Consider the following 72089-nt stretch of genomic DNA (forward strand, 5'->3'; position numbering starts at 1 on the left):
GTCCAAGCAAAAGCCCTATATTGATCTTATCAAGTAATCTAATCAAGGGCCCTCAACAAATTTAATGCAATCAAATTGTATCACACTCCCAGGAAGAGATTAGTTTAAATGCATAATCTCTCTCTTTTGGGGATTCACAAAATAATCTCAAACTGCCACAATAATGTAATGCACCTTGAAAAGAGTTCTACTATTTCAGGGAGTTCTACTCCCTAAAAAAAAAATTTACGTTTAAAGGGGGTAAATCCTCAGTTAAAAACTGAGTTACCCAGAATGGTGCACCCCCACTCCTTCCCTTCCAGGAGGACTAGAGAGTCCAAGTATTCCTGCATATGTTCGTTAACAAAATTAGAGGCTTCAGAAGTCTGCTAAATCATTGGTCAGTTTGGTTAGTTTAGGGAGGCAATAGAATATTTCATTTACTTATTTTTCAATAACATCCCATACAGTTCAAAAAATTAAACATTTAAGAATAAGAAACTCATTTTGAAACACAGAAAGATAGTGGTTCAAATGTATAATATTCTATAGGTATTTTTCCTAAATTTATTAACATAATATGAATTCTTGATTTTGAATCTATTAATAGTAATCTAAATTCAAATCTCAGATACCCCTTTAAAGAAGGCATCTTAGTGAGTTGGAAAAATTAGAGATTAAATGACTTTAATTTTAGCTCTTTCTCATACACTAATGAGTATTATTCTTTGTACAAGTATATTATTTATTTATTCATTAATTCAACAAACATTCTGTTGAGCACTTCTAGTACATGCCAGAGAATGTACTAACCTCTGAAGATAAAGAGGTGAAAGGCTCACTCACAACAGCTTATACTTCCTCATAGAACATAACTAAACTGTAACTAATTATTTCTAAATTACTTGTTAATATCCATCTCCTCACACTTGACTATACACTCAGTGTGAGTTTAGTGCCTGTGCTATTGTTCACCTTCTCTTCTCCATCACCTAGAGTGATAATGACACCTGGTATTTATGCAACAAAGAGTAATCTAATGAATGTATATATAATAATAGTTAAAATTCACATTGCACTATCCATGTGTAAGGCAGTAGGTGCTTTATATGCAGCATGTCACTTAATCCTCATAACCGTCCTATGAGGAAGGTCTAATTCTCCCCATTTTATAAGTGGGGAAACTGTGAAAAAAGAGACATTAAGAAACTTGCTGAAAGTCACTATGGTGGTTTACAGCTGTATGTACATACATTTTCTTAAACCTAATCCTTTCCTGTGGGAGTGAGTCCATTGTAAACTGGACTTTTGATGAGGCTACTTCAGTTAAGGTGTGGCCCGTCTCAGTCAGGATGAGGCTTAATTCTATTACTGGGGCCCTTTTTAAGTGAAAGACAGAGAAAGCCACAGAGAGAACAGCCAGAAGCCGAACATCTACAGAATCTGGAAGAGAATGGAGAGGCCAGGAAAGGCTGCCATGGGCCTTACTATGTGTCAGAGGAGCACAGGACCAAAAAGTGCCACCAGTCAGCCCCCAAACACCACAGTCTTCAGGGAGAAGCATCACCTTGATGATGCCTTGATTGGACATTTTCCTGGCCTCAAAACCTTGAGTCATTAAATTCCCTTTGTTTAAACCTTCCCTTTGCGTGGTATTTGCTGGAGCATCCTAGAAAACTAAAACAGCCACACAGCATAACTGGGCTCAAATCCAGGCGGGCTGGTGCCAGGGTCCATGTGCTTATCCACTACACTATATAATGCCTCTGAATGTATCAGTGAATAAATGAATGAAATCTCCGTTTGTTATTTAAAAGGTACTGACTGATGTGTGGAATGGTGGCAGTTAAGGGCATATACTACTCCTTATCATACTTTTTCATGTCTGTTCCTGCCACTTGAGTTGTATTATTCATAAGCCTGTTTGTGCCTTTTGTATTTATTATAATTATATAATTTAATTAAATATCATTTAAATTTATAGACTATGAATACAAAAAGTAGTGCCATTGCTTCTTTGAATGCTAAACTGATCAGGGAGTAGATACACAAAGATGGATTCTTACCTGTGTGTTTGAAAAATTTTGAAATAAAAAGTGAATGTTGAAAAGCTTTAGTTGAATGCTTTGGAAATATTTGATAAATCAAGTCACTAAAACTTTGCTCTCAAGTAAGGTGTAGAAGAGACAACTATAAAAGAATCATAAAACATCTAGATGAATGCACTCAGATAGTTTTGCCAGTATTTTTATATTCCCACAAAGACAATGCACTTGGGGGTATTACAGGCAAGAAAGACAATCAGAAACTCTAGTCAATGGACCCATTCTCACAGAAATCCCATTTGACTGACATCAAAAGATAGAGGGGAAGCAGACTTGGCCCAATGGATAGGGCGTCCACCTACCACATGGGAGGTCCGTGGTTCAAACCCTGGGCCTCCATGACCTGTGTGGAGCTGGCCCATGTGCAATGCTGATGCCCACAGGGAGTACCGTGCCACGCAGGGGTGTCCCCTGCATAGGGGAGCCCCACGCACAAGGCGTGTGCCCCGTAAGGAGAGCCACCCAGCGCAAAAGAAAGTGCAGCCTGCCCAAGAATGGTGCCGCACACACGGAGAGCTGACACAGCAAGGTGATGCAACAAAAAGAAACACAGATTCCTGGTGCCGCTGATAAGGATAGAAGCGGTCACAGAACATGCAGCGAATGGACACAGAGAACAGACAACTGGGGGGGAAAGGGAGAAAAATAAATAATAAATAAATTTAAAAAAAAGAAAGATAAAGGAATGAATATATCTTTATAAATTTTTAGATAAAATAAAACTCTTAAGATAAATATAAATCAATTTCTGGGATTCTCCTATTTAATCAACATTTTAGTGGCTCCACATGGAATGCAAGAAACTTCTCTGAAGCCTCATGTGCCATCTTAAAAGTTTATGGGAATTTTCCACTCTCCTCCGTAGTAGGCATTAATACTATTTACCAAATATCTTGCGTTCTTCTTGGCACATAGTAGGATTTCACTTCCTTGCCTCTTTTTGAAGTCATGTGGATCTATATGATATACTTTGTCCAGTGATATATGTGTAGAAATGATGTATAATATACTACTTCCAGGTAGATGGAAAAAGATGTAGCCTATAATCTCCTCTAGTTGTCTTTTGCTCTGCTAAGTGGTAAGCACGACTCTAGATAAAGATGGCTCCATCAGTCTTCATATCAGAGTAGATATCAAGAAGAGAACCCCCAACTGATCCTCATGGACATATAATAGAAATCAGAAATAAGTTTGTTTGTTTTTAACCATTGAGATGGGGATTTTTTTGTTACCAGAATATATCCTGCTCTAGATTAGTATATATTCCAGGCGGTGGACTTGGCCCAGTGGTTAGGGCGTCCGTCTACCACATGGGAGGTCCATGGTTCAAACCCTGGGCCTCCTTGACCCGTGTGAAGCAGGCCCATGCGCAGTGCTGATGTAAGGAGAGCTGCCCAGCACGAAAGAAAGTGCAGCCTGCCCAGGAATGGTGCCGCCCACACGGAGAGCTGACACAACAAGATGACACAACAAAAAGAAACACAGATTCCCGTGCCGCTGACAACAACAGAAGTGGACAAAGAAGATGCAGCAAATAGACACAGAGAACAGACAACCAGGGTGGGGGGGACAGGGGAGAGAAATAAATAAATAAATAAATCTTAAAAAAAAAAAGTATATATTCCAAGATTCATTTGTACTTGTTTAAACATATAAATATATCCTCCTCCCCCAAAATTTTGATAGACTTAACACTCCAGAAAGATGTACCACATTCATCTAGCGATATTGCATGCAGTGAATACCTTTTTTCCAGAATGAGAAAGATAGAACAAGATATTCTCCAGGATCCCTTCAAATGCTAAATTTATGGCATGATATCTATGAGGAAAGAGCAGGCACCCATGAAGGTTGTGCCTGTGTCAGTTAACTAAACTAAGTAAAATAAAATTAATTTGATGGAAAGCTGTTATGTCTGATTGTGGAGCAATTTATTAGATTGTCATAGAATCAACCTGATTTGGCTGTTATTGTTTTGGTTGTCTTAATGGGAGAGCTGTATTGCACAGTGATCCAATTGATTATTTTGGCAATTGGCCTACTAACTGTTGGCCATTTAGCCAGAGCGGCAATTTGACCCTGGGACAGGATATGGAGTTAATTCACTTGGAGGCTGATTCAAGCATTTCCCTCTTCAAGCTGCTATGTGTCAAGTGCTGTCATATAATGATTATACTTAACTGTAAATATTTAAAATTTGCAATCTTCCCTGTATACGTGCCACATCAAGAGTTCTAAGTAGTTTATGATGTCAAAAACTTCCATTGAGTCAAACTTAAATCTTAAGCGCTGTTCTGATCTCTATTTCCTTGAAGGACTTCATTCCAACATTCCTTAGGGTCAAAAATTGAACATTCCTTGCCCTTAACAACAACTGATTCTGAATTCCATAAACCCAAAATGAAACTACTTATGCAATAGTGGAAGAATGGACTCTAAGTTACGGGAGACCAATGATTATTTATCTTATTCATTATGTGTGCACTCAAACAATGCCTGGCTCTTTATTGGTACTTAAGATATTGTTTGAATTAATGAATGAATGAACAATGTACTAAGGATTAAGAAGGACTAATATTCCTTCATTTCAGATATTTTGTCAGAAGTGAAAGAACTCCCCTTCTGGATATGTGAGGTCATGCAACTTCATGATTAAGTGCTTTGAGTCTGGTGTTAGTTGAGTCTGAATTTGATTTTTTATTTTGCCATTGCAGCAGATCACATTTTACAATGATGGTCACAACAATATTTCCCATTCCACATACTCTTTTGCAATATGACCTTGCTGCTCCCCTATCATGAAGTAGTCCATTTCTCTACTCCCTTGAATCTCGATAAATCCTGTGGTATGTCTGCATAATATAATTCAGCAAAAATGATGATGTTCCAGTTCCAGACATGACCCTTAACTGACATGGCAGCTTTTTCTCCCCGTCTCTTGGAAGGCAGGCACCAGGTGAGAAGCATGATTACTCTGAAACCTCAAGATCTGGTTGGATCACTGTACAGATAATGAAAACACAGAGAAAGGAATGTTTTTGAGAGAAAATAGGATGGTATCGATATTGAAAATATTGGATTTGCTTTGCCTTTGGGACACATAAATGCAATATGGAGTTGGCTGTACAAGTTTGAAACTCAGAAGAGTGATAACTATTGGATATTTCAAACAAGGTGATGGTGCTAGAAGCAGCAGCATAAGTTGATGGTAACTGGTGATACAGACATAGGTAAGATTGCCTAGAAAAAGATCATAGAATAAGAAAGAAAGTAAGCCTGGGACATAAACATAAGGAACACCACTATTTAAGAAAATGGCAGAGGAAGAGGAACCACAAAAGAAATTGAGAAGAGAGGATCCGAAAAGTAGGAGGAAAACTAGGAGAGTTCTATATCACAGAAACCAGGGCAAAGGGCTTCAAGAAAGAGGGTATGGAAATGAAAGAGAACAATCTTTCTGGGTCTGCTGACTGTTTCTGTGCCCATTGGTGACACATTTATGGAAGCTGTAACTCAGTTCTACTTCTAGAGAACATACTCGCCAATAATGTCCTGATTATTAGGGAGACTGAAAACCAGATCAAGATGTCCATATTGGGGGAGTGAATGTAGTGCTGTGGTTGAGCACATTACTTCCCATGTAGGAGGTCTCAGGTTCAATCCCTGGTACCTATTAAAAAAAAAAAAAGTCCAAATCATCTTTTTAAAAGACAGCATGGAGTTAGTGCAGCAATAAATGTTACCAAATTGAAAGTCTACATAGTGACTTTCCACTAGGCTTTCAGATCTGGACATGGCAGATAAAGAGTATCAGGAGTATCATCTGCATTAAATTCAAGTAACCAGAACCAATTAAGTCCTGAAACACATCATTTGCATTAAACCATCCTTGTTCTATGGTGAGATAACACATGGAGGACCAAGGTGGGTAGAAGGAATGCCTGAAGGGCAGGCATGAAAAACTCAACTCCAAGGGATGTAACAGAGTTTTGGAATGCAGCAATGTTAAAGTAACAGACAGATCTGTGAGAAAGCAACAGGCAGACGTGGGTTGACTTCTTCTGTGCATCCAAGAAGTCCAGCAGACAGTTAAGAAGGTACCCAGTTTAGTAGACAGTGATTTTTGCCAGGAGATAAAGACCCACACTTACTTGTAGAATGTATAGGGTATATAAGTAACATATGATTAGATAGAAGACCTTTCAGCAGTCACAGTTGGTGACAATTTTATAAGGAGATCTGGAACTTGCAGTCTTTCACATTTAATGTCTCTCCTCCGCAACTTTCTTCTAAGGAAGATAGAAGAAGGAATTAATAATCTCCATTTCTTATGGGGCTAGATTGTGCAAAGCAAAATTAAAGAATTTTTGAAGGTCATAAGCAGAGGCAAACTTCATATTTACACAAATTGCTATATCATCCTGAGGATACTTCTTATCTACATAGTTGTTCACCACTATCAATGGACTTTATCTCACTTCATTTTTGCAATAACCCCAGGAGCAAGATAAGACAAGTGTTTCACAACCATTTTACAGATGAGGAAATTGAGACTCAGGAGTTTGACTTAACCAGACCAAATCACTAGGAGGAGCAGGGTCAAAAGTAGAACTTTGTCTTCTCTCTTCAGGTTTTTTGATGACTTCTGTAGGCTGAGATTAAGAATGTCACATGATCTACAAAAGTTGGAGCTTGCACAGTTACAGAGCCTCTAAAATTCATGGAAAATGACCAAGAAACAAATTCTAGGAGAGCCTGGGACTTCAGAGTGAAGGGAGGCATTCAGGGCCTTTCTAACTAATAGATGAATGTAAAGAGAAAATGATAATACGCAAATACAGCACTACAGTTAATGATTCAGTGTTGATTATTACCAAATGTCAACTAAAACTACCTACGTTTCTTTGTAACCAGATTTTCCCAGGCAGCTTTGAAGATGGCCTGGAGGTTCAAAAGTGTCATAAGTGTTCCAAAGAAAATGGCCAATGCTATCATGTTTTTTCACTCTTTGGGTTCATTCTCAACTCCTCCTTGAAACTGAAATATAATGCAGTACAAATATGAAGTATATGCAATAATTTTTCACTACTCTTCCTTTTGCCTCCACCAGACACCAGAGTTTTGGCATCTTTATTGTGTCATCAATTTTAGTTATGTTCTGTACACGGAGTAAAGAGGTCATCAAGGCTACAGGTGACTGACAGTATTCAGACAAGTCCAATTAACATCCTCAGGTTTGTAGAATCTTGGAAAGACAAATCACTGAAACTTTCATTATGAAAATCACTATTTGGCAGTGGAAATGTTTCTCAGTGAAGATTTATGACAGGAGGAAGAGTCCAGCTTGTTGATCATACCTTGACAGGAGCAGCATTCTTGACAAGGAATGAACTAAATGAAATGATCCTGCTCAACTCTCTTTCCTCACGTCACTGTTCTCCTGATCCCCTTTCCCAGTAGTTTCCTGGACAAAATATAAACTAAAGATATATCTTTCACTCATGCTTTCTTCAGGCAGGATTGTGGTGAAAGGTTCAAATTTGATAATGCTTTAGCCAGCACATCCAAATCCAGGAGTCTGATTTCCAGGACCTCAGTCAGGTCTTTACCCAGGACTCTCTTCTATTCCAGGTACAGCCCTAATAGAAAGTGAAAGTTAAAGAAGTTTCTGGTTCTCTTGGAATGTTCACGTGGGATCCTCACCATCTTCCCATGGTCCTTGTTTCTGTTTCCTCCCCACATCCCAAGGACATATGTGAATGATTTTATGAAGATCTCTAAGTCATTAGGAAGATCAAGGAAACTTGTATATGGAGTCATTATTAGATGGCATTAAGGGATTACTGTTAAGTTGTGTTAATGATGTGGTATTTTATAATTTTTAGAAATTTCTTATGAGTTGCATATGTATCCTGAAGCATTTACAGATGAAATGTCATAATGTCTGAAATTTACTTTAAAAATATTCCAGAAAAAAAAAAAGAAAGAAGGGTATCAGGAAGGAGACAGAAAGCACATCATTTATTTTAATAGAACTTAATATAAAGAGGGCTAACTAGGTTACTGAAAGAAAAAAAGAGAACACTAAGGTATCATGGAAGTACCAGCTGCAGAAAGCAGGTACCACTCTAGGACTGCAGGGAACAAAAAGAAGAGGAGGGAATTATCAAAATGTAGAGGATTGGAGGGGAGTCCTCACACAGATGAAGCACAGACTTCTGAAGAGGGTACTAGAGCCTCTGAGCTTAGAAAAGAGGCCCCAGGACCTGGGTCCCAGAATTCTGAAGAAGGTTTTGACCCATCAGTGCTGATGTCTTTAAGGAGGTCAATGAGGATGGTTATGTGATAGTTAGAAAACCTGTATTTTATGGCTGCTATGGAAAGGGATGGTTTCTGCTAAGTAAGGAAGCATTGCTGGGGTGATGTTGACAAGACACCAGCAGAAAGGAGCCAGACCCTTCCTCTCCACCCCTTGTTATCTCTCTCTAACATACAGCATTGGGAGAGCACAACAAGGGAGCTGGCTGGCAATGTAGCCAAGATGTTTGAAGAGCACCATCCCTTGCATCACAAGAATATCATAGAAGGCTGGGTTTGAAGCTGACATAATTGCTGAATAGCTGGCATGAGGAGATAGACAAAACAAGATTGGCAAATAGAGGTTAATTGTTGAAACTGGGTGATGGGTACATAAGGGTTCTTTATGATAGTGTCTCTGCTTTTGTAGATATTTGAAAATTTTTCACACTATGAAGTTGAAAAAGCTGGGGAGTAAGCAGGATCATTTTAAAAGAACATCTTTTAAATCACTGTTATTTGTAATACACCAAAAATATCATAATGATTTTAATACAAATAAAAATTTAAAAAAGAAAGATTGCCTACAATTCCACCATTCCAAAAAAATCATATTTTGTTTCTTTTCTGTTTCTTAACAATATTTTAAAGATTTGTCTTATTTGAGAATCACAAACCCCTTATCAATAGGCTGAGTTCAGTTGTAGCTTTTCCTACCCTTCCATTAGATATACTTTTCTATTTTAAGACATAGAGTTCTCCACTTTCATTTTCAGTTCCACATCTCCTTGAAAGGCTGCCAAAACTATATATATTTTCCCCATTTAAATTTTCTCCATACAAAAGCTAATTATGAAATTTATTTGGAAGGGCAAGTGTACTCAAATAACTGAAAGACTGAAAAAGAAAAACAAAATTGGAAGAAACACATTACCTGACTTGAAAGCATACTACAAAGCTACAGTGTTCAAAACTCCATGGCGTTTGCACAAGGATAGACATACTGACCAATGGAACTGAATTGAAAGGGCCTATATAGATCATCACATATACAGTTAATGGATATTTGACAAGGCACCAAGTCCACTCAACTAGGACAGAATGGCCTATGCAACAAATGGTGCTGGGAAAACTGGATATCCATAGCCATAGTCAAAAGAATGAAAGAGGATCGCCCTTTACAAAAATTAACTCAAGATGTATCAAAGATCTAAATATAAGGCCCAAGACCATAAAGCTCCTAGAAGATAATGTAGGGAAACATTTATGAGATCTTGTAGTAGGAAATGGTTTCATAAACTTTATACCCAAAGCATGAGCAATGAAAGATAAAATAGATAAATAGGACTTCCTCAAAACTAAAATTTTTTGGCTTCAAATGAGTTTATAAAGAAAGTGAAAATGCAGCCTAATCAATGGGAGAAAATATTTGGTAACCATTTATCCAATAAGGACCTAATATCCAGCATATACAAAGAAATACTACATCCTGAAAATAAAAAGACAACCCACTTAAAATATGGGCAAGATATTTGAATAGACACTTCTCCAAAGAAGAAATACAAATGGAAAAAAAAAACATGAAAAGATGCTCAACATCACTATTAGGGAAATGCAAATCAAAACTACAATTAGATACCATCTTACACCCATTAGACCAGAGGCTATTAAAAAACAGAAGACTACAAGTGTTGGAGAAGATGTAGAGGAATGGGAACCCTTATCCACTGCTGGTGGGAATGCAGAATGATGCAAACATTGTGGAGGATAGTCTGGCGGTTCCTCAGAAAGCTAACTCTAGAACTGCCATATGATCCAGCGATCCCATTACTGGGTATATTCCCAGAAGAATTGAAAGAAGGACATGAACAGATGTATGCACACCAGTGTTCATAGCAGCATTATTACTATTGCCAAAGTTGGAAACAACCCAAAGAACCATTAATAGATGAATGGATAAGCAAACTGTGGTATATACATATAATGGAATATTACTCCACTGTAAGAAGGAATGCAGTATTAGCACATGGTATAACATGGATGAAACTTGAAGACCTTATGTTGAGTGAAGCAAGCCAGGCCCTGAAGGACAAATATTACATGACCTCACTGATATGAATTAAGCATATTGAGCAGGCTCATAGAACTAGAGTCTGCAAGACAGGCTTACAGGAGACAGAAAGGGAGTAGAGGGTTGTGAATCAATGCCCATATGGGCAAAAACTAGGATAAGATGGGAGAGTGTAGTTGTGCAGTGGATGGGCATGACAGTGGTGCAGCGATGCTCTTGGGTTACACAGTGCTGGCCTGTGAGAGGGATAGAGTTGGGGGTGGGCATTGCACTCTTCATGGAACTGGGGAGAAGGTCAGGGAAGAGAGTGGATGAACTCTGCGGATTTGCAAATATGTGGTTGGAACTACAACAGTGGGAATGTTTGTTTGTTTCTTTGGCTAATATGGCAAGGGAAGGTTAGGGTGTTGGATGTGGGGGCATGTGGGGCAGTATGCATCCGGGGCAGGCTTCTAGGGAGTATGTGAGTATTTATCTTGTCACAGTGTGTTGTATCAGTGAGTGGAGACCCACACAATGAAAGTGAAGGTGTTGGACCCCCATCCTGGTGAATCCTGCTATGTTCTCAAACAGAGGGCCAGAAGTCTCTTGAGAGCATAGGTAGTGCCTAGTAGGGGAGGACAGGCCAGTATGTTGAGCCATCAATGTTGTTGTAAGTAACTAGAATCTTGTTCTTTGAGGAGTGAAGCTTTGTGGTTGCTGTGGGTCCTGAGGGGAGGGGAAGAGAGGAATAGAATAGATGGAATATGGTGCACTTCAGGGGCATTGGAATTGTTCTACATTCCACAAGGAGGAAGCACATGTATACCACAATTTACTTATCCATTTTTCTGTTGATGGACACTTGAGATACTTTCAGCATTGCTCTTCATGCTTTTGCAATGAGGGATACAGGCCATTTTAAATTCTGTTAAAGCCTATAAAAGTGTATGGTGCAAAATATAAACCATAATGTAAACCATTGACCATGGATAGTAGCAATGCTTCGATATTTGTTTATCAACTGTACCATCCTCATGTAAGATGTTATTAATAAGGGAAAATGTGAGAGGGAGAAAGGGTGGGATATATGGGAATCCCCTATATTTTTAATGTAACTTTTCTGTAACCTAAAGCTTCTTTGAAGATAAAGTGGAAAAATATGACATCAGGGAAAATACAGAAGAACCCATGACTGTACATAAAAAATAACAGATTAAAATGAAAAAGACAAAATGAAAAAAATTTTTTTGTTATTTTTATTATTATCTTTTCTCATTTTTATTTATTTATTTGTTTTGGGGGAGATTTTGGATTATAGAAGGGTCACAGCTATGGCAGGGGAGGATCTCTGGTGTGGGTGTCAGTGATGGGGGGAAATGTGGGGAGGGTGCACCTGGGGCATGACTTGGTGGCATATGAATATGTTCAAGTGGTTTTATAGCATTTTCTCAGTGGGTGAAGACCCACACAACAACCAAAAGAATATTGAATTCCCTTTCTGGGAATTCCTGTTACATTCTCTAATAAAGTATCAAGAATTCCCCAAGTACATGGGCAGTCCTTAGCAAAGGAGAACAGATCATTACTCTGGATATTGATGGTTGTACTTGTGAACTTTGTTCTTGTGAAATTGAAACTTAGCCTAGTATTATAAATTGCCCACAAGTAATCTCCTGAAAGTCTCCTTGTTGCTTGAATGTGGCCTTTCCCTAAGTGAAACTCAACATATAAACACACTACCCTCCCCCTGCCTCCACACTCAGCATAGGACATGACTCCTGGGGATGAGCCTCCCTGGTACCAAGGGGTCAATACCAAGGGAAGACTAGTGATTCATCAGGAAAAAGACCTTGACCAAAGGGGGAAATATTAAATGCAAAAAATACAAATGAGTTTTTACGACTAAGAGATTTCACAGTGAGTTGGGAGGTCATTCCAGGGGTTATGCTTAGTATATCTCAGCAGTATCTCATTGATTACCACAGCAAACCATTCCCCAAACATTGGAACTCCTGAAGACTCTAGAGACATCTAGATACTATAGGCTGGGAAGACAATCTCAGAAATTTGGCTCCCTGTCAGTGGACCTTACTTTGGAATATGTGCTCCCAATGTAACAGAGTTAGACTCATTTTTAATTTCCCTATGCATTGTTCTTCTGTCCCTTTTATTTGAACCTATAATTAGCCCTATAGTCTTTAAATACTTATCCCAGAGATTTAAACCTTCAGTCTGTTCATATACTGGTTGAGCCCTGAATCTCAGCAGAGTTGCAAAACCTACTCTCCAGTTTATTGGACTTGTCCAGGACAACTAACAAAAGGATGAAGATGGACAACACCCATCCCCCAAACCCCAGAGTATCTATAACTGCAAGCAAGACAGTTCCATCCATCTACCCCATAGGATCTAAGCCCCCTCTCAATCAGCAGAGTGGTCATCACCATCCCCAAATACCCAAGATTGTAATGAACAAACAACAAACATAAGGGAGGAATGCAGCTATGAACTAAAGTAGACTTATTATTATTCTAGCAATGGAAGAACTTGTATCATTGATAAAAAGGTAGTGGCCACCAGAGGTTCTGAAGGGAGGGAGAGGGATATTTGGGGGATATTGGAATTGTCCTGCATGACATTTCAATGATCGATATAGGCCATTATAAATTTCATCAAAACCTATAAAATTGTGTGGTGCTAAGAGTAAACCATAATGTAAACTACAGACCATGATTAATAGCAATACGTCAATATGTGTTCATGAATTTTAACGAAGGTACCACACTAATGAAAGATGTTGTTAATGGAGGAAAGTGTGAAAGGGGGATGGGGCAGGGTGTATGGGAATCCCCTATTTTTTTAATGTAACTTTTATGTAATCTAAAGCATCTTTAAATTTTTTTTTAATTTTTAAAATTTTTCCATTTTTCTTTTCTCTCCTTCCTTTCATCACTCTACTCTCTTATTGAACTCTTTCCAGTTACTCTATGGACATAGCATAATCCATAGGGTTCAGTGGAATCTGGAGGAAGGGATATTATTGGAAGTGATCTGTTAGCCTAAATGCTGCTCTCTGTATCTCTCAGGCCAAGGTAAAGGCATTTAGCCCCTTCATGGTTACAAGCTACCTCTCAGCACAACATGGAAATGGTGATAAAATGATTTGGGTGGCAACTGGAAGAATATAAATGGTTTCATGCAAACTGCTACCCCACTGGAAAAACAAAGGGAGTCCTAGAGGCAGAAGTTTGATAATATCATCTTTACTAAGAAACTATGACTTGTAGTAAAGATGGATTTATTGATATGTTGCCTGATTTAACATTTTCCTCATTTGCTGTTGTATAAACTTTTCTTCCATTTAACATGTAAAGCTGGAGAAATAAAAGACTATTTTTAAAGCTGGCTGCAATTTGAACATTGTCCTATAGAAATATTAGACTTCATCTTAGGTAGAAAACAGCGCCTTGTTTGAGAAAACAGTGTAATGGATTTTTCAATTAGGCAAAGATAAATCCCAGGGCCATTTCATATGGGAAAGAAGAAGAATAAAATAAAAGATAAATGAATCTTTATGTTAATGTAGCAGAAAATTTGGTGTGTGAGTTGGGGCTGGGAGTGGAGCTGGAAAGATTAATAGGGTTATGTTCCTCAAGAGAAGATAGGGGTGGGGGTAGCTGTGGCAGTGGAAAAAGGCATGCACATTGAGAAATTATTTCCAGGAAGACACAGAGAAAAAGTAGAAATATGTGGCAGCCTAGGGCCTGATTTGGGTGATAGTGAGAAATTTTCTGTGTTGAAGAACAAGTGATAAATGTCTGGGAACACTCATATCTCACAGTTAATTTGAATTTATTTCCTGTTCTTTGTAATTGTATACCCTCTTCACCCTTCTCCACAAAAGATGATGCCAGCCTACAGGGTACTTTTAGCCAAATTATCAAATTATAGAAAGATATCCCTTCCTTGAAACAGAGGTAGGCTGGTGTTTGGGTTTTCTGCTTGGGAAGGGATGTGCAGTTAGATTTCAACCCCTCTCAAGTCCCTAGGTAAGATGCCCTTGAACAGTGAAGAATTTGCACAACTACAGGTAGTATCCCTTGGGTCACTCTACCTTCCCTTTTCTCAACTCTCCAATAAAGTATATTAGGTACAACAGCATTGTGTTAGCAGAGCATTGGTGGATGGAGAAAAAGGAAAAATATTTTGTGTCTGGGGTGAATCAGATCAGAGAAGGCACCAGCAGCACGAGATAAGAAAGGGATAGGAACTTACCGAAACAAAGAACTGAAAGCAAGAGTTTCCTGGAAACTGTAATTCAATCCTTTTTTCCAAGAGTCTACCCATCCAACTACTATGGGTAATGCTTGGAAATACTAGAGATTAGTGTTCCTCCATCATTTTGGAATCCTTAGATATTAAATGAAAGAGTAATCCAAAATACTGGAGTGTTTGGATGTATCTGTCATTCAATAAATTTATCTACACCTGTATTTATTGAATGACAATTCTGTGCCAGGCACTTTGCTATAGGGTTGTCAAATAAAATATTTAATGCACAGTTAAATTTGAATTTCAGATAAGCAATGAACACTTTTTTAGAATAAGTACATCACATGAAATATTTGGGGTATACTTATACTAAAAATACATTTTTGTTTAACTGAAATTCAAATTTAACTGAGCTTCCTGTTTTTTATTTGCTATAACTGGCAACACTATGTGCTAGGTGTTAAGTATAAAAGAGTAACAAGACTAAGATAATAAGAAACTCATAGTTTAGTAAGGGTCATAGACAAACAGTCAATAATGATGGACTATGATTAATACTATGATGGCACAAGCCTAGGGTAGTCTGGTTGCATAGAAAAAAAGTACTTAACTTGGTCTTTGGAAGATGAGACACCTGAGTCCAAAAAGTTTAATAGGAGTTATCTAGGTAAATGATAGGGAGATAGGTTAAACAGAATGTTGATTCAGGCAAATGTGGGAAGGGCCAGACCTAAGAGAGAGCAAGTATATTAGTCAACCAAAGGGTGCTAATGCAAAGTGCCAGAATTCTGTTGGCTTTTATAAAGGGTATTTATTGGGGGTAGAAGCTTACAGTCACAAGGCCCTGAAGAGTCTAACTTAAGGTACCATAAGAGGAAATTTCTCACCCAAAGTCATTTGCCACATATTAAAATAAGATGGCAGGTGATGTCTACAAGGATTCAGCCTACCTCTTCCTCTTAAAGTTCCATGGGCCCAGCTTCTTCTGATCTCAGCTGTAGGCTGGAGGGCTCATTTCTTTCCCAGGCTCAGCTGCAAACTAGCAGGCAAATGGCTCAGCTTTCTCCCTGGTGCTCTACTATCAAAAAACTCAGTTCACTTCTCTTACATAAAAACTGTAGGGGATTCCCATATTCCCTGCTTCCTAACTCCCCCACATTTTCCCACATTAAGAATATCCTTCATCAGTGTCCTTTTTCTGTCTGAATGTCTGCCCACCAAAGGGGCAGGGACTCAACGTCCTATTGATGTGGCTGAATCAAAGCCCAGTCTTAATTTAATCAAGTAAAGTTGAAACCTCTGAATCTAATACAATCTAATAGGCCCAAAGGAAAAGATCAGTTTACAAGCAAAATCCAATATCTATTTTTGGAATTCATAAATAATATCAAACTGCCACATCATGGAAGACCCAAAGAGGTACAAGTCTTTGAATGGGGCTATAATATATGAAGCCAGATGAGCAGAGCCTTATATGCTAGGGACTTTAAAGTCCTCCTGATGACAGTGGATCCCTATCAAAGAAGGATAATTTGAACAATTTAATGTTTTGGAAAAATGCTCTTGCTAGAATATGAAGAATGGATTAGAGAGAAGCAAGACTGGGACAAGGAAAAAAGTGAAGATTCTGATAAAATAATTCAGGCAAAAGTGTATAGAAACCTCAAATAAGATAGTGGCAAAGGATAGAGGGATCTGAGAGATATTAAGGACAGAGAATTTACAGGACTTGAACATGGACTGAGAGTGGAGCAGTGTGGGAGAAAGAGAAGTAAATATTGAGTCTCTTTGTTTTGTAACTGGGTGAGTGGATGAAAGTTTTGAAGGATCTGGGTTGAAAATATAGATTTGAGAGTTATCTTTTGGTTTTCACAATTGTATTTATTTTTAATTTTACCTAACTATATAGAGAATTGTAACAAATTTCAATAATACACATAAATTTAAGTATCTCTTGAATACTCCTTCCAATATCAAAAGTAACTACTATTATTGTTTTCATCTCTACTCTTTGAGAATGTTTTCTGTGAAATTACATATATATATATATGTACCTATAGAAATATACAGTATGACTAGTGAGAATTTTGCCTTATTATAAAAATTACCTAAAAAGTTTTGGACTGCTTTAGGTTTATATACCCAGGAATTAGACTCTCAGATGAAGATTTGCATGCAGGACCTTTCATGGAAAATACTTTGCAGGAACAATACCTGTAAGGGAGTGGAAAAAGCAGAGATGGGCAGAAGAAGTTGAAATGTGAAGCAAATACAACTGATGCAACAGCAGATTTCATGGGGGAACTCTAAAGCTAAGACAGGCCTTCATAGTTTATCCACGTTGAGGCAGGGGGACTGGGCCATTGAATCTTTATACAAACATTGGATAAGAGTTTTCTCCTGGGAGTGGGTGTACTTTGGGAATACGGCTCTCTTCAACCAAGGTCAAATCCTACAAAGGGACTCCATTATGATCCTCAGTAGCCAATGTTCCTGGCAGTTCAAAGAGTGAGAGTATTCATCCTGAAGGAGGAAATAAGAGGCATACCATTGCATCCACTAAAGCCAAAATATCTACAGAGGCTATGCATACAGTTCTGAAACTTGTTTTTAAATCTAATAGTATGCCCTGGAGATGGGAAGTGGACTTGGCTCAATGAATAGGGTGTCTGCCTACCACATGGGAGGTCCGTGGTTCAAAAACCCAGGCTCCTTGACCCATGTGGAGCTGGCCCATGCGTAGTGCTGATGCGCGCAAGGAGTGCCGTGCCACGCAGGGGTGTCCCCCGCATAGGGGAGCCGCACATGCAAGGAGTGAGCCTCATGAGGAGAGCTGCCCAGCATGAAAGAAAATGCAGCCTGCCCAAGAATGATGCTGCACATAGGGAGAGCTGACACAAGTTGACACAACAAAAAGAAACAGATTCCCGGTGCCACTGATAAGGATAGAAGTGGTCACAGAAGAAAACACAGTGAATGGACACAGAGCAGACAACTGGGGGAGGGAGGTAAGGGGAGAGAAATTAATAAAAAATAAATCTTAAAAAAAAAAGTATGCCCTGGAGAGCTTTTCCTCTTAGTAGCTAGAATGATTATTCTTTCAAACAGGTACATAATATTCCAGAGAATGATGTGCCACAGTGTTCTTAACCATTCTACTATTGATAGACATTCTAGTTGTTCCCATCTTTTTTACTTTTAGAAACAATATTGCAAGTGACAGGCACTTCCTGTATCTTGTAATGATGAATAAGACCCTATCAGAGGATGCCTTCTCTGAAATAATGATAAAACCTGTATATCATACCACAGCAGCTATCTGAAATCACTGGAGGATGAAAAGAAGCAGGTATAATCCCACGGGATGTACCTACTCTTATGAGGGAAGCTCTGTGATATAAGTTCCTTATTTCTGCAGTGTTAAGTAAGAAGTAAACATAATCAATTTGGCATTCCAGTGCAGCACATGCAACATTGGCACTAATGGACAAAACCAGTCTTTCTGGTCAGCAGAACCAGAAAAGCAAATGAGAACTGTACTGAAGTGAGTAAGGGAATCCTGGAAGAGAACGAGACAGAGAAAGGATCCCTAAATTCTCTTTATCCTTACCTCAAATTGATCTCTGAACCATGCATGTATGGAACAGAGTAATGTAGCTCAGCTAAAGCCAAAATATCTGAATCAAGACCAGAGTGGCTACCCCATATAATATAGTTCGCAGTCAAGAAAATTGCCTGGTAAAACAAAGGAAACAACACACATTAGAGAAAAGTAACAGAAACTAGAATCTCTTTAACTTCAAATTCTATAAATACATAAAAAAATCCAAAATTATCTAACATATTACCAATGAAGAAAATGGAACACATTCTCAAGAGAAAAAATGTTAACCACCTCAGACACTGAGGTGAACCAGATGTTGAAACTAACAGAAAATTATTTTAAGGCAGCACTTTTAGCTATCCTTGAAAAAGTAAACGCAAAGATTTCCAGAAAGAAGGCATCAGAGCAGGAAGGCAGGGTTAAACTCTCACAAAAACAAGGGAGAAAGAGCCAAAGCTATCCAAAGACTTGCTTTGGGAGTTAGTGGACAAGGACAGTGCTACACAGCTCCCAGGAGGGTGAGGGACAGAGAGCTGAAGAACCCAAAACAACAAACATGAATTACTAAACCCCCATGGCAGCTGGAAAGGAAACCTATCCTGCATTCTCAAGACATTAAACCAGGAATAAAACCACTGGCTCACTGCAGCCAACTGAAAAGAGGAATAGATATCTTCCTCCCTGTCAGCTGTTATAAAGGAAGAGGAAATGCGAGTTGAAGGACTTGTCTTCAGTGAATTCAGCTAGCAAAGCCTGTTTTGTATCTTGGCTCTGGCCAGATCATAAACACTGGAAATCTGAGGTTAAAAGAAATACCTCAGTAGAAAGGTTCACTGACAAGTGCCATCTTATGGCTAGCCAAGGAATTGCAAGGAGAAAAACTGCTTATAGGTTCTCTTTACCTTATCTCTGGGAGAAAATATGCACCCCATTAGGGATTCCCTGGCCAAAGTTTGATAATTTCAGCTAGACAATTTTAAAGACTTAGAATAAGTTGAATCAAAAATAAGTGAGGGAAAAAAAAACTAGGAAAGTGAGAGGAATTGATCATCAGAGTAATTTCAGATGCCTAGACACCAGCAAAAAATTATGAGCCATACTAGGAAACAGGAAGAGATGGTCCAGGCAAAGGAACAAACCAAATATCCTGCTAAGGTACAGGATTTAAGAAAACTAATCAATGATAATCCCACAAATCTACTAAGCCAATTCAAAGAATCGAAGGAAAGTATGACTAACATTGGTTGAGCATAAAGAACAATTTGAAAGCCTGCAAAGAAAAGTTATAGAGCTTATGTGACTTTAAGACAAGATTGATGATATTTAAAATACATTAGAGGCACGTAATAGCAGATTTGGATTGCTTGAAGACAGAATTAGTGATTTCAAAGATGGAACATCTGAACTGGAAAAGACAGAACACAAAGAGAAAAAGAATGGAAAAGATGGAACAGGTTATCAGGGAATTGAATGACAATGTGAAATGCACAACATGCACATTATCAGTGTCCCAGAAGGAGAAGAGAATGAAAAAGGGGCAGAAAGAATATTTAAGGAAATAATGACTATAACTTCCCAACCCTTATGAAAGACATAAATGTCAATATCCAAGAAGGACACTGCATTCCAAACAGAATAAATCTGAATAAACCTATCCCAAGAAACCAGCTATCCAGAATGACAAATATCAGAGATAAGAGAGGATTCTGAAAGCAGCAAGAGAAAAGCAAAGCATCACATACAAGGGAACCTCAATAAGATCAAGAGTTCCCTCTCATCAAAAACATTGGAGGGAGCACATATGGCTCCAGTGACTGAGCATCTGCCTCCCACAAGGTAGGTACCGGTTTCAGTTCCCAGTGCCTCCTGAAAAAGCAAAAACAAACAACAAGCAAAACAAACAAAAAAGCAGCTCAGGGAAGCCAATGTGGCTCAGTGGTTTGAGAGCCAGCTTTCCATATGTTAGGTCCCAGTTTCAAACCTTGGCCCTGGTACCTCAAAAAAAAAAGGGGGGAGACAAGAAGAAAGTAGTATGATGTATTTAAGGTACTAGAAGAGAAAAATGGCCAAACAAGAATTCTGTATCTGGCAAAACTGTCCTTCAAAAATGAGAGTGAATTTAAAGTCTTCACTGACAAACAAAAATTGAAAGAGTATGCCACCAAAGGACCAGAATTACAAGAGATATGAAAGGGAGTGCTGCAGCATGAAAGGGGAAAAAAAAAAAGGGTGAAAGACTTGGAGAAGAGTGTAGAAGTGAAGATTATTTGGAAGGGTAAATTAAAGGGTAAAAAGACAGACAATAGTAAGATATGACAACAGAAGGCTGAAGGACAAATAGATGAAGTAAGTAATGCCTTTACAGGAATGACATTGAATGATAATGTATTGAATTCCCCAAACAAAAGACACAGACTGATAGAATGGATAAAAAGAATATGAGCCATTTATATGCTATCTACAAGAAACCCACCTCAGATGTAAGGACACAACTAGACTGAAAGTGAAAAGTTGGACAAAGATTTTTGACACAAATAGTAACCAAAAAAGAGCTGGAGTAGTGATACTAATATCAGACCAAATAGATTTTAAATGCAAAGCTGTTATAAGGGATGAAGAAGGTCATTATATATTAATAAAAGGAGAAATTCACCCAGAAGAAATAACTATAATAAATATTTATGCACCTAACCCCTGGGTGTCCCAAGATACATGAGGCACTGGAAAACTAAAGGGAGAAATAAATGTCTCTACACTAATAGTTGGAGACTTCAATATACCACACTCAGTTTTGGATAAAACATCTGGACAGAGGATAAATAGAAATAGAGAGCTTGAATAATATGATAAATGAGCTAGACCTAACAGACATTTATGAGCATTACACCCCAATAAAGAACAATATATATTCTTTTCAAGCATGCATGATTCCTTCTCCAGAATAGACCATATTTTGGTTCACAGGTCAATTCTTAACAAAGTTAAAAAGACTGAAATTATCAGAACTCTTTCTATGAATATAATGGAATAAAGCTGAAAATCAATAATGGATGGGCAAAAGACTTGAATAGATATTTGTTCAAAGAAAAAATATAAATGGCAAAAAAAAAAAACCCAAGAAAAAATAATCGGCATCACTAGCAATTAAGGAAATGCAAATCAAAATTGCAATATCATTTCACACCTATTAGAACGGGCATTATTACAAAAGGTCAGAAAACTACAAGTGTTGGAGAGGATGTGGAGAGATAGGAACACTTATTCACTGTTGGTGGGAATACAGAATGGTACAGCCACTGTGGAAGACTGTTTGACAGTTCCTAAGGAAGCTGAATATAGTGTGACCTAGCAATACCATTACTGGGTATATACCCAGTGACACAAACAGACATCTGTACACTGATATTCACAGGAGCATTATTCACAATTGCCAAAGGACAGAAACAATTCAGATGTCCATCAACCAATGAATGGATAAACAAACTGTGGCGTATACACAAGATGGAATATTATGCAATGGTAAGAAGAAATGAAGTCACAAAGCATATGACAATATGGATGAAACTGGAGGACATTATGTTGAATGAAGCAAGCCAGACACAAAATAACAAATACTGTATGATTGTATATTATGAACTAAAGATATTATGTAAACTCATGAAGTTAATAATTAGAATATAAGTCACCAGAAAATAGAATGAGGTCAGAGAATGAAAAACTGAGGTTTAATCTGTGAAGAATTGGTAAAAAGTTGTTTGTAAATCTTTGGAAATGAATGGAAATGGTGAGAGCACATTATAGTGTTTGTGACTAGCAGAGTTATTATATGGCTATGGCAGTGGTTGAAAGGGGATGTCTGAGATACGCATATTACTAGAAGGAAAGCTAAAAAATGTAAAATGGAACTGTAAACATATTGAAGCCTCATGTGAAATACAAATAATAGTAATATTGTATATATAAGGCTGTTTTTACAAAATATAAACCAGAGAGACAGAAATGATAGCACCTATGTATGGCAGGGGAAGCATAGAGAGATTGAGCACTGATAAGTTTTTTGTTTATTTGTCTGTTTTTTGTTTATTATTATTATTGAAATAATGAAAATTCTCTAATAATGATTGCAGTGATGAATGCACAACTATGTGATTATACCAAATATTTATGATTGTATGCTTTGGATGGACATATGCTTTTTAAATATCAGTAAAATGTATTTGTTTAAAAAAAAAGTAAAAGCAAAATATAAAATATGCTCTAAATGAACAACAGTATAGGAAATTGTTCTAGATGGAAATTTGGATCCTCAAAAAGAATAAAGAGTATTAGTAAAGATAAGCATAGCCAGGAAATGCAAAAGATTATTTTTACTTTCTTTTTTCTCTTAATTTTCAAAGTAAGTCATATAACTATTTAAATAAAAAATTACAACACTGTCTTGTTGTATTTATAATATATGTCTCTACAATCATATAACTCTATCACACAAAGGATGGAGTGGAGATCAATACCGATCTATATATTTGCAGGCTTCCATATTTTACACAAAGTATTTCATGTTACCATGTTAACTGTGGAACCTTAAGGATATATATTGTAATCCCTAGAGCAATCACTTAAAAATGAAAATAAGTGAGGCTAAGAAGTCAATAGGAAAAGTAAAGTGGAATTTAAAATGTTCAAATAATCTTACAAAGGCAATAAAAGATGAATATAAGTATAAAAAAACAGGAGACAAGTAAAAAACAAATAACAAAATGATAGACCCACCCAAGCATATCAATAATTACATTAAATATTGATGGATTAAACACATCATTCAAAAGGCAGAGATTATCAGAATGGATTTTTAAAACTACTGCCTAAAAGAAGCATGCTGTAAAATTTGAAGACATATATAGGCTCAAATAATTGGATGAAAAGGTATATTCTTTGCAAAGAGAAAGCATAAAAAGTCTGGAATGATTATATAAATATCAGACAAAATAGATTTTAAGTCAAAAAAGTATTATCAGACATAAAGAGAGACATTTTGTTATAACAAAAGGATCAAGTAATCAGACAGTCATAATAATCATAAATGTTTATGTAACTAATAGCAAAGTTTCAAAATGCATGAGGTAAAAACTAATGGAATTAAATGGAAAAATTGACAGTTTCAGTCTTAGAAATTACATCATTCCTCTCTTAGAAACTAAACAAAAAATCAGCAAATATAGAAGAGCTAAAAATTACGATCAGCGACATGAATATACAAAGGAAAGAACAGTTGTTACCCTAGGAAAATTCTTTTCTGCTTTTTGTAATTTTCCTGATGTCCTCAATTATAGTCTTGGTCTTTCTTCTGATATGCAGTATATTTACCCAATTTCTCTCTCAAATTTGTGGTTGCAACTGTTTTTAATTTGCTTTTGTAAAAAAGTATCCTTTCATTCCTACATCATTTATGCAACATCATGGGTGTTTGTTTTTTTAACTCTTTCTTCTTGGTAACACATTTTAAAGTTCTCTTTTCTTATCAATGTATATCTTCCACGCATTTCTGCTTCTAAATTCATATTTCCTTTGTATACTTTTGTTTTTTGTAAAACAATAATAGTAAACATTGCCAAGTGCTTTAAAATATTAGTTTTTAAACAGTTAACACAACCCTCTAAAGTGAATTATTTCCATTTTAAAGATGTGGACATTGAGGCACAGGGTAGGTAAATAACTTGCCAGGTCACACAGCCAATAAATGGTAGTGCCAGATTCCAGTCATGTAGGTGGTTCTCAGAATCTCTGCTCTTAACCATTGGGTTATAGAGTCTACCTCCCTAGATTGCCAAATGAAATATTTTGGTTTAGGGTTTTTTTTTTTAATTCTCACTTTGCTTTTATTTTCTCTTTATCCACTTTCTCATTTTCAAAGGTTTTGATCTATTTGACAGTTTAATTACTTTTCATCAATATTAGATCTTGCTAACTGCTTTATCATCATGAAAAATTTCTTTCTTCACAAAACCTCTGTGTTAGCCTGAAAAATGACCCACCACCCTCCACAAATATCGATGTTCTAGTCCCTTAAATCTGTTAATGTTATCTTATATGGCAAAGTATTTGCAGATGTGATTAAGTTAAGTAACTTGAGGTGGGGAGATTATTCCAGATTTTTAGGGGACAGAAGGAGATTTTATACACAGAGAAGGTGATGTGAAAATGGAGCAGAGAGAGATTTAGAGAGATTGGCTTTGAAGAGTAGCGTGGTGATGCCACAAGCCAGGCAAAGCCAGCAACCACCCAAAGCTGGGAAAGACAAGAAGAAGATTATACCCTAGAGCCTCTGTCAAACTTACTTTCAGTTCAGTGATACTGACTTCTGGCATCCAGAACAGTGAAAGAATAAATTTCTGCTGTTTTAGGCCACTAAAGTAGTTACAACAACCACAGGAAACTAATACACACTCCCACTCAGCTACACTATTAAAACGTTTTCCTTATTGCCTTCCTTTAATGGAGAACAGAGATAACTTTATGCATCCATTTTTAAAATATTGATTATAGGCCACGTAAGTGCATGTAAAAGAGTAAATGTCTTAAGTTTGGAAGAGCTTGAATCAATGCACAATAAAATATGATAAATGTTATGAGACTGGGAAAGTCTATGGGATCACAAAGGAGGGGTGTGAACTTGAGGGGACCATGGGTAGTTTCCTTACAGATACGAGTCCCAGGCTGAGAGTTGCATGGGAAGAAAGAGTGAATGAGGCAGAGTGGTATTCCAGGGAGAGGGAAGAGCATGTGTGAAGGCATTGGTTAGTTTATTTCTCAAGTCCTTTGCATCTCAGAACGTCTTTTTTTCTCCTTTGATTAATTCTTAAAGTCCACAAAATGTTTTTTTCTTCTCTACCATGTACTTGGTAGGGTTCTATAATAATTTAAAAGATAAAATATAATTTTAACACAAGCAAGTTTCCTTGCTTTGTATTTTTTCAATATTCTTTGGTAGAAAAATCAGAAGCTGAGAGTTGCCGATGGTAGTCTTAGTTCCATTTCATAATCTCTGTTGCCCAACATTTGTAAAGTGGCCTCTCCAAAGCTCATGAGTTTTCTTGGCAGAAGATTTGAGAGCTGTTTTAGTTTGCTAAAGGCTGCCAAGGCAATATACCAGAATTGGGTTGGTTTTTTCAATGAGGATTTATTAACTTATAAACGTACAGTTCTGAGGCCATGAAAGCGTCTAAATCAAGGCATCATCAGGAGATGTTTTCTCCCTTAACTGTGGCTGTGGGCAGTCAGGCACGTGGGAGGATCCAATCGTCTCTGCCATTTGTCTCTTCCCTCTTCTCCGGGCCTCATTGCTTTCAGCTTCTGGTTTCAGTGGCCTCCTCTCAGCTTCTGTGTTCCATTGATTTCAGCTTCTGGCTTCCTCCCAGCTTCTAGTAGTTTTTCTCTGTGTCTGCAGACTCCTCTATCCCATTTATAAAGGACTCCAGCAAGAGACCCAAGACACCCCACTGAAGCATCCAATCAAATGACTCTCAAGTGGAACCAATCCAATCAAAGGGTCCCACACCCATAGGAATAGACCAATTTAAGAACATAATTTTCTGGAATCCAAAAAAGACTCAAACTACCATGGGACCTAAAAAACATGAACATGTCTCCGGAAGTATAAGGTATAATCAAAATGGATGCAACTCTTATTCTTACTTAATACCTAAGAGTGACCTTCAGAAATAGACTTCAGTTTTCAGTGTTACCCCAAAACTGTGGTGATTTTTCTACCTCCATTTAAAAGGCTTTGGCCATTTCTAAAAGTGGCATGACTTCACCATTCATAGAGTATTAACTCATTGTCAACAGGAATTGACTCCCCCATTTCACTTGTGTCTGACCTGACACCCAAGTTAGAAACTGTATATAGAAGGCAAAGAGAAAATGTTTATCAATAGCAAGTATTTTCTTTTTGTTCTTGCCTTTATTGAGAGAGAGAGAGATCTATGATTAGGTCTCTGTTCTGCACAGCTCTTAGCTACTGGGGGTCCTTGTTCAGGGTCTACTAAGATATTTGAAGGTGTTAGTTTACTATCCAGATCAACATCATTGTAATGATGTGATTTGTATTATATTTAAAAAGCAACAACAAAAACTGGATGCTTTGCCTGACAATTTTGAAGAAGAAGCAGTATGATAATAAGATCAGGAATTAGAACGTATTTTTATTAGTTTCAGAATTGAAGGCAGTGGGAGAAGGATACAGAAGTTCAGGAAATGGATGAATGTAGACAAAATGATACCATTTCGAAGTACAGCTGAATAATTATTGAGCTATCTCTTTTCTTCTTCCTCAGCTTAACAAACATTTGATATTTGGTTGGCTGAGTTAAACAGCCTCTAACTCTGTTTCAGAAGGTGTTTTTAAAATTTTTGTAAGGACAATTAAGTTGGAGGAATGTGTAATATTGTGAAGAGCTGTCCCCCCACCCCCACCCCAAGCTTCTTAAAACCTTATGTGGAAGTGGCTATTTTTGTCGGTGCTTCTGCAAGAGTCAGAAACCACTTGATAATAGCTTAATTCCATTTCTTTGCAGACAGGCCTATCCTATTGCAGAAAAGAGATAGTGTTGTCTGTAGGTTAGAGAGAAGTCCTGGAGGCCAGAAGGAACCCAAATTTTACAATGTAGCTGAGCTACTGACTCACTCTGTAACCTAGGATTACGCTACATGACCTCCAGTGGTTTGTCATCCATCCAGCTGGAAAATTTGGTAAGATGTGAGGTCAGACTGAAAACCATTTGTGGTGCAGCTGATTTGCTCTTCCATAAGGTACAGGATGAGCCTGACAGCCCTGACTGAATAACAAGGCATTATGGGTTGTGATTGATGACGGTAAGCCTTAAAAGACACTACAAGAATTCAGGTTGGTGAGACTATTCTACAAAGGAGGGGCAATCTTCATTGAATCAGTAGAGGTCTCCATGCAGCCTCAGTCAATAATTATATTGAAATGGATTTTAGCTGGGTCAAGATGCCCAGCTCGCCTTTACATGGTGTCTGTGTTCAGCAGAGAGAGTACTTCTCTCTTTGTAGATGATGTAATGGGTTAGCTGGAAAACCCTAGAGAATCAATGATAAAACTCACATACAGAAATCAATAGATTTCATATGCACAAACAGTAATCCTTTGGAAGACATAATGGGAGAGAAAACCCCATTTAAAATAGCAATAAAGAACATAATAAACTTAGGAATAAACTTAAGAAATAAGAAAGAATTTAGAACACTCCTGAAAAAGTAAACAAATAGAAGGACATCCCTTGTTCATAGATAGAACAATTTTATAGAATAAAGATGTCAGAATAGAATAAAGATGTCAGTTCTACCCCAAGTTAATTTATAAATGTAATACATTCTCAATAAAAACACTAAAAAGCTTTTTTTCACAATGCAGCTATACAAGTTGATAACAAAATCAGAAAAATGGAATAAGAAAAGTTACAAGTGAAGATTAATTAAATCAGTGTGGTGCTGGTACATAAACAAACAGACCAGGGGAACAGAATAAAATTTAAAACTAGTACCAAGTACATATGGAAACTGAGTATATGAAAAAGGTGGTGTTTTAGTTTGCAAAAAGCTGCTGGAAGCAATATACCAGAAATGGATTGGCTTTTCTAATGGGAAATTATAAGGATAAAAGCTTATAGCTCTGAGGACAAGAAAGTGTCCAAATTAAGGCATCATCAAAAGATTCTGTCTACCAAGTTGCATCTGTGGGTGATCACGCACATGGCAGGGCACAGTGCTGGTCCATTATCTCTCTGCTCACATCCGGGCCTAAAGCTTTTCTCTCTCCTGGGATTATCAGTTTCTGCTGCCTTTTTTTCCTGTGTGGCTGCTGTTTTTAGCCCTCCATTTATAAAAGACTCTAGTAAGAGGATTAAGATCCACCCCATCATAGATAAAGAAAGGTCTAATATCCCTAACACATAAGTAAGTCTGAATATATAAAGAACTTATTAAGAATCACAGAATAAAGACTTGAAGACCTGATAGAAAAATTATCAAAAGATGGGAATAGGTAACTCACACACACACACACACACACACAATCACACAGATGTATTTGAACACTACTCAAATATATATATGGAGAGAAATTAAAATTTAAATACTCTAAGATACCATTTCTCAGCTATGAGCTTGGCCAAACTTCAAATGTTTGACTGCACGTTTTATTGGTGAGGTGGTGGAAAAATAGGAACACCCAAACCTTGATGGTAGGAATGAAAATTGGCACAAACCTTTTGACTCAGAGGTCCCATGTTTAGGAATTTAATCTAAAAACTTATCTCCAAAAAAATGATAATGCATATGCAAATGGCTACTCATTGCAACATTGTTTAGGACTGTAAAATATTGGAAATTTAGAAAAGTGGTTAAGTAAAGTATGACCATCCACATAATGGAACACTATGTGGCCATAAAAATGATTGAGGCTGACGTCTATGAAACAAAATGTTAAATGAAAAAAAAAAACAAAACGAAAGTTCAAAAGACCGTCTAGGATGGAGGATTAGAGAGGAAGAAGACTCACTTCTTTCCCAGTAAAATAGAAAAGGAGTCTTGGTTGGCTGGGAAAGGTCTATGAGTAAAGCTGCAACAGTAGATGCTGTTATCCATTCCCCCCACCCGCAGGCTAAACAGCAGGGGATCCAGTGGGCCCTGTAAGGTGGCTGTGGCCTGAAGAGGTTGCAGGGGGCCTCTTCCCAAGAGTGGGGAGAGGGAGAGATAGTCTATGGCAAATACATATTTTGGCCAGCGAACATGTTCTACTACTCTGGATACTCCTTTCTTTTGCTCCTCTCTTTTCTGGGTAGTGTCTGGTCTTCCCTGGTGCCCTTGGTCCCAGAATGGTGCTCCACACAGCCTCTACCTGTCCTACAGCGATTTTACTGGGGGGAGAAGTGAGTCTTCTGCCTCTCTAATCCTCTACCCTAGATGGCCTTTTGAACTTTGGTTTTTTCATGTAACACATTTTTCACAGAAATCATGAAATTGCATATTTCCAGGCTGGATGGGGCCAAGATACTTGGCCTTATTGCCCGGGGATGGTTACTGAGGACATGAGGAGGGAGGGAGTGGCAGACCAAGGCAGATCAGCTTCTGAGAAAGTTTGTTCCCGAGACTTGGCCTGCCTTGAGGACATTCCTTCTGCACTACTGGACCCCAGAGTTATTTACAGTAAATGCATTCCTCCCTTCCTCCCACACCAACCACCCCTCCCGCCCCTGCCCCCAGGATCTGGGGTCTGAGCTAAGAGGTCTGCCAAAGAGTGCCACCTACTGGCAGACCATTAAAGTGCACAAAATAAGGGGAAAATAATAATAAATGAATAAAAGAGGCAATCAGATGCCTTTACTGCTCCCCTCTCTAAAGCCCTTGAGAAATGGCCTGTACCCCATTACTAGGTCCTTAGCCCTGGTTTGAGTAGTTAAGAGGGGCAATCCTAAATATCTAGAACAAGTTGAACTAAGAATCAAAGAACAGGGGTAGCACACAGCTACTTAACAGTAAATCCCTAGGCAAAAGAGAGAAACAAAATGTCAGAGTAAACACACCATTATAATCAGATGTGTAGACATCAGCAAAAAATTACAAGCCATACTAAGGAAAAGAAAGACATGGCTCAAGCAAAGGAACAAATCAAAACTACAGGCAAAGGAAACGGACTTTGGCCCAGTGGTTAGGGCGTCCGTCTACCACATGGGAGGTCCGCGGTTCAAACCCCGGGCCTCCTTGACCCGTGTGGAGCTGGCCCATGCGCAGTGCTGATGCGCGCAAAGGAGTGCCGTGCCACACAGGGGTGTCCCCCGCGTAAGGGAGCCCCACGCGCAAGGAGTGCACCCGTAAGGAGAGCCGCCCAGCAGGAAAGAAAAAGTGCAGCCTGCCGAGGAATGGCGCCGCCCACACTTCCCGTGCTGCTGACGACAACAGAAGCGAACAAAGAAACAAGACGCAACAAAAAGACACAGAAAACAGACAACCGGGGGAGGGGAATTAAATAAATAAAAATAAATCTTTAAAAAAAAAACAAACAAAACTACAGGCAAGACACAGGACTTGAAACAACTAATCAGTTATGATCATACAAATCTCCTAAATCAAATCATGTTGCAGACCAATATGGGTGGAGAAATAAAAGACATTAAAAAAAAAAACTAATGAGCACAAAGAAAAATTTGAAATTTTGGGTAGAAAAATAACAAAGCTCATGGGAATGAAAGACACAATAAGTGAGATTAAAAATGCAATAGAGGAATACAACAGCAGATTTGAAATTATGGAAGAAAGAATCAGTGATCAGAGGACAGAATAGCTGAAATTGAAAATAGAGAAGAACAAAGAGGAAAAGAATGGAAAAATTGAGCACGGTTTCATGGAGTTGAATGATAGCACAAAGCACATGAACATACACGTTATGGGAGTTCCAGAAGAAGAGAAGGGAAAGGGGGCAAAAAAGGTATTTGAGAAAATAATGGCCGAGAAGTTCCCAACTCTCATGAAAGACATGAATATACATGTCCAGGAAGCACAGTGTACTCCAATTAGAAAAAATCCAAGGAGGGAAGTGAATTTGGCTCAACAGAAAGAACATCTGCCTACTACACAGGAGGTCCAGGGTTCAAACCCAGGGTCTCCTGACCCATGTGAGGAGCTGGCCCATGTGCCGTGCTGATGCGTGTAAGAAGTGCCATGCCATGCAGGGGTGTCCCCCACATAGGGGAGCCCCATGCTCAAGGAGTGCACCCTGTAAGGAGAGCCACCCAGAGTGAAAAAAGTGCCCAGGAGTGGCACCGCACACACGGAGAACTGATGCAGTAAGACAATGCAACAAAAAGAGACACAGATTCCCTGTGCTACTGACAAGAATACAAGCGGACACAGAAGAACACACACAGTGAATGGACACAGAGAGCAGACAATTGGGGGGAAGGGTGGTGGGGAAAGAGAGAGAAATAAATAAATAATAAATCTTAAAAAAAATAAATAAATCCAAGGAGACCTCCTCCAAGACACATAATTTTCAGAATGTCAAATGTCAAAGATAAAGGACAAATTCTCAAAGCAGCAAGGTAACATGAAACATCACATACAAGGGACATCTAGTAATACTTAGTATGGATATGTCTCCAGAAACCATGGGGGCAAGAATGCAATGGTATATGATTAAGGTACTGAAATAGAAAAACTACCAGCCAAGAATTCTTTACCTGGCAAAACTGTCCTTCAAGTATGATGGTGAGTTTAAAGTATTTACAGATAAACAGAAACTAAGAGTGTTCATAAATAAGAATCCAGGTCTGCAGGAGACACTTAAGGAATTTCTACAGCCAGAAAAGAGAAGACAAGAGAGGGAGGCTTGGAGAAGAGTGTAGAAGAGAAGACTATCAGAAAGGATAACAAAAAAGGTAAAAAGACAAAAATATGATATGACATATGAAAGCCAAAAGATAAAATGGTTGAAGTAAGTAATGCCTTTACATAATAACATTGAATATTAATGGATTAAACTTCCCAATCAAAAGACAGGCTGAAGATTGTGGGAAGATAGTGATCAACTAAAAGGCAGAGCTCAATGCTCTCCCAGAAACAATGGAGAAGGAGCCAAAAGCTGTCTGAGGGATCTGCTTTGGCAGTCAGCAGACCAGGAAAGTGATACACAACTCCCAGAAGGGTGAGGGACAGAGAGAAGAAGAAACCAAAAGACAAACCTGAGTTACCAAGCCCCCATGACAGCCAGGAAGGACTCCCTTCCCCCATCCCCAAGATATTCAGCTGGGGTAAAACCCCAGGCTCACTGTAGCTGACTGAGAGGGTAACAGACATTTTCCTCCCTGTCAACTGTTTTAAGGGAAAAGGGAGGGGAGGCTGGGGTGATTTTCTTCATTGAATTTGGCCAGCAGAGTCAGTCTCTGATCTGGAGATTCAACACAGAAACACAGAAAAGCCAAGACTGAAACACCTCCAAGGAAAGATGTACTGACTAGCATGATTTGCTGGCCAGTCTAGAAACTCCATGGACAAAAACTGTTCATGCTCTCTGTATCCAACCCATGGGAGAAAATCTGCACACCACCAGGGAGTCCCTGGCCTGATTTTGAAAACTTAAGCTGGGCAATTTAAAGACTGAGAAAAGTTGAACCCAAAGAAGAGCTGTGGGGGAAAAAATAGGCAAGAGAGAGAAATTAGCCATTAGAGTAAATACACCAACATATTCAGTTGCCTAGACATCAGCAAAAAATTGCAAGCCATGGTACGAAACAGGAAGAGATGGCCCAGCCAAAAGCACTAACCAAATATCCTGAAGAGATACAGGATTTAAGACAACTAACTAATGATAATCACACAACTCTCCTAAATCACTTCAATGAATTTAAAGAAAATATGACTAAAGAAACAAAGGATATTAAGAAGACACTGGGAGAGCTAAAGAACAAGTGGAAAGCATGCAAAGAAAAGTAACAGAACTTATGGGAATGAAAGACACAGTGGATGAGATTAAAAATACATTAGAGGCACATAAGAGCAGATTTGAGTTGCTTGAAGACAGAATAAGTGATTTCAAAGACAGAACATCTAAACTGGAAAAGACAAGAGAAGAGAATGGAAAAAATGGAACAGAGTCTCAGGCAATTGAATGACAATGCCAACACGCAAACATTCTCGTTCTTGGTGTCCCAGAAGAAGAGACTAGAAAAGAGGCAGAAAGAATATTTGAAGGAATAATGACAGAAAACTTCCCAACCCTTATGAAGGACATAAATATCAAAATTCAAGAAGGGCAATGCACCCCAAACAGGGTAAACCCAAATAGACTTACCCTGAGACATCTATTATTCAAAATAACAAATATCAGAGATAAAGAGAGGATTCTGAAAGCAACAAGAGAAAAGCAAAGCATCACAATAGAAACGTGATAAGATTAAGTGCAGACCTCTCATCAGATACGTGGAGGAGAGAAGAAAGCGGTATGATGTATTTAAGAAACTGAAAGACAAAACCTGCCAGCCAAGAATTCTGTATCCTTCAAAGCTGTCTTTCAAAAATGAGGGTGAAAAAAAAAATGAGCGTGAGTTCAAAGTCTTCATAGACAAACAAAAACTGATAGATTATGTTACTAAAAGACCAGCTTATGCAAGAGATACTAAGGGGAGTGCTACAGCCTGAAAAGCAAAAAAACAAGGGTGAGAGATTTGGAGAAGAGTTCAGAAATGAAGATTATTAGGAAGGGTAAACTGATGGATAAGAAGACAGACATTAGAACAATATGACAAGAGAGAGCCGAAGGACAAAACGAATGAAGCAATACGACGTTTTCAAGTTTTCAAGTTTTCACATCTATCCAATGAACCCTGAAATATGGAAAGAAGACATTTCTTGGGTAAAAACACTCCAAGAGGAGCAGTAGTGGCCCAGGGGATTAAAAAGAGTGAATTACGAACAGAAGTAACATTTCTTACCAAAGTCAATTCCTGACTATGACTTTGAAAGTGATGAGATCGTTGCTGTTTGTGCAGCTATTGCTGAGAAACAGAAGATAGTTTCAACAAATAAAACAATGGTTATTGTGTCTGCTTCTGGGACTGTAGAGACTGTAACTGAGAAGGAAGATGGTGCGCCAACACCAGATGACTCTGTTTTTATCAAAGCACGATGAAGGAAAATGCATATGAAATTATTTGAATCTGTCTTTTTAAATTTCATTTGAAGTTTTAGACATAAGGACATTTATTCTGGAGAAATGGCAAAAATCCTGTTTGTAAGATAAGATTTTCTGATGAAGTGTATACATCTAAATGGTAGCATTATTGTATAGGTTTGGACTATGCTTTGATAAGTCATGGTTTATACTTAAGATTAGAATTCTGAGCAAAATGTTTTTGATGTATAAATTTAATTTTATCCAAATATATGGGTGGATACATTTTAAGGACACAACTTGAACAGCAAATTCTTGATTAGTAAATAACTTGGTCAGTGTTATTAAAATGTTGACTCATTGACTTTTGTTTTATGATAAAGGAGATAACTGAATGCTTTCTCTCCTTGAAATATACTGCTATTACTATTCACTCTGTTTCACTTGTTTCTGTATGGGACATTTATCACAAGGTTTAAATGTTTTAATATTCATTTTGATTCAAAGTTGTGGTTTTGTTATGTGGAATCTTTGATAGTTTAGCCAAAAATGCATATAAATGTGAATATTCTGAACATTCTCTTAATTCTGATTTATGCTTATATCAGAGGTAAAAAAAAAAAAAAAGATGTAGGCTGAAAGAATGGGTAAGAAAACATAAAGCTTCTATATGCTATCTGCAGGAGACTCACCTTAGACCCAAAGAAGTTGTAACAATGGTAGTTGTGTCCTTCAGTATTTGTTAGATGTGTGAAGTGCTGATAAACATCACAATGATGGTTTTATTTTTTAGGTTATTACTGTAGGTAGATTAGTCCTTACCACAAGTGAGTCAGTTTATAAATGCACATTTTTTAATGAGTGGATTTTACAGATAACATCATAATAAATTGTATTGCTACATTTAAAAAATAGGGGATGATGTGGGAGAGGGAAGATAGTACATGGGAATTCCTCATACTTTTGGTGTAATTTTTCTGTAATCTAAATTTCTTTAGAAATAAAATTTATTGTATTAAAAAAAGATGAAATTAGATTAGCAGTTTGTAGAGTTGTAGAAGGAATGTTAAGAGGGGTGGAGCTTTTCTTTTTGGAGTAATGAAATTGTTCCAAAGTGGTGATGAATGCATAGCATTGTGATTATACGAAAAGCCATTGATTATACACTTTGGATAGATCATAAGGTAGCCAATATATCTCAATAAAACTGCTTAATAAATAAATAAATAATAGTGCAAGAATAGCCAGAAATAGCAGCTACATATAGCAGGAGAAACATAGAGAGATTGAGAGGTGAGGAATTTTCTTGTTTATTTGCCTGTTTTTAAAATTATTATTATTGAAATAATGAAAATGCTTAATAGTGATTGATGTGATGAATGCACAACTATGTGATTATACCAAATACCATTGATTGTGCACTTTGGATGAATTGTATGCTTTATTATTACAATAAAATGATTTGTCTAAAAAAAAGGACTTAGGCTGAGAGAATGGGTAAGAAAATATAAGGCATCTATATGCAGTCTGTAGGAGACTCACCTTAGACCCAATGATGCAAATAGACTAAAAGTGAAAAGTTAGAAAAAAGATATTCCATGCAAACAGTAAACAAAAATAAGCAGGGGTAGCTCGACTGGTGTCAGACAAAACAGACTTTAAATGCAAAAGATGCAGAAGGCCATTATGTTTTAATAAAAGGCATAATCCATCAGGAAGGAGAATAGTCATAAATGTCTATGCACCTAACCAAGGTGTTCCAAAATACATGAGGCAAACTCTGGCAAACCTGAAAGGAAAATACACGTCTCTACAATAATAGCTGGAGATTTCAACACACCACTCACACTGTAGATAGAACAACTAGACAGAAGATCAACAAGGAAACAGAGAACTTAATGTGATAAATGAGCTACACCTGACAGACATATTCAGAGCAATGCAGAGCAAATCAGCCAGTTATACATTCTTGTCAAGTGCTCATGGATCTTTCTCCAAGATAGACCACATGCTAGGTCACAAAACAGCTCCCAATAAATTTAAAGAAGATTGAAATTATACAAAGCACCTTCTCTGGTCATATGGGATTAAGCTGGAAATCAATAGGAAGGAAAGGGGAAAACTCACAATATATGGAGTCTAAATAATACATTCCTAAACAATCAGTGGGTCAAAGAAGAAATCGCAAGGGAACTTTGTAGATACCTCAAGACCAATGAAAATGAGAACACAACTTATCAAAATTTATGAGATATAGCAAAGGCTATGCTGAGATGGAAGTGTATAGCCCTAAATGCCTATATTAAACAAGAAGAGCTAAAATCAAAGACCTAACTGAACTCGTGAAGAAACTAGAAGAGCAGCAAGCCAATCAATCCCAAAGCAAGTAGAAAGAAATAACATGGAGTAGAGCAAAAGTAAATGAAACTGAGATGAAAAAAAAATCCAACAGAAAAAATCAACAAAACCAAAAGCTGGTTCTTTGAAAAGATAAACAAAATTGATAAACCCTTAGCTAGACTAACAAAGGGAAAAAAAAGAAAGAGACATGATGCAAATAAAATCAGGAATGAGAACAGTGACATTACAATTGACAAGAACATCTATATTATGCTGCTTTTACTGTAAAAAGGAAGGGAAAAATAGGAAAGTCTTTATGCATCTGCTTAATTTTGCAAAAAGAAATACAGAAAGGATATACCAGAAATGCAGGTGGTGGACGGGAATAAGGTGGAAAAAAGAAGAATAGGAAAGTGACTCTTCTCTGAGTATACATTTTTGTATACTTGACTTGTTATGTTGGGAATCATACTTATATAGCTAAAACAAGTATGGAATAATAAAGTTTAAAAGAGTGGGGGAAATAAAACCTAAAATGGAATACAAACAGAAAGAAATACACCTAAGTATACTTTAAATCATAACATAACTTCATCAAAGGAAGAAAAAATTAACCCTAGCAATTTTTAAACCCAGTATCTTAACTATATACCTTCCAATGAAGATAACAAGAACCGCAAAACTAATATTAAACTCTAGTTATTGTATTATTTGCTACAGTATTATGGGTCTGCAATTATGAACCTGTTTTTGTTATATTTTAAGATTAAACAAATAAATATATTGAGAAAAACAAAAGACAGATTTCTCACTGTCAGCAAAGGGTTTTGTAAATATGCAAAGGGAGAAGACTAGAATGAGCCTTGTGGTGTTGTGTTAGAACTGGAGGTATCAGTATGGACTTGTGGTTTATTTATATCTATAGAGATATTTACTTTATATGTATATAGTATAGATAAATGTAAAATATATGCATCTCTATATTAGTCACTTAGTTGTGTCCATTGAGAAGGCATAGAAACAATGACAGTCCAATAGTAATGAGCAAATCTTATGCCTAGACCTTGGTTCCTGAACACCACACCTTACTCCACTTACAGAAAGCAGGCAACTTGGAGAAATTGCTGATTTGAGGGCTAGAGCAGGAAAAATATAAGATGAGTGTGGAATATCTTCTCATGCCATAAATTAAGGAAATTGTAAAAGAAAAGTGCACAGAAGGTAACTTGAAAGGATTCCCATGGCCAAATTTGAGATGCTTTGTATTTTAAAATATGGGCATTTGAAATAGGAAATAACAAGAAATGCATAGCAAGGACATGATACCTGTGATTCACATCAGGATGGCCACTCAAGATTCTGTTATCATATTCAGAAATGACACATCCAGAGGAGACCAAGAAACTAACTTACTTTCCTATTTTTTAGGAGCAAGGAAACCTTTCCATCGTATTTCTTTGGAGAGACTTGGGTCATATGACCATTTCTAACCAGTCACTTGAAGGGGGAATGAAATTATCATAACTGGCTTAGATTAACCATTTGGGGTGGAGTGGATGCTAGGGCAAAAATCTTCGTGGCTGCTGGCTCCAATTTAAAAGTTATCACCACACTGTTGGTAAGAAGTGTCAAAAGCCTGAACTAATTTTATTGCAGTAAAAATAGCGATGACAGTCAGTCAGAGGTAAAGGATATTGTGAAGAAATAATAGTTACTAATTGAATATTGAGACAGGAAGCAAGCGAGAGTGAAGAATCAAAAAGGGTTTTGAGGTTGAATTTTGCCGTCAAAATTGATCTACAGCAACAACAGAAAGCCAAGGAGGCAGTTACTATTTCCAGAAACTTGGAGACTATTCCCAGACTTAAAGTTCAGTTGTGGTTAACAGTGAACAAATGAACAAAACCCAAAGTAACCAGTCAAATGCAGGACTCAGATAATTTTATTATGTGGTAAGATAAGGGTAAGGTCAGCTAAGAACGACATACACAATACATTCTTCATGTTGCTTACAACTAACTACATTCCCCAGAAGGTGGGAAAAGTGGTAAGGAGAATCATTATTCTGCACCGAAGTTGAATCAACTAGGAACAACCAGGAAGAAAGTGGCAGATTAAAGTTTGGGGAAGGCAAGGAGGAATAGCATGGCTCAGATAGGAGCTTTCATTTAAGGGGATAGATTTTCAAAATTCAGAGAAAAGATAGGTCAGTAGATTCCAGTGAAGACATTTCGACTCTACAACTCCCCCTGATGACAATGGCCCTATACTAGGAGGGGTGGCTACAAGAAGTCAGTGAGCTCTTATTGTCTCTCAGTAACTGAGGCAATGGAAGGGGACCTGGACCCAATTTTCAAAAAACAAATGGATCAACATGGATGCCCCAAGTAATAGACCAGTCACTTCAATGTGCAACTTGAATGGCCTTCAAAGCTAAATATACTTTATTCTTCTCATGTTTATTTCATGCATTTAGCATACAATGAGCACTGACTATTCATGAGGGATCACATTAGTTGTTGGAATAACAGATGAAAGGCAAGATCTCTACTTTGAAAGAATTCATGGTGAAGCAAGAATAGAAGGCTGAGTAAGCAGAAAATTATAACCCAGGATAAATGCTATTATCTGATAGAAGTGTAGATAATAATCATCATTGGTATAAAGGAGGAGAGGCATTCAACTAGGAGAAGGAAGAAGTTGGAGAAAGGGAGCTCAGGAAATACTGTCTGGGAAAGATGGTGCTTGAGGTGAGTCTTCAAGGATGAGTAGGAATTACACAGAGGAAGCATAGTATGAAGGGGGATGATGAGTAGACCAGGGACAGATTTTACATTTGCAAAGCTGTAGAGAAGTTGACATACTGGTTTATTTAGGCATGACTGAAGCATAGAATATGAACACCAGAAAACAAGAGATGAGGTAAAAGCAATACAGGTATGTAGGGGCTGTAACAATTGGCTATTGCGACATAACAATAAGCCTTTAGTATTGTTCATGATTCAAGTTGTCAGCTGGAAAGTTCTGCTGAGCTGGCCCCAAGCCCATCTAATCTCAACTGGACTTGCTCATGTGTCAATGTTCAGGTGGTAGACCAGGGTCTTGCTGATCTAGAGCAACTTCACTCACATGTTGTTGTCAATTTGCTGGCTGTCAGCTGGATATCAAGGTGATATGTTTCTCATCATCATATGTGTTCATATAGTGGTGGCAGGGAGAGAGTGGGACCACCCATGATCACTTGAGACTTAAGTTTGGAACAGCTATAGCAAACAGTCTACTGTTTTGGGCCTGAAAAAAAGCACTAAAGGAATATTTACCTCATTTCCTTTTTACCTGGTACATCATGTCTGGCTTTCAACAAAAAATTACAAAATATACTAAAAGGCAAACAACACAGTTTGAAGAGACAAAACAAGCACCAGAACAAAACTCAGATGTTGGAATTATCAGACAGAACTAAAAATAATATATCTGAGAACTATGGGACAATTACAAAAAAGTATAACATATGCATAATGAGAATACCAGAAGGAGAAGAAAGGAGGAAAGGAACAGAGGAAATATTTGAAGTAATACCAACTGGGATTTCCCAAAATTAATGACAGACACCAAAGCACAGATCAAGGAAGCTCAGAGAACATGAAACAGGATAGATACCAAAAATTCTTTACCTAGGTATCTCATATTTCCACTACAGGAAATCAAAGACTAAAAGAAAATCTTGAAAGAAGAAAGAGGAAAGAAATACTTCAGTCTTAGACTAACAAGTATAAGAATGACATCAGACTTATCTTCAGAAACCATGCAAGCAAGAAGAAAGTGGAGAGAAATATTTAAAGTGTTGAAAGAAAAAATACCCACCAACCTAGAATTCTGCATCCAATGACGTTATCTTTCCATCATGAAGGAGACTTTCTCAGACAAACAAAAATGGAAGAAATTTGTTCACCAGTAGACCTGCTTTGCAAGAAATATTAAACAAAAATTCTTCAGAGAGAGAAAGAATATGTCATAGGTCATATAGAAGGAAGAACATTCAAGAATGAGCAAAGGTAAAATAAAAGCTTGTATTTTTATTATTTTTATCTGACTTACCAGATAACTGTTCAAAGTATTAGGAGCATAATGTATTGGGTTTTAATAACTTATGGATAAGTGCAAAGAATGACAGCAATGTTGTAAGAGATGGGAGGGAGGAATTGGGAATACTCTAATATAAGGTATTATAGTACATTAGATATAATATAAACTCCACGTTAAGCAGTATAGTATTATTTGGAAGTGGACTTAGCTGTAAACGTATATTCAAAGTGACATGATCATGTTCTTCAAATACTTTTTTAAAAAGTGCTATCACACGAAAGAGAATTTTGCTCTCTCTGTGGTTGCAAAAGACAGAGATAGGACCAATGGAGGAAAAATTCAGACCAGTGTAAGAACAGCCATCCAAATAATTGGATCAGTTCAAAAATGGAACAGGCAGCTCTTAAGAAGTAGTGCCATCATTGTCACTAGTTGTGTCCAAAGAGAGACTGGGTGATAACATATCAGCAAGACAGAGTCATGCTATGGGGGCAGATGAAGGCCCCTCTAGTTTTCTGATTTGGTCATCAAAAGATGGCTCCTTTTGGGAATTAGCATGTAACCACTTCTCACAAACTGTTTGCCCCTCTAACAACTACCAGCTCAATTGTTATAAACACTTGTGGCGGTGGCTACCCAACTCCCAAGACTCTCTATACAAAGAGCATCTCTTCCTCAATCATTTTTACTAGGAAATCCTATCCCTCTACCCAGAATTGACCAACGGGTGGTGGACAGTTGACACAAGCCTGCATTTCAATGATAGAAATTTGGGTACTGTGGGGTACCTGCATTCTAACATGGCCATAGAGAAACACAGGAAGCCATTCTGCTGAGAAAGCAATAATAAATGCTGACTGAACAACTACTGTATGCTAGGCACTGTTCTAGGCAGGGGCAGACCTTCAGGGAATAAACCAGACAAAAAGCCCTACTTCATGAAACATATTTAGTAGGGGCTGGACAATAAAGATGAGAGGCAGAGAGAGAGAGAGAGAATGTAAAAGAGCATGGTCTAGGTTTCCTCAGAGCTGCCTTTGAGTTCTGTTTGAAACTCCAAAAGTTCTCCAATAAATTTCCAGCTTTGCTTGTGCTGAGTGGAGTTGGCATTTCTGTTATGAGATACCCCAAGGATCTTCATTATGACCCCATTTGAAGTGCATTTGACTCAGTACCCGTTCTCCTCACAACCTACTTTGGGGAGAGGGGAGGACAGAGCTTTTTAAAATCAATAGGTCAGAAACAAGTGGAAGAGAATGAGAAAATGTTCCTAGTCATCATTCCATACATCAGTTCTCTAATTTAAGATCTGTGGGATTTTAGTTCCTATAAAAAGGAAGACCAGGAGAAGCTGCTTCCCTAGATATTCAGGATGGCAGAGCAAAGGTTATATGATAGGCAGAGTTTTATGTTCTCTACTGCATCCAGGTATTATTATTATTTAATATTTCTACATAGCTGTGTGATAAGCAAGGAAGTACATTCTCCACCCAGGCTTACAATAATAAATAAAAGCATTCCAAAACAAGAAGGGGAAAAAAAAGCTCTTTCCCCCAAGAGCTTAGAGGGGAAAGGCAAGTGAAACAATACAAGGCAAAGATATGGCCTGAGATGAGTCCAGGAAGTTTTAAACACATCGTGTCACAGCATAGTCGGGTTTCCAGGGGTTTTTTGAGAGGGCAAATGGAGAGCTGTTAGAATGGAGACTGGGCTGGCATGCGCAGAGGGGTACAGGTCCCAGGACAAAGTGTACCCTGTGCTCCAAGGAGACTCTGTTCCTTGAGCTTTGAGTTTTGGAAACTTCAACTTATTAAGTAAGGGGGAAGGAGAGGGATTTTAAAAAAAATCACCTTGCCTTTTAGCCAAATCTGCTTTTATTTTAATGACCTACAAGGAGATGCAGATCTTCTTTCAATTTTCTACTTGCTGATTAATTTCCTGTTGACACTGAAGGTAACTGAGAACCTTTTGGATGAAGCAGAAATAGCCTTAATGCAAGTGATTCTTGGTAATGGGATTGAGTCATGTAGGGCCAGCCTTTGGGGGCTTCCTCTGCGCTCTGGGAGAGTGGGTGGTTTTTGGCACATGTTAATTTATTATTATTATTTTACTTTTTATTTTGAAATTTAATTTCAAACTTACAGAACAGTTGCAAAATGATATAAACTCTATACAGAAAAATCCAACATACTATCATCCTCCTAAATACCAATTTTAAGTTTGCCACCTTTACCATTCATTCTATTATCTGTCTGTCTATCTATCTATCTATCTATCTATCTATCTATCTATCTATCTATCTATCTATCGGCCTCTTTTCTAAACATTTGAGAGCAGTTGTACACATCATATCCCTTTTTTTTCCCCTCCTCTACCCCCTTCCCAGCTCTGCTGTTTTTGCTGTCTGTGTCCATTTGCTGTGTGATCTTCTGTGTCTATTTCTCTTTTTGTCTTCTCTTCTCATCTTTCTCTTTTAGGAGTCACGAGAATTCAATCCTGGGACCTCTGATGTGGAGAGAGATTCCCTGTCAATTGTGCCACCTCAGTTCCTGGTCTCTGCTGTGCTTCACCTTGGCTTTCCCCTTTGTCTCTCTTTTGTTGCATCATCATCTTGCTGCATGACTCACTTGTGCGGGCACTGGTTCACAGCACAGGCACTTGGCTTGCTGCAGGCACTTGGCTCACTGCACGGGCACTGATTCACTGTGCGGGCACTAACGCACAATGCAGGCACTCATGTGAGCACTTGGCTCACCACGTGGGCACTGGGCTTGCTGCATGGGTACCCATATGGGCACCTGGCTTACCACACGGGCACTTGGTTCACTGTGTGGACACTTGGCTCATCATATGAGCATCTGGCTCACCATGCAGGCATGCTTTCTCTTCTTCTTTTTCACCAGGAGGCCCCAGGGATTGAACTTGGGTCCTCCCATATGTTAGGTGGACGCCTTATCACTTGAGCCATATTCGCTTCCCACATCATATTCCTTAAATACATAATACTTCCATGTAGATTTCCTATAAACAAAGGTATTTACTTATATAATTTCCCTAAATACAGTTATAAAGTTCAAGAAATTTAACAATGATATAAAGCCTACATTCTCTATTCCAATCTTTTCTTATGTCCCAATAATGTCCCTTTGAACTTTTTCTCCTCCATTCTTAGATTCTATCCAGGATCATATATTGCATTTAATTGTCATTATCTCTAAGTTTCTCTTTCTTCCTCGCTTTTTTAAATTTTGGAAGCATATATACAATACAAATTTTCCTACCCCAACCCCTCTCAAACACACCAATCAGTGGAATTAATCACATTCACAGTATTGCATTACCTTCACCACCATTCGTAGCTATAACTTTCCCTTCAACAAAAACAGAATTCATTTTGCAGTGACTCCCCATTGCCCCTACCCCCCTGCCCCAGTAATCTGCATTCTACTTTCTATGTCTATGAGTTTGCATGTTCTCTGATATTTTATTTGTGGTTTCCATAGGGCTTAAACTTCACATCCTAAATTTATAACAATCTCATTTTCTTTGATACCAGTTTAACAGCTTCCAATAGCATACATAAACTGTGTTCCCATATGCATCCATTCCCCCCACCTTTTGTAGTTCTTGTGATAAATTACATATCTATACATTGAGTCAAAAAATACTGATTTGTCATTACATTTCATGCATTCACCTTTTAGATACTGTAGGAAGAAAAAGTGGAGTTACAAATCAAAATTAAATTAGTACTGGTATTTATATTTGGCCATATTATCATCTTTACTGGCGATCTTTATTTCTTTATATGGCTTTAGTCAATTGTCTAGTGTCCTTTCCTTTCAGCCTGCAGAATTCCATTTAGCATGGCTTGTGGGACAGTATAGTAGTGATGAGGTAGTTCAGCTTTTGTGTATCTGGGAATGTCTTAATTCTTCCCTCATTTTTGAAAGAAAGTTTTGCTGGATACAGAATTCTTGGTTGGCAGTTTTTTGCTTAAGCACTGTAAATATGTCTTCCCACTGCCCTTTTGCCTCCATGATTTCTGATGAGATACTGGCGCTTAATCTTATTGTGGCTACTTTATGTGTCACTGTAGTGGTTTGAAGCTCTATGTAGCCTCAGAAAAGTATGTTCTTAAAGTTAATCCATTGTGACACTTCTTTTTTGAATCCTAAAAGATTATGTTCTGAAACTAATCTATTCCTGTCAGTGTGGGGCTCTTTGATTGCATTAAATCCAGTTAAGGGGCCTTAATTAGGTTACTTGACAAGATTGCTTTAGGACTTTTGATTGGACTACATCAGTGAGGTGTGAGTCAGCTTGGGTCTCTGCCCTATTTGGGGTCTGATATAAACAGAGACACAGAATAGAGAGACAGAGAGAAAGGAAACTGCTGTATTGATCCTACCATGTAAGAGAGAGAGGACTACAGGAAAACAGAGAAGCCCCAAGAGGCTCAAAGAGGCACCAGAGTCTGATATCAGTAGAGCACAGAGGCATGGAAAGAGGTCCTGCCCCAAATGGGGACCGACAGAAAAGCTTAAGGCTGAAGAGATGAGCCATATGCCTGACAGTCCACAACTGAACTTGGGAAGAATGCAGAGCAGCAGACACTGAGAGGAGGCCCAGAAAAAAACAAGCCCTCTGCCTGGTTGCCCACAGCTGAGTTTTGGGAGATGGTAGATTCCGGAGGGAAGGCAGGGACCTCAGCAGAGATTGATGGCCATCCTGCTTTCTCACGTGGCTAGACCCCAGGATCATCAGTTTCTGACTTTGGTGAGCAAACATCTTTGCTGATACCTAGATTTGGACATTTCATGGCCTTGGAACTGTAAGCTTTCACCCTAAAAAAAATTCCCATTATAAAAGCCAGCCCATTTCTGGTATTTTGCATTAGCAACCCCATGGCAAACTAAGACAACCATTCCTAAGAATGTGGCCCTATTATAAATAGGATCTTTTGGTGAGTAGGGTCTTAAGATATGACCCAACTCATTCAGGGTGAGTCTTAATCCTCTTACTGGAGTCCTTATAAGCCAATGTAATTCAGAAGAAGAAAAAACCCACAGAAGCAGAAGCTGAAAGCAATGAAACCCAGAAGAGAAGGGAGAGACCAGCAGATGCCACCATGTATCTTGCCATGTGACAGAGGAGACTGGGATTGCCAGCAGCTGGTCTTTGGGGAGAAAGCTTCACCTTGATGATGCCCTGATTTGGATACTTTTCTTGCCTCAAAACTATAAGCTTGCATGCTAGTAAATTCCCATTATTAAAAGCCAACCCATTTGATAGTTATCTGCTTTGGGCAGCTTAGCAAACTACAACAGTGATACATAGCTTCCTTCTTGTGACTTTCTAAATTCTCTATTTTTGGTATTCAACAGTTTGATTATAGCATGACAGAGTATGAGCATATTTGGGTTTATCCTGTTTGGAGTTTATTGAGCATGTTGGATGAGTATATTCTTGTCTTTCATTACATTTGGAAAATTTTCAGCCATATTTCTCTGAATATTTCCTGCTCGCTCTTTCTTTTTTTCTCCTTCTGGAACTCCCACAGTATGTTTGTCTGTGGTACACAGATGGTATCCCACAGGTTCCTTAGGCTCTGATCACTTTTCTTCGTTCTTTCCTTTTTCTATTATTTGGAATGGATGATTTCACCTATGTTACATTCAAGTTCCTTGATTCTTTCTTCTGACATTCCCAATCTACTGCTGAACCCCTGAGGACATTAATAATTTCTGTTACTGTAGTCTTCAGTTCTGTTTGGTTCCTTTTCATAATTTCCACCTTTCTATTAATGTTCTGTTTGTGTTTGCTGTCATTTTCCCAATTTCCTTTAACTGTTTGTCCATACTTTCCTTTGGCTCCTTGAACGTATTTAGGACCACTATTTTAAAGTCTTGTCTGGTGTGTCTCAGGTCTGGTCCTCCTCAATGCTTTAATCATTTCCTTTGCCTAAGCCATTACTTCCTGTTTCTTTGTATGTTTTGTAATCTTTTGTTGAAACCTTGACATGGTGATATTTTAATGCATTATTGTTAGAATTTAGACTCTGAGGCATCTGTTCCTTAAGCTTGTATCTAGCCAGTGTTATGAGTGCCAGGAGCTAACAGAAAAAAATAAGGAAAACAATAAAATGCCTTTCCCAGTCTTTGCAGATTGACCTCTGTGAGTGCTCTTCCTCAGGGTTTATCCATCCAATGAGTTTGGAGAATAGCTCCAGGTCAAAGCACAGGGGTCCCCCTGATCATTTATGTACATGTCTGTTGTCTTGGGCATGCATATGTGGCCCTAGAAATCTCCCCATTTACACAGAGATGATGCTCCAGCTTCCCTAAGAAATAATTTCCTTACGGTTCTGGGGAATTGCACTGTGTGTGTCCTATAGCCATCAGCGCTTTGCCCCAGGCAGCAGAATTTGTATGCTCTCACACAGAATTCTGTAGGAGAACCTTCTACGCTCAGGGCAAGGTCTGGGGTAGTGGGTCCCTTAGGTCACCACTAGACCGATTGAGCCAGACATACATGTTCCCAGGATGTGCAAAAGGGTTACTCTGCTCCCTCAGAACTGGGTCCAGGGATATGTACTGACAGCATGGACTAACTCCACACCAAGCTGGTGAGGGGATGGAGGAGGGACCAGCAGGGCACCATGAGCTCTTGCTGTTTTTAGTTACCTTTTTCTTGATTTGGCACTCATTCTGTTACTGAAATCCTTTATCTGTTTTCTGGAGCTGGAGAAAGATGTTTCTGTCAGTTCTTGCTGGTTGTTCAAAGCTTCTGTGGGGGAATGGAGCCCTGAAGTCTCTCACTCCATCATCTAGATTGGGGCAGGGTTAAAAAAGGCACATGTTAATTTAAAATTAAAATAATTTGTAAACATGTTCAACAGTCATTCTTTTCCCTCTTTCCCTGTCCTGGAAGGGTCTACTTCACATTCAACTCCAGAGCCCACGCTAGCCTAAATTGTCAATCTCCCTCCTAGCTCTCTTTATTTGACCTTTCTCACAGTCTTTGACATTTTCCTTTCTCTCCCCATGTTCGGGTTCCTAAGTTTATGCATCCCACCCAGCTATCATAACCTGCTGAAAAGTAAATATTTTATATTAGTTAGACATACTTGAATATGAATTTGTCAGGTTACTTCTCCTAAGGGAACCCATATGTTAACCCTTGCTTTTGAAGGACTGGAAGTTTTAAGGGAATAAATAATAGGCCAGTTTTCCAAAGATTCCACTCTAGTCCTTCCTCTCCCCCTAAATGGCTGGGTTTCCTGGGCCTGGCCCTTCATATCTCAGAGACTTGATATTAAAAAAAAATTTTTTTTTAGGAAACAAAGGTTTAACTAAGATCATTTCTAAAGCTCCTTCCAGTTCTTAAAGCTATGCGTTTCTTCCCAACATTAGGGGGGATATCTGAGAAGAGCAGAGCCTCCCCAGATCTTGGAGATAACTGCGTTGTTTTCTGACCCCATCTAGATGTCTCATGATCCTACGGTACGCTCTAGTTACAGAGATCAAATGTCCCCCAGATTTTCTCTCTGGGAAAGATTCTGCCAGGATTTTATGCAAGGAAAGACATGTTATTTATTTGGGTACTTATCCAACCATAAAATTCCTAATATTAACTTCCTAACACTCACCTAACACAATGTGGCCACTAACAAATAAGCTTAAAATTAAGAAATGTAAAAACACACAAGCAATGAGCCATAACCAAATCCCATTCTGTAGGGAACTGCCAATCCCCTCTTGTCCCCAGGCATACACTTTCCAAATAACCCCCCAGACAGTTCCAATCTAGGCTGCATGTGAAATCTCCTGAAGAGTTTTTAAAGGTCCTGTGCCTAGGCAACAACCCAGACCAATTATCACAGCCTTTTTCCTGGCCACAGGACCAGAGATCAGTTTTCTGAAAAGCCCCATAATTGCAGTGTTCACCAGAGTTGGGGACCCCTTTTAGGACCTATGGAGAACTGGAAGACCATCTGAGGTAGAGCTGTGTCTTCTAACCCCTGATCAGATGGAGGAGATATTTGATCTCAGCTTTTTTCTTTTTTAACATATATATATATATGTTAAGGAGTCTCCATTTTATAACTGTTTCACTTGGGAAATTATACATCATTCCTTCTGTCTCAATCTCTTATTTTATCTTGAATAGCCCACATGTCAGTATCCTGAGTCTCCCATGTCCCAGGTCCCTCAGGCTCTAGGAAATTCTGTCCTTATATAGCCAAATTAAATTTTTTTAAGTCACATGTTCACCTAATATATCTGAGGATTCCTAGGGAACCTGTGCTTCCACTGATACCTCCTCCCACCCCTCCCCCAAACTCTCAGCTCTCTGTATTATCTCCAGCAACCACTGTCCTTCTTCCTTATTCTTTTTCTCCAGTGCAACACCATTCTTACTCCTTCTTTCTCCCAACACGCCACTAACAAAAGGCTGTGTGTGTAACAGATTTTATGGATAGCTTGGTGCTAATGGAGGTTTATCATCACACAGAGCAACACAGGCATCAACCTAACCAAACATCACCTTCCTAAAATTCAGCAGCCATGTAAAGTTCCAGTCATAGAAATTTTATTTTTTTATACTTTATGGGCCACATCCTCTAAAGAGACTTTATCCTTTGGGGCTCTATTCCCCAAATTCCTGATGACATTTTTAGGCAGGGTAGGTCAGCTCTCTACATCCTAGACTAAACAAGCCTCTGACTGATTCTTTAATGCATCCCTCTCCTCACTTGCCCATCAACCAGAGGTCCAAAAGTGCAAAGTTAGGCAAAACTGTTACTCTTAACATTATACTATCCCTTTAACCTGGTCACATTTTCAAGTAGAGCCACCCTCCTGGGTTATGGCTTCCATTTGTTTGCCTTCATTGCTCTGCTGTGTCCATTCTGGACTGAGCTCAATTTGTTAATTTACCAATTAATCCATGGGGACTTTTTCAAAAGTCTGAGGCCCAGGCCACACTCCAGACAAATTAAATCAGAATCTCAGGGGCAGGGGCCCAAGCATGGTAATTTTTAAACCTCCTCAGGTGATTTCGGTAAGAAGCCAAGATAGAAAGTCAATGGGCTGGAGCAACTATGAGACCTTGATAGACAATCTTGGTTCAAAGAGGAGATACAATTTGCTCCAGATCCTTACCAGTACATTGGAAAGGCTGAGCTTGACTAAATTTAGATGCCTCATCCAATCTTTTTTTTAAGCTATCATTTAATAGGCTTTTATTACATGCCCGGCTGAACACTTATGTATTACTTTGTTGACCCAATACAATAATCCTATGATGCCAATACTGTTACCAGCCCCACTTTACAGATGTGGAAACCCAGGCCATTAGAGATGAGTTAATTTGCCCAATGTGAATCATATAACATGTGATGGATCTGAGACTCAACACAGGCCTTCTGACCTGGAGCCCGTGGAACTAGACTGAGTCCCTCTCACTGCCTGGCCTGTGAAGCATCCTCTCTCAGAGAGGTTTCACTCAGGCCTGAGGTTGATTCTCATACTCCAAGGGCAGAATTCTCCATAACCTTCCACACCACTACCACAACCTCCAATACCTCTTGCACCATGATCCAAACACAGATGCTGGTAATTTTTGTAAAATACAGCTTTTGTGCCTTTGCTCCAAATCCCCCCACTCTAAATAAGGTCAAGTATTCCCTCTGCCATAACACTTTATACAGCCTTTTTCTTACTAAATCTCACTGTTGGTTTCCTTTTTGTTATTACTTTTGCACATGGGCCACTACAGTTTGGGTCTCCCTTTTAGCCATCCAGGCCATAGTCTTCTCCCACTTAAAAATAGTCAGCACAGTATGAGACAAAGCATTGCCTTCACCTGTTTTATCCAGCCACAGTCTTCCAGAGTATTGTTATCTTGCTTTCAAAAGTCTTCATCTAAGAGATTTGCCTCTTCTTTCCCTTTTTGAGGCCAAACTCCTTATTAAGGATATATGAATTATCTATTGCTGTGTAACAATATTATCACAAATGTAGTAGCTTAAACACGCACATTTATTATCTTACAGTTATATTGGTTAGGGATCTGGACACAACTTAACTGGGTCCTCTGCAAGGCTGCAGTCAAGGTGTTGATTGGGGTTGTGGTTTTGCCTAAGGCTCAACTGAGGGAGAATCAGCTTCCAAACTCCTTCTGGTTGTAGTAAGTAGTCATTTGCCTGCAATTATAGGACTGAGGGTCTCAGTTTGTTGCTGGCTGTTGGCAAACGGTCATTCTCAGCTTCCTGTCACATTACCCTTTCCATGGTCATTTAAAACATGGTACCAGGAATGGATGTGGCTCAAGCAGTTGAGCACCCACTCCCACATAGGAGGTCCTGGGCTTGGTTGCTGGTGCCTCCTAAAGAAAAAACAAAGAGGAAAAAAACAAGCAAATAGGTGAGGGAGCCATCTTTGGTGGGTGGGGAGGGAATGACAAACATGGTACCTGGCTTCTTCAAAGGCACCAAAGGAGGGAGTTTCTTCACAAAGCAGGTGGGGTGCTATGATAGTATGTATTTTAGTCAGTCAAAGGGGTACTGATACAAAGTACCAGCAATCTGCTGGTTTTTATAAAGGGTATGTATTTGGGGTAAAAGCTTCCAGTTACAAGGCTCAAAAGAGTCCAACTCAAGGTACCATAAGAGGTATTTTCTCACCCAAAGTCTGTTACCATGAGTTGGAGTAAGATGGTGGGCGATATCTGTGAGGGTTCAACCTTCCTCTTTCCTCTTAAGGGTCTGTGGGTCCAACTTCTTCTGATCTCAGGTTTAGGCTGGCATAGGTCTCAGTTGCTCTGTTCTCTTCAGCTGCAAACTCCCAGGCAAATGGCTCATCTCTCTTCCCAGGTCGCAGGATCCTCTTCTCTGTCTATGGAGCTCCCTTTCCTCTTTTCTCGAGTATCTGCTTCTGTGTATCTGCTTCCATGTTCTTAACTGAGTGTCCATTTATATAGCCCACCAAGAGGGTGGGGACTCAACTCTGAGTCACCCAATGATGTGGTTGAATCAAAGCTCTAATCTTAACATAATTAAATCAAAGACATCTCAGTCAAATCTAATACAATCAAAGGTATCATGCCCAGAGGAACAGACAAGTTTACAAACATAATCAATGTCTCTTTTCTGAATTCATAAATAATATCAAACTGCCACAGTATGTAATGTGGTAATGCACAGATGACCATGGGCATCCCATTCCCTTTGCAGTCTTCTGTTGGTTAGAAGTAAGTCACAGGTCCTGTCCACACTCAAGTGGAGAAAATAAGGCCGTGAATTCCAGGAACAGGGATCATGGAACCATCTTGGACACTGTCCTCCACAGTGGGCTATGGCACTCCCCTGCTGCATCCTCTACTTGTTCCTTCTCCTTTCCCCATCCCCACTCCACACTTTTTCTTAATGTTTGTCCAGATTGCTCCAGATTTGGAGTACAAGGTGAACTGGAACTTCTTTTGCCCCCATCCCCTATGGAATATATATTAGGATTAGTTTCAGCTGCAAAAACAGAAAATTTCCATATAAGAGTATCTTAGACAGGAAAGATTGTTTCTTTCTCATATTCAGGAAGTCTTGAGGTAGACAAAGCAGGGTTGGTAAATAAACCATGGGGGCAGGAAGCTAGGCTCTGTCTCTGTGCTATTTTTCCCAGGTAACTTCTGGAGCTCCAGCTATTACATCTTTCTTCCAATGAGTAAGAAGGAAAAGAGAAGAAGAAAATCCCCTCCATGTAAGGACACATGGTAGAAGTTTTGCCTACACACTTCTGTTAAGCTCCTATTGGCCAGAGCCAAGTTACATGGTCACATCTAGCTGCAAGGGAGACTAGGAAATGTAGTCTTTCTTCTGGGCAGCCAAGTGCCCAGATAAAAAGTTGGTATTTTAAAAGGGAGGAAATGTCTACTCGTAGATAATAAGTGTGGTGTGGTGGATATTATGATGTACTGCCCAGCTCCAGTTTCAAGGAAGGACTCATTGCCCTAGCTGTGAGGAGTACTGTCAGTGGTCAGACTTCAGCTCCAGCCCTTCAGTGTCGGCCAAGCTGCAGACAGTCACCTTGCTGGAGGGCTTGTTCTTGGCCGGCAGTTAACATTCAATACCTGACTCAGGTGGGACATTTCAACCCAAGGTGGGACCACTCTAACAGGCCATCTCAGCTCTGGAGCTCCCATGGGGTTGCCTGAGGCTGGTATTGGCCCGGCTTTGATGCCCTACTCCTCTTTCTCCCAATTTTACTTTCTTTTCCTTCCTTTCATGGGCATTGGCTCCAAGGACACTCCCTAATAAACATCCTGTGCCCTAAACTCTGTCTCAGAGTCTGCTTCCCAGGAAATCCAACTTGCTACAGCAGAGGGGGTGAGGACTTAAAAAGATAATACTGTGGGAAGTAAAGAGGGAAAAGAAAGTTAGGAAAATAGGAAGGGGCATAAGGGACACTCTCCCAAAGTCCAGGTCACTCCTGTGTGCACCATCCCTGGATCTCCCTTTACCTCCTGACACACACGCGTGCACGCACCCACACATGCACGCAGACCCAGGTAGTGGTGCTTAGCCTCTATGGTGGTGCAAGAGAGCAAGCTCCTGATTTTACCCTGCTTTCCCATGCCTTATAAAGCTGTAAGACAGTTCAGAATCCTTGGATAGATAACTTTTCCAGGCAGTATCTATTAACTTCAGGAAGGTGAGAGAGGTTGGGATCCAAATTTTTTTAAAAATTAAAAAATAGAAAGTGTCTCCCCAGTCACTCCTTCTTGGGCAGATATGGCCCCTGGTAGTAACTGTTGACTGCATTTCTGGGCCATAGGAGTACACCACAAACAATGATGCCAGGAAAGGCCATTCTTCCCTACTTCCCAGGGCCCATCAAGGGCAGAAAAGAACCTAATGCTAGGGTTTCAGTAGGGAAGGATCTGCCTTTCCAACTCAGAACCTGGCTCTTGTCAGGTTTCTTTGGCTACCTCCACCTACTCTCCAATTAGCTTTCCTTATTTATCCTCTTAAACTTCCTTGTCTTTTTCCTGCCCAGATCTCATTAGTGGTATATTAGCCAATTTTGTCTTTTCTGTTGGTCTCTGGCAACCTAAGTTTAGTGATGATGTTCACTCTTTAATATGTACCCACAAGGGCCAAGGGTGGTTCTACTTCTCATGTGCATTCAAAAAGGTCAGACCAAGATCACAGCATTAGAAAAAATGATTGTACCAGAAAGAAGGTTGGTAATATATAATAATAATTTCCCCATTGCCATAAAATGACTATTCTCCAAATGATAGCGGATGATTTTTAAAAAATCAATTACCTGTCTTCCATTTCCTTGTTAGGATATATTTAAACTACAATAAAAAAAAACTTAAAAGGCATGGGAGATGGTTTAGAGAGGAGCAGGCTTGAAATGATTAAAAAGTACAGTACTGGGAAACTGAGGCCCAGAGAAATACCATGATTTGTTCACAAACAGCTAGGTTATGTAGAGCTGGATTTTGAATCCAATTTTTGACTCTTAAGATACTATGAAAACATTACTCAGGTTTTCTTGGCTTCTTATTTTCATTCGGTAGACCATTTTCACAAAAACTTCATCACATGAAAATGGGACTTTCCAGTGTTTGTTGATGGGTTGGAGGTGGTACTTAGATTCTCTCTGGAATCCAACTGTTCTTTTCATTGCATCTATGAGGGGATCACAGCGCCTTTATCAGTAATCTGCTAGTGCTTCCTGATTTCTTTAGGATCAGCCAAATTACCCCAGCCTTTAGGGATTTGCAGTGTCTGACATTTTATTGGATTATACAACAGTCATTCCTTCCCACCCCAACACCCTATGAAGACTGCAATAAGGTCTACTTGTAATGCCAAGATTTAAAGTGAACCAAAACGACTTTTAAGAAAAAGGTTAGTAAACCTCCTTGAGACAAATAAAGCTGTGTTTCTCATGTTGCAAATCAGTGAAGGCTCTCACAGCCCACTACCCCCACTCCTGCCCAGGCAAATTCACAATACATGAGGATTTCCAGGGGTGATTAAAAGTATGACATCCTTGCTTTCCAGATTTCCTGGAATAATCCTGATTTCTTTCTAACAAATAAGCTTGTTAAGTATGTAATGAAATTTGACTTGATTTTTAGATCTTTATAAATGTTTCATATTCATCAAATCGCTCATCAGAAAAAAAAAAATCCTGTGCTGTACTTTGCTTCCTGGTGGTTTGCTTGGAAATGCAGGAGCTGTAACGAGGTGTAAAGGATGATCTAGGAGATGAGAAAGCAGCCTGGACATCCTCTGCCTCCCCTCTCCTTGTCCCAGGCGTCTGGACAGAGAACTTCTAGGCCCACCCCCAGCACCCATGCATGCGGGCATCCTGCTTTCTTCCCACAATGTGAATTTCATTTTCCCTTCTGAGGGTTACTTGATGACCTGCTATAGACCACAAATTCTACTGAGTCACAAATGCTGAACTGCCAGTTGTGCTCATTCAATCCTACTTAACATTCAGAAGTTCCAAGGCACCCCAAAGCCACAAAAGCAGACCGGCTCAGCCGCAGGGGAAGTCTCATTGCTTCTCCCTCAGCCCTGAATCCCACTTCTCACTCACCAACCCTTCTCGCCACCATCTCCATTCATTCTCCTTCCTTTCTGTCTTTCCCTTTCTCTCTCCACACCTCCTACATTTCCAGTCTGATCATGGCAGTGTTGAAATGTGCGAGCATGATTTACTCTCCTCCTCATGGGCTGCTGTCACTTTGTGGCTGCAGGAACAAGGATCCATAGCCTTGTGCCCCCACCCTTTCTTCCTGTCACCTTTCAATTCATTTCCTGTAATCTGGGATCCTTTCTTAGGAACATTAATTAACAATGATGGTTTTTTTTAATCAGAATTCTAGGAAAGTGGTGTCAGTATGACTCACACTTCTGCTGCTTAAAACAGTATTTGCTCTATAAGAGTGAGGCCGTTGAATTTTTTGCTGAATGTTACCATGTGGATTTACTACCATCCGTAACCATTCTGGGAAATGGGAAAAAAATCCAGCAGCACCACTAGCTCTAAATGAGGCACTGCCATATCACTAAAATTCTTTAGAGTGAAAACATATAGGATGCAATATTTTAAAATGATCTCATCAATGTCTTTATTTAGGAATATAACCGATCATCTTTAATGCCCTTTTTAAGAATAAAGGTAACACCACCCTGGGAAATTATGTGCTTTCACACTTTGCTTGATATGATAAAAGGGCGAATTCTTTGATCTAAGGGATTTTTATAATTTACGCAGTCATGAGCAGTGTTAAATAAACTATGTAAATTTATGTGGACCCGATTCTAAATTTATGTAGGCCTAAATAAATCAAACCATGATTTAATTAAAAATTGAAAATATGACTCATGGCACTGAAGTTTACTGATGTTTACTGCCAAAAGAAGCATCATTGCTATACTGGAGATAAATGTAGGAAGGGCTGAAACATTCTTCAAGGTTGAAATAGAGGTATCAAGATGGACAAGAACATTTTAAGGGTTCCTATAATTGCTCAGATCAATATCTTCAAGGTAGTTTCAGAGCAAGTGAACTCAAAATCTAATCACAAAAATCCATATATAATACATTTTTATCCTCAGCTGCCTCTCCCTCTCATTTTGGGTTTGTGTGTTTCTCCTTCCCTTTTTGCGATCATGGGTATGCATATGCATAATTTTTTTGTGCAGACGATTTCAAATTTTATAGTCCTTCTTATTGTGATTTTCCATATGGCAGTATACTCTCCCTTCTGTCTTTTTTCTGGAATGTGTTCTGACTTTCAAAGTTAGTGGCATTCCTAGTCATTTCTCGGGTGTTTTTGCAAGTTCGCTGGTTACAAGCTCCCTTTCTGGACAGCCTTCCACCAGGCTGAGACCTAACCCCGACCCACTACTGGTGCTGCCCCTAGACATGAAGTGGATTCAGGGGGAGTGTGGGACGGGCATGAAGGCATCTAACCCACAGTCAGGACAAATGGCCAGGTGGGTGTGTGGGGCTTAGGGATGGTGTTTGAGACCCAGATTCTCCTAGAAAACTTCAGACATGTAGTCTTTGTGATCACAGATCTCAGACCTGACTCCCAGGCTCCACACATTGAGTTGGAGAGGAAGTGGTGGCCCCAGCAAAGACAATGTTGGGGATTGAATCATGTACCCCAAAAATAGGCATTTTCTTAATCGTAATCCCCATTCTTGTGGTGTGAACTCATCTGTAAATTAAAGCTGTATTACCAGTTAAGGTGTGGACTCACTTATGAATAGGAATATTCTAAGATCCTGTATATTTATGGCCTGAAACAGGGTGGCTCAAGGCATATTGCTGTAGGTCTTATAGAGAGCAGCAAGAAACCAGAGAAGCCACAGGAAGAAGGCAGAGGCAATAGAAACTGGAAGAACAGTCACAAGGGGAGGGAAATCACCATGTGTTGGAAGGCAGATGGAAATCGAGCACTCCCAAGGATTGTAACAAGACAGTAACAATACGCTACCTACTCCTGGAAAAAGTTTGCTCTTGCTGACACCTTCACTGAGGGCTTCTAGCCTTCAAAACCACGAGACAATAAATGCTTGCTGTTTAAGCCAACGCATGATGTGGTATTTGTCATAGCATCTCTGGCAAACTAAAACACGCCAAATAAGTGAAGGTTGTCTTCCATTTGCGGGCTCCCTTCTGACTCCCACCACAGCCCACGGAGACCCACCCCTCTCCATGACTCACTGCACTCTGGTGATCTCCGTGTACAGTGTCATTTTGCCCAGATTCTTCCTCATACTTTTTCCATTTACATTTTTCCATCACTTTGCATTTTAAGGAGATTCTTTACCACCTCCCAGCAAAGGAGTCAGTATATTGGGAATTTTAAGCCCCTGGTAGGGTAGCAAAGGAATTCTCTTTTAAGTCCATAGCTACTTTGTTGTCCTTCAGAAAACATAGAGCTTCTCCCTCCCCTCCCCACAACCAGGCCTTCTATCCTCTGTAACAAGCTTGCTTTTCTGTATGTACCTTTCCAGCTCCAAGGTTGGAGAAAGGTTGTCCCAGTTGACACCAAGGCTGGGAAACCTTGGGGCTTTCCCCACACACTGGCCCTGCTCAGGAATTGGGAGGGAATTGGTGCAAATCTTTGAATTACTGTTCCTTCCCTTTGTCTTTCAAGATGAGCTTGGGTCTTCCTTCCAAATTTCTTAAACAGCTTTTGGGAGCTTCAGACAAAGAGAAACACAATACTTCAAATTTAAGATGCCCCAGAATTTCCCTCAAAAACTAGCCAGAATCCGTGGCCAAGAAGGGCAGTCTAACTCCCCTTCGGGGCCAGCTGTGATCAACTAGCAAGATGGGGAAAAAAAACAAAAACTAAAAAACAAAAATTGCCAGTTCCTAAAATGAATGACAAAAACTAGAGCCTAAGAAAATGGATCTCACCTCCTGACTAACTGTTGAGAACTGCAAAAGCTGACGGGTGCTTCTAACCAGTCCTTTTATAGACTCTGAGGGCGAATCATGTGTTAGCCTACTGCGCCACCTAGCAAAACCTGAGGGCACTTCAGACATTTGGAACTGGGAGGTGTGGGGTTTTGTTTTTTTCCAGAACCAGAAAAGGGGGTTTCCATTTCATTCACAGAATTCTGGGAAATGGAATTTGTATAAAGCTCTCCTTCCTCATGATGGAAAACATTTATGTGCATCCCAAGAGAGAATTTGGCCCAAATTCAATGGTAATCAAAACTTTTGAAGCTAAGAGTTTAGTTCTCCAAACTTGCATCACCCCCCCCCCCGCCCCCCCAGTTACTGCTGTGATTATGCAGTTTGGAGAGAAGACGAATTTAATTCCCTTAAGTTAAAGATTTTGAAGTTTGCAAAGGGCTACCATTTCCCTTGTTTCTCTTTCTATACTTTTTTTCCTTTTCTTGTCCTGGTCACATTTGCCACAGGATGATGTCTAGAAATCTTGCAGGGAACAGAGGTTCACCAAGGACAGGATTCTACAGACAAATTTAGGTACTGTTAAGTCAAGGGACATCCTGACAATTTTGTGATGTCCCTTTGCTCTTTGGGTTTGGGAAAGTGAGATATAGCTTTCCCTGGTCTCATAAACCCAACCCTGTGAGCAATCACTTGCTCTGGGTGCTGAAACTGCAGCTTATCAAGAGACCCAGACACACCCTAAACATAAATGGATAGAGCCCTGCCCGGAAATCTAGAGCAGCCCTTCCTACCGGAAATGTGCAAATCTCTGTGAGATAGAGACTCAAGGATGCTTCCCCGCTTCCAGGCAAAAGCTGCTTTGATACCCGCATTGGAAAGAAACAATCTGTCTTTGAAGGGGCCAGGAGAGTGCCGGGGTGAGAACATGGGCCCTGGGGCCAGAATGCCTAGATTCAATTTTCTTTCCTTCTTCTTTCACCCCTAGTTTCCTCTGTTTCCTTTAGAATGAAGGTAATTATAGTGCCCACCTAATAGTGATGATTAAATGAGATGCTCTACATAAAGGGCTTAGAATAATGCCTGGCTAATAGTAGGCCCTTAATAATGTTAACTAGGGATTAATTACCCCAGATTTAAAGGAACAAACCTGAGTTTCCTTGCACCCTAATAAACCAGTTGTGAGTTTCAGTAATCCGAAGCAGTCTTTGTTAATTATTATAGCAAAATGTGCTGGTATGGCAATTTCTTTGGGTACTCCCACATTGGTTGTGGAAATAGGAGAAGATATATCATTTTAAAAGATTTTTTGCAGGGAAAGCATGCAAAAATGTTTGAAAACCATTGTTCTACCTCTAATGGATGCTCAATACATGTGACTGACTGACTGATAATCAGGTTGTTTCTTTTCACTTGCGGTCATGATCATTCTCCAAACTCCAGCACCATCTCTTTTTGATTCAGTGAACTTTCCCGAACAGTCCTGTGGGCAATAAGGCTTTCCTTCATGTTTCATTTAATAGATTTATAAATTTTTTGAGTGCAAGGATCCTGCCTTGCCACTCCACACACCCAAGCAACTAGAAACTGCTTTGTAATGTTGGATTAGACATCTACGCATTTTGCAAAGTGGTACCTTTTCTGAATCATATTAATACAATCAAGAGTCAGACAATATTAGTCCATTGAATTGACACTACAGTCAAGTGAAAACTGTCTTAACTTTTGGAGCCTCTCTTAAGAATCAGCCTGTGTATATTGCCATTGACTCTGGTCCATTATTGTCTGCAATCAATGCCTTACAAGAATCAGATTACATCATTAGGTACAGCCCATTTCTTAGGAAGTGACAAACTGATGTCTTTTCCCGCAAGGTGGGTGCCTGAAGAATTTACCAGAAAGTATCTGACACAGTGAGTAATGACAGTGAAAGAGTACTTTATCTTTAGAAAATCATGGGATACACATCAACATACATGACTTTTAAAGCTGAAGCCAAAGTGCAATGCTTCCCTGAGGTTCATTGACCAAGATAAATGAGGTTGTTCTCTTCCATTGGTGCTGCGGAAAAAATGCCATGACAAGCTTCCTATGTCTAGTGTACCTAAGCTTCAAGTGGCTTTTTTATTTAACCCTAATTAAATTGCAAAAGATTATGAATATTAATTTGACCTGAGAGCAGAGGAGTGTATAATCCAAAGATTTAATGAGGTTACTTAATGACGCCCCTCTTTGTATTTTTATGCTTATATTGCAGTTATATTTGCATAATCATACACTCTGATCTAGATGGAATCAATAGCCCTTGTTCTGAAAAATTTTTGCACACTCTTTATAGATGGGAAGGAATTTGCTTCCAAGTCTAAATGCAAAGTTTTGTACTAGTCACTCCCAGAAATACAATCCTCAAAGGTTGATATAAAGGTTGATATAAAGAACACTGGTTTCATGTTTCTCCATTCCTAACCAGTTGCCTGCCTCTGACAGGCCACAATGATCTAACCCATGTAATGTGGCACAAATGATTTGTTTGGCTACAACATGTGGTCAAGTATATATGCACATCATTAGAAGATACATAACTTTAAGGATTCAATACAATTTCAATAAAAATTCTCATAGGGTTTTTTTTTATTATTTTATTTTCTTTATTTCTCTTTCCTCCCCCCCCCCCCCCCCCCGGTTTTCTGTTCTCTGTGTCTGTTTGCTTTGCGTGTTTTTTTTCCTTTGTCTGCTTCTGTTGTTGTCAGCAGCACGGGAATCTGTGTTTCTTTTTGTTGCGTCATCTTGTTGTGTCAGCTCTCCGTGTGTGTGGTGCCATTCCTGGGCAGGCTGCACTTCCTTTTGCGCTGGGCGGCTCTCCTTACGGGGCGCACTCCGCGCATCAGCACTGCGCATGGGCCAGCTCCACATGGGTCAAGGAGGCCCGGAGTTTGAACCACGGACCTCCCATGTGGTAGGCGGACGCCCTAACCACTGGGCCAAGTCCGCTTCCCTCTCATAGGGTTTTGGGGAGACTTAGTGTTCTAGTTTGCTAAAGCTGTTCAAAGCAGATATCATAAAATGGGTTGGCTTTTAATGATGAGAATTCATTGGCTTACAAGTTTACAGTTTTGAGGCTAAGAAAAATGTCCAAATCAAAGCATCATCAAGGCAATGCTTTCTTCTTGAAGACTGGTTGCTGGCGATCCTGGGCTCCTCTATGGCAAAGTACATGGCAGCACCTGCTGGTCTCTCCCTTCTCTTCTGGGTTTTATTGCTTTCAGTTTCTTGCTTCCATGGCTTTCTTACTCTTTGTCTGAATTTCATTCTCTTATAAAGGACTCCAGAAAGAGGATTAAGACCCACCCTGAATGAAGTGGGTCACATCTTAACTTAAGATCCTGCTCAACAAAAGATCCTACTGACAATGGTTCTACACCCACAAGAATGGATTAACTTTAAGAACATACTTTTCTGGGGTACATACAGCTTCAAATCATCACACTTGGTAACCTAATACCAACATGCATATGAAAGAAAAGAATCAGGAAGAGACAAGACTCTAAAAAAGAATCATATTAGAGAAATTATCTTCCAGATATTAAAATTAGTCCAATCTATAGCAATTTAGACAGTGTGATATTGGTGGAGGAACCTATAAATAGAGTAGTGCAGCAGAATATAGAACCTAGAAACAATCCTAACATAGATGGGAATTTGACTGGTTTATTCAGAGCTGGCATTGCATATGCCAGGGGGAAATATGAATTTTTCAATATATGGGTATGGGGAAACTGATTACTTATATGTCTAAAAAATGAAACTGGACCCCTTACACCACACATAAAAGGAAATTTCTGGTATAATACAGACATAAATGTAAAAACAGATTTATAAAAATTATTAAAGACAACATAGGAGAATATTCTTGTGACTGTGTGGTTTATAAGGATTTCTTTAAAAATCCATGCATGCTTTTAATGAAAAGCCTTTTTCAATGAGAGCAACTACATTAAAATTAAGAGTTTGTGGTCCTTAAAAATACCATAGTCCAAGTGAAAAATTAAATTGGAAACTGGGAGAAGTTTTTTTAAATTTTAATTTTTTAATTAATTTCTCTCCCCTTCCCTCCCCTCCCCGTGCCTGTTGTCTGCTCTCTTGTGTCCATTGCTATGTGTTCTTCTGTGTCCGCTTGCATTCTCAGTGGCACAGGGAATCTGTGTTGCTTTTGTTGCGCCACCTTGCTGCATCAGTTCCCTGTGTGTGCGGTGCCACTCCTGGGAGGTCTGCGCTTTTTTCACGCGGGGTGGTTCTCCTTGCAAGGCGCACTCCCTGTGCGTGGGGCTCCCCTATGCAGGGGACACCCCTGCATGCCATGGCACTCCTTGCGTGTGGCAGCACTATGCATGGGCCAGCACACCACATGGGCCAGGAGGCCCTGGGTTCAAACCCTGGACCTCCTATATGGTAGGCGGACACTCGCTCAGTTGAGTCACATCCACTTCCCTGGGAGAAGGTATTTGCAAAACAAAGGAGTAACTTCGAGGATAAAGAAATCCTGTATGTCAATAAGAAAAAGACAAAGAATCCAAATGATAAACAGAGAAAAGTATTTGTTTAATTGATAAAAGAAGAGAAAGGAGTGGACAAAATATGTGAAAAATGCTCAATCTTATCGAATATTGGGGGAAAACACATTATAACCACAATGATCAGATATCATTTCATACCTACCATGTAGTAAAAAAGTAAGAATCTTAACAATATGCAAAGTTGCTGAGGATGTATAGCAATAGCTACACATTATTTACTTCAGAAAATTATTTGCCTTCATCTAGTAAATTTGAGAAGTAGATGAATTCGCTGGCCCAACAATTCCACCCTATTCCCTAGAAAAACTCTAGGAATACTAGGAAACCTGTAGAAGAATGTTTGCAGCAGCACCATTTGTAACAGAAATCTAAAACAAAACAATACAAAAATACCTATAATGGGTAAATAAACTGTGGTGTATCCCTACCATGAAAATACTATAGAGCAGTGATAATGAATCCACCAAAAAGCTCCACACAACATGGATGAAATACAGAAAGAAAATGTTGAAAAATATGCGCAGTAGAATAGACACGCGATAATTTCATTTAAATAACATTTAAGAACTAAGCAATATTTTCTTTGGAGATATAAATAGACAAGGTAAAACCATAAAAAAAGCAAAGAAATCAGGAACAGAAAAATCCAGGATAGCAGTTATCTCTGACAGGGGAGGGAAAGGAGAGTGATAGGGAGGGAAGATGCTAAGCAGGCTTGCAAAATAATGACAATATTTCTTAGAGTGGGGGTGGATAATGAATATCTTATCCACGATAATGAATATCATGTTGTTATTATTTAAACTCCTCAAAATTTATGGCTACTTTAAATAATGTTAAACTCACATAGAATTTCCAAAAATAGCACAGTACCTCCCTGTGTACCCTTTATCCAGCTTTTGCCAATGATACTGAACCATGAATATGATATGAATATAAATATAGTTCAATTATCAAAACCAGGAAATTGACATTGGTACAATACTATTAACGAAACTGCAGGCCTTATTCAGATTTCACTAGTGTTTACACGCATTCTTTGTGTGTGTGTATGCACGTAGTTGAGATTTTATCACATGTATAGATTTGTGTAATCTGCACCACAATCAAGAGACAGATGGTTCAATCATCACAAAAAAATTACCTCACTACCTTTTATATAATCACACCCTCTTTCCAGCCTGAACCCCTTGCAACTCCTGTTTATTTTCATTGCTATCATTTTGTTGCCCTATATATATTTTTAAATGTTCTTTCAAATCTATTTAATATGGAAAAAAAAAAACCCACAAAATCCTCAGTTTCAGAAGGAAACAATTTTTATTACACATGTTGGGGATTGAACCATGCCCCCATAAAAACAATACATTTTCAAGTCTTAGTCCTTATTTCCGTTTGTGAATAAACCTTTGAGGTATTATTATTGTTTAAGTAATAGACTCATAGGTGCCTGTGAATAGGATCTTTGAAGACTCTATTTAGATGAAGCCAAGTTGAATCAAGGGGGCCTTAATCCACATGACTAGAGTCCTTTTATAAGGAAGGGAAATTCAGACAAAGCCAGAAGTAAGAGGAAATCGGAGGAACAGACACAAGGAGAGAAATCGCCATGTGACAGAGGATTGCCAGAACACTGCAGACTCAGAGAAAGCAAACCCTGCCAATACTTTGCTGTTGGACTTCTAGCCTCCAAAATGATGAGACAACAAATCCCTGTTGTTTAAGCTAACCCACTGTGTGGTATTTGTCATAGCAGCCCTGGCAAACTGAGATAACATGTAAAGGTGATGCCCACCATACATCATCGGTCCTTGTGGTAAAATTTCCCAGGGCTTGTGTAGTCGTGGGCACCTCATGTTCACCTCAACTTACCTCCATCACCCTATCTAAGGGAGCAAGGGTGGAGATGTGTTCAGGTTTGTTCCTCTCTAGAGAATCACCTTAGAATTAGAAGATGGTCCTGTGTCTCCCCTCTTCTTACCTCAGGCCCCTGGGTTAGAATATCAACATCTGTTTCAGACAGAGAGTCAAGTTAGCCTAGCATGGGGAAAACTTACCAAACAAATTAGATATGAATGGAAATATTACAGATACATTCAGCCGTTGGATCTTGACTGATAGAGCCCAGCACATAAGCCATGCTTTGCCATTTCAACCCTTTTTACCAGAGGCTGCCTCCGTTGCTAGGCTGGCCAGGTCAGTTTGAAACCATATACTCTCGCCCACCTAAACCCAAGTCTAGTGCCCTACCTCATCTGGAAACTGCCGCACCTGTTGTTTAAGGAGCCCCCTTTTCCTCCAGTTACCTCCCAGGGATAAAGCCTTCCCCTCTTCGTAGACTTTTAATTAAAAAAAAAACACACACTGTTTTCCTTTTGGGCTCTTATGATTGCCCTTGATGCTCATTACAGCATCAAACCTAATTCAAAATATCCTCCTGCTGTTTTCCGCTGGTTCTTATCTTTCCAGTTGAGGTGTGTTTTTGTTTTGCTTCCATTTGCAGGCATGCATAGGCAGACCCTGTTTTTACCACATCAATTAGTTCCTGGAAGCTTCTTCATAAAGGGAATCATTTTACTTCTAAGAACCACGCCATAATTGGGGGTGTACTTCTGAAGAAAACTAAAATTAAATAAGTTTATTATAGTGCATTCCTTAGGAAGTTATCATGTAATTTGAAAAAAAGGGTTCTGTGGGAGACATGGGACTAAACAAAGTTAATTGCCCTGTCACGCCCCTACAAGAATGCTCAGATTGTTTTTATGTGACCCACAAACTTTTTTTCCCCCAGGGGTGTTTCTGTGGGCAGGCATCTTGGGGGATAGAAAGATAAACAAACAAAGTTAAAAAGAGCTGAGGGCCCTATTCTCCAGCTTCTATCAAATGAACAGAAATGCATTTTATGTCCTGAATATGCTTGTTCAGATCTGCCCTCCACTCTGCTATCTGCCCCATGAGAACGGGGTCCCTTGCTCTTCGCATCCCTTTCACAAGCCTTGATCCCAAGACGACTTCCCAGTAAATGCCCTGCTTAATGAACTCCATTTCAGAGCCTTCTTTCCAGAGAATTCAACTTGTGACAAAGATCAAATAGCCCTATAGATCTCATGAGAAAGAACAGCCCCCTCCCTATCCTCCCATTTTCAGTTGTCCAGAGGCAACTAGTTTCATCTCCTTTGATATCCTTTCCTATTGCTGAATAAAATGCTTGTATTGCTACTTTTCATTACTCCATTTTAAGAATTATCCATCAACTTTCCTCTATGAAGACTGAGAAAATTGCTCTTTTGTACACACACACACACATACACACACTATACACTCTCCATCCATCCTCCCAGCAGAGTTAGAATCATTATTCAGTAAATACATTTTTATGGATATATATATGTAGCAGTTTGATATGCTTTATGAATTCCAAAAATAGGATTATGTTTATAAACTGATCTGTCCCTCCAGGCATATTAGAGTATATTGGATTCAGAGGTTTTGCTTTTACTCGATTAAATAATGAATAAGGCTTTGATTTGGCCATGTCAGTAGGACTTTGAGTCCCTGCCCCTTTGGTGAAAACACATCACAAAGAAGGGAGTTGGAGTTTTGAGCTGAAGTCCTGGGAAGTAAACACACAGAAGAGCTTGGTTGTGAGGAAAGAGAAAAGGCCCTGAGAAGAGGAACAAGCCATTTGCCTGATAGTCTACAGCTGGCCTTGTGGAGCTAGGAGAGGAGCAGAGCCTGGAGAGAGGCAAGCCCTGGGAAGAGAGGAACCCAGGAAGCCTGAACCTTGTCTTTTCCTTTCAGGCTGCTTGCACCCCTTCCTTTAGTATCTCTTGTAAATCTAGTCACTTGGTGACAAACTCTTTTAGTTTTAGTTTATCTGTGAAGACTTTAAAGTCATCCTCATTTTTGAAGGACGGTTTTGCTGGATAAAGAATTCTTGGTTGGTAGTGTTTCTCTTTCAATACCTTAAACACATCATGTCTCTGCCTTCTTGCCTCCCTGGTTTCTGATGAGAGATCAGCACTTAGTCCTACTGAGGTTCCCTTGTATGTGATGCATTACTTTTCTCTTGCTGCTTTCAGAATCCTCTCTTTATCTCTGGCATTTGACCTTCTTGATTGTAGGGGTCTCAGAGTAGGTCTGTATGGATTTATTCTGTTTGGAGTGCATTATCCTTCTTGGATATTCATATGTATAGACGTCTTTCAGAAGGGTTGGGTTGGGAAATTTTCAGTCATTATTTCCTAAAATGTTCTTTCTGCCCCTTTTCTGTTCTCTTCTCCTTCTGGGACACCTATAATGTGTATGTTTGTGTATTGTCATTCTGTTCCCTGAGATTCTGTTGATTTTTTCTAATCTTTTCTCTTTCTATTATTCTGTCTTTTCAAGTTCAGATTCTCTATCTTCTAATTCACTTATTTTATCCTCAGCTAATTTGATTCTGCTTTATATGCCTCTAGTGTATTTTTTTCCCCTAAAAGTTTAGGAAATTTTAAAAAATAAAATTTTAATGAAGTATATAATTTATGCATGAACATACATAAACAATAAATGTATAGTAAAATTTGTGAATTTACAGAACAAACATGTATATCATCATACAAGACTCCCATATATCTCTCCACCACCAACACTGTGCATTATTGTGGAATATTTGTTACAAACTATAAAAAAGAATGGTCAAAATATTACTACTAACTATAGCCTATATCTTACATATGATGTATTTTCCCCCAATTCACCCAATTATTAACACCCTATATTAGTATTATATATTGTTATCATCCAGGAGAAAACGTTCTCATATTCTGTTAACCACAGACTGCTTTCCATCACAAGATTCACTGTGTAATGCAATACCATGCCTTATACAATTCATTCAAAGTGTCATTTTCATCATAGGGTTGTGCTGTCATTACCTCAGTCAAATTTAGAACATTTCCATTACTCCAAATGGAAAATCCCTTACCTCCTTACATCCTCCTATTGTTGGCCCTGAGAATTGATATATCTTTTTTTGCCATTGCTGCAAAAATATTACAATACTACTGTTAACTATTGTCCATGTTTTACATATAATTTTCTTGTGTACTGCCAAATCTTAACGCCTTTTATGGAACATTCTTACATTTATACTATTAGCCACAATCTTTATCCACCACTGAAATCACTGTTATGACCCTAAATTATCCTCTAGCTTCCTTTCAATTGACATTTATGTCCCTATACTCTCTCTTTTACCCACAATCACATTTATAAATCATCAGTTAGTTATACTCATTATAATGTGTTGCCATCAACTCTACTCATTTCCACACTTTTACAATAAACGTTATCTCATGTATTTTTTATCTCATCCATTGTGTCTTTCATTCCTGTTTCAGTTTGGCAAAGGCTGCCAGAAATGGGTTGGCTTCTATAAAGGGGATTTTTTGGGGGGTAAAAGCTTACAGTTCTGAGGCCGTGAAATGTCCAAATCAAGGCACCATCAGAGATGTTTTCTCATCAAAGGCAGCTATTGTTGATCCTGGCATGTTGCCACATGATAAAGCAAGATGGCAGGCATCTCTGCCAAGGTCTCTGCCTTCCCTCCAGAACCTACTGTGTCCTTGATCTCAGCTGTGGGCTGAGGACTTCTCTCCTTCCAGCCCTCAACTCTCAGTCTCAGCTCCTCTGCTTTCTTCCTGAGTTCAGGCGTGAGCTGTCAGGCATATGGCTTGTCTCTTCAGTCTGGGCTTACCTCCTCAACCTTGAGCTGCTTCATGGGCCCAACCTCTTGGGGACTTCATGCTTAAGCTTTGGCTGCTAGCAATCCTCAAGTCCTCCTTTCACACTGCAATATAAAAGATAGCAGAGCTCCCTTTTCCTATGTGCATGTCTCTGTGTCTCCATTTATATAGGTTCCGGAGAGAGGGTAGAGACTCAACCTGAGAGGCACCTCACTGATGTCAATCAAAAGGGGTCTCCCACCCATAGGAATGGATTAATTAAAAAACAAAATCTTTCCCTTTTGGGGATTCATAGAGGGATTTCAAACTGCCACAATTCCCATAAGCTCTGTTACTAGTTTTTGAAGGTTTTCGAATTGTTCTTTATGCTCACCCCATGCCTTAATATCCTTTATTTCTTTAACCATATTTTCCTTCATCTCCTTGAATTGATTTAGGAGACTTGTGTAATTATCATTGATGAGTTGTCTTAAATCCTGTGTCTTGTCAGTATTTTTTGGCTTGTTCCTTTGGAGGACCATATTTTCCTGTTTCTTAGTATAGTTTAAAAATTTTTGTTGATGTCTAGGCATCTCATTATGTTGGTGATTTTACTCTGTTGGTCAATTTCCTTCTCTTGCCTAGTGGTTTTGTTTCAACTTTTTATAAAACTTTAAGATTGCCCTGTTTAAGGGACAGGGGCCCACTACTAGAGCAAGACCAGATCCATGGGGGCTTGGGAATAGGGACAAGAGAGACAAGCCTTGTCTTCCTTCACTTTCCCGGCATGCCAGCAGATGGGGTTTTTGGCTTTCCAGGAGGTGGATCTTTCAACTTCTGCTGGCTGAAATTTCTGAGCCTGTGATTTAACACAAGACCCTGCTGTTTTTCACCAAAGAGAAACCATACTGCAACCTTCTGCCACACCTTCCCTCTTCTCAGGAAGGAATACATTCATTACCCTCTCAGTTTGCTGATGTCAGTCACAGGTTTCACAGAGGCTATCTGCCTTGAGGGTTGGGAGTGGGTGCCTTTCCCAGCTACAAGGGTGAGTGACTCACAGTTTTCCTTTCAGCCTTTTCATCTCTCTGTCCCCAATCCCTCCTAGATGCCGCCATGGCACTCTCCATGTCTGCAGATTCCCAAAGCAGCTCCCTCAGATAGTTTCTGCCGTTCCTCCTCTTTCAATAGAACACTGTGCTTTGCCTGACCTACTCTAATGCCATATTCCTGGAAATCCTCTCTACAATGGAATGTATTCGTTTGCAAGCTTAAAATTCTGAGGCCATTAAATTTTCCAAATCAAGACATCATCAGGTGATGCTTTCTCCCTGAAGACTGGATGTTGCCAATACTAGACTCCTCTGTCATATCACAAGGCACATGGCGGTGGCTGCTGGTCCCCCACTTCTCCCTCAGGTTCTGTTGATTTCAGCTTCTTGCTCTCCTGGTTTTCCCTCTCCCTTCACCTGAATTTCATTCTGTTATAAAGGATTCCAGTAAGAGGATTAATGCCCACCATGGGTCATGCCCTACTGAATTAACCTAATCAAATGTCCCACCTATGATAGGTTTACATCCACAGGAATGGATTAGCTTTAAGAACATAATTTTCTGGAGTCTATCCAGTTTCAAACCATCGCAATTATTGTGTGTAAAGTGTTCAGTATAATGTCTGACACATGGTAAGCATGTCATAATTGTTTACTATTTGGATATTCAAAACTCAAAAGAATGAAAACATGGTGAATTTGACCTCCAAAAGGAAGTAACAAGAATAAACAAACATTGCTTTAATAGGAAAATTAAGAAGAAAAAAAATAAGTCTGCTTAGTAAGAGTATTAATTAAAGAGCATATGTTTCTAGATATTTCACATAAAACATGCCAAAAGGGCCTTGTTATACATACTTTTTGTGTGTGCAAAACAACATGCAATAAAAATGTAGCTAGTGCCCCATTCATGAGTCAGCCCTTGTTTGGGCCTTAGCTCACTTTTAGGGGTTCAAAATGTTTCAGGGATTTAACTGTCAGCAGACTGCTAATACCTCCCCTAGAATTAGCAAGAACCCAATTCGTTAACATAGCACCATTTCTTGTCCTGTCAATCGGAGATGTGTGGGAATTCTTCTCACAACATCATGTCTGAGGGTGGGGGAGGATGAGAGGTATTTCAGCAACAGTGTCAGGCAGCAGGATTCTAAGTTACTCCTGGGAACCAGGACTACTTACCTGGCCCTCTTCAGCCACCCTCGCAGGCAGGGCAGGGAGTGAGCTAACAGGGAGTGTCCTTTGTGTTAGTTTATATATTTTTAAAAGGATTTGGGTCAAGTTTCCTATAACCCTCCCTCATTTTCAATGACTTTCCATAGAAAATTTAGCCTGTGTTTTAGTCTGCTAGGCTGCCAAAACAGATGCTGTGAAATAGGTTGGCTTTGACAATGGGGAATTATGAGTTTACAAGTTCACAGTTTCAAGGCTGAGAAAAATGTCCAAATCAAGGCATCATTGGGCACTGCTTTGTCACCAAAGACCAGCTGCCAGGGACCTGGACTCCTGTCACAAGGCAAGGCACATTGCAGCACCTGCTGGCCTCTCCCTTCTCTTCCAGGTTTCCTTGCTTTCAGCTTCTCGCTTCAATGATTCTGTTTTCTTTTTTTTTTAAGATTTTTTTTTAAGATTTATTTCTCTCCCCTTCCCCCCTGCTATCTGCTCCCTGTGTCCATTCACTGTGTGTTCTTCTGTGTCCGCTTGTATTCTTGACAGTAGCACCCAGAATCTCTGTCTCTTTTTGTTGCATCATCTTGCTGCGTCACCTCTCTCTGTGTGCAGCGCCATTCCTGGACAGGCTGCACTTTTTTCGCACTAGGTGGCTCTCCTTACAGGTCACACTCCTTGCGTGTGGGGCTCCCCTACATGGGGGACACCCCTGCATGGCCTGGCACTCCTTGCACCCATCAGGACTGCATGTGGGCCAGCTCATCACATGGGTCAGGAGGCCCTGGGTTTGAACCCTAGACCTCCCATGTGGTAGGCGGACACCCTTTCCGTTGGGTCAAATCCGCTTCCCAAAGATTTATTTTTTATTTATTTCTCTCCCCATCCCCCTGTCTGCTCTCTGTGTCCATTTGCTGTGTGTTCTTCTGTGTCCACTTGCACTCTTCTCGGTGGTACCGGTAATCTGTGTCTTTTTCTGTTGCGTCATCTTGCTGTGTCAGCTGTCTGTGTGTGTGGGGTGCCATTCCTGGGCAGGCTGCACTTTTTTTTGCCTGGGGCAGCTCTCCTTGGAGGGTGCACTCCTTGTGTGTGGGGCTCCCCTATGTGGGGGACACCCCTGCATGGCATGGCAGTCCTTGTGTGCAACAGCACTGCACATGGGCCAGCTTACCACATGGGTCAGGAGGCCCTGGGTTTGAACCCTGGCCCTCCTATGTGGTAGATAGATGCTCTATTAGTTGAGCCAAATCCTCTTCCCATCTCTCTGTATTTATGTATCTCCCACCCCTCTCTGAATTTCATTCTCTTATAAAGGACTCCAGTAAGATAATTAAGACCCATGCTGGATTATGCCTTAACTGAAGTAACATAATCAAAAGTCCATTAACTGAAGTACCATAGTCAAAAGGTCCTACTTACACCCACAAGAATGGATTAGCTTTAAGAACATACTCTTCTGGGGTCCATATAACCATCACATTCTGCTTCTAATATTCCTATTATAAATAAACATTTTCCCTTACAGCAGCAGTTGCCTAGGATTATCAGAAAGGAAATCTGTGTTTGAACATGACCAGCTTCAACCTGCTAAAGCTGAGAAATTAACATGAACTTGCTGGACTTGACTGAAGACACTTTTACGACCACTAAATAGCAGTACTAGTTTCACCCAACTTTGCAGATGTATAAACTTATTCTGTCCTAC

At 39.2% G+C, this 72089-nt stretch overlaps 1 long non-coding RNA gene across 1 annotated transcript; it reads right to left on the minus strand.

Moving 5' to 3' along the window:
- Positions 1–4761: 4761 nt before the first annotated feature.
- Positions 4762–47396, minus strand: LOC131280066 (uncharacterized). The gene is made up of 3 exons (XR_009187646.2): positions 47108–47396; positions 5623–6373; positions 4762–5085 (listed from the first exon to the last, which is right to left on the minus strand). It is a non-coding gene; the product is annotated as an uncharacterized lncRNA (long non-coding RNA).
- Positions 47397–72089: the final 24693 nt, after the last annotated feature.

This window comes from Dasypus novemcinctus, chromosome 2, assembly GCF_030445035.2.
Source record: "Dasypus novemcinctus isolate mDasNov1 chromosome 2, mDasNov1.1.hap2, whole genome shotgun sequence".
NCBI classification, from domain to species: domain Eukaryota; kingdom Metazoa; phylum Chordata; class Mammalia; order Cingulata; family Dasypodidae; genus Dasypus; species Dasypus novemcinctus.